General features: G+C 42.7%; 5 protein-coding genes and 1 pseudogene across 6 annotated transcripts; 4 read left to right on the top strand and 2 right to left on the bottom strand.

Annotated features, from left to right (window-relative positions):
• Positions 1–3,868: 3,868 nt before the first annotated feature.
• On the top strand, positions 3,869–9,224 carry Cstl1 (cystatin like 1). The gene is made up of 4 exons (XM_021156526.2): positions 3,869–3,928; positions 4,312–4,655; positions 8,242–8,352; positions 8,918–9,224. The coding sequence occupies exons 2-4, from the start codon at positions 4,428–4,430 to the stop codon at positions 8,999–9,001; spliced, it is 423 nt and encodes a 140-aa protein (XP_021012185.1). The 5' UTR covers positions 3,869–3,928; positions 4,312–4,427; the 3' UTR covers positions 9,002–9,224.
• A 7,148-nt stretch (positions 9,225–16,372) lies between these two features.
• On the bottom strand, positions 16,373–19,081 carry Cst11 (cystatin 11). The gene is made up of 3 exons (XM_021157012.2): positions 18,854–19,081; positions 18,047–18,151; positions 16,373–16,459 (listed from the first exon to the last, which is right to left on the bottom strand). Exons 1-3 carry the CDS (start codon positions 19,079–19,081, stop codon positions 16,373–16,375), a joined length of 420 nt encoding a protein of 139 aa, XP_021012671.1.
• Positions 19,082–29,705: 10,624 nt separating this feature from the next.
• Positions 29,706–33,376, top strand: LOC110290402 (cystatin domain-containing protein 1). Its single transcript, XM_021156927.2, has 3 exons — positions 29,706–29,906; positions 30,936–31,046; positions 33,296–33,376. The coding sequence occupies exons 1-3, from the start codon at positions 29,706–29,708 to the stop codon at positions 33,374–33,376; spliced, it is 393 nt and encodes a 130-aa protein (XP_021012586.1).
• A 1,550-nt stretch (positions 33,377–34,926) lies between these two features.
• On the top strand, positions 34,927–39,026 carry LOC110290243 (cystatin-12). Its single transcript, XM_021156744.3, has 3 exons — positions 34,927–35,181; positions 37,995–38,105; positions 38,840–39,026. The coding sequence occupies exons 1-3, from the start codon at positions 34,948–34,950 to the stop codon at positions 38,918–38,920; spliced, it is 426 nt and encodes a 141-aa protein (XP_021012403.1). The 5' UTR covers positions 34,927–34,947; the 3' UTR covers positions 38,921–39,026.
• A 5,467-nt stretch (positions 39,027–44,493) lies between these two features.
• Positions 44,494–51,365, top strand: Cst8 (cystatin 8). Of its 2 annotated transcripts, none has more exons than XM_021156427.1 (4): positions 44,494–44,583; positions 45,655–45,982; positions 50,369–50,482; positions 51,206–51,365. In XM_021156427.1, exons 2-4 carry the CDS (start codon positions 45,752–45,754, stop codon positions 51,287–51,289), a joined length of 429 nt encoding a protein of 142 aa, XP_021012086.1. In that variant the 5' UTR covers positions 44,494–44,583; positions 45,655–45,751; the 3' UTR covers positions 51,290–51,365. The 2 variants fall into 2 exon arrangements, with proteins under 2 accessions (XP_021012086.1, XP_021012085.1); XM_021156426.2 differs by having other exon boundaries at positions 44,494–44,602.
• Positions 51,366–52,415: 1,050 nt separating this feature from the next.
• On the bottom strand, positions 52,416–52,867 carry LOC110290090 (cyclin-dependent kinases regulatory subunit 1 pseudogene; annotated as a pseudogene).
• Positions 52,868–60,948: the final 8,081 nt, after the last annotated feature.

Raw genomic sequence — 60,948 nt, 5'->3', positions numbered from 1 at the left:
GGTGAATCAACTGGCCAAGCAGCAATGAAATGACTAATTTTTTCCTTCCTTGTATGCCATTTTTCAGGAGTTCCCTGCACATTCCAGGGTCCCCACACACAACGGACACCAAGATTAACAAGCCTGAATATCGAGGAAGGGCTGCCTGATCAGGATATAGTCTATTCTGTTGCCTAGCCAGGACCATGTCCAGCATCCTTGGCAGCATCTTTGGTATTTGCTAGTGACCTGAGGCAAGGACATTCCACTTCAGGTTACCAGTGAGAGGAATACCATGAGCAAAGCCTTTGGATCAGACTGATGGGTGGTATAGTGCAAGCCCAAGAAATCTCAGGCAAGGCCTAAACCTGAGTAATCTCTCTATGAGAGTTGGGTACAGTGAGAGAAGAACAGCATTGACAAGGACAGAATAGGAGAAAGGATGACTAAGTTACAGCCAGGAAACACTCTGGTATGCAGACTGCTCAGCCCACACAGGAACGCATACTGCCTGTGGTGATAAAGCATGTTACTTCTATGTCTATTTCCTGCTTGTTTTCTTCTGGGAGCTGGATTGACTAATCTCATGCCTAGATGCCAATAGGAAAAACCAGGAAGTCGTGCAGCTCATGCAAGGACTTCCAGAGACCCAAACATCACCCAGTCATAGGCAGATCTCAGAGATCTCAGATGAATCCCATCTACAACGGGACATGATTGATCCATCAAGGGACAGGTTACCAAATTTAGTTTGTCAAATAGGAGTCCAGATTTGCTGAGCATGAAGAAAAGACGAGAGAGAGAGAGAGAGAGAGAGAGAGAGAGAGAGAGAGAGAGAGAGAGAGAGAGAGAGAGAGAGAGAGAGAGAGAGAGAGAGAGAGAGAGAGAGAGAGAGAGAGAGAGAGAGAGAGAGAGAGAGAGAGAATGAATCACCACAGAAACTGTCTGTCTTACCAGGTGTAGCAGCAAATGGTAAGATGTCTTGGGTACCAGTAGGTAAGAAGGGCTATGGTGTAAGGCTCAGTGTTTCCGTCTTTTCCTTGTGGCTTTGGCCAAGGGCTGTCCATTTTCCCTCAGTGTCATAGGCACAGGTCATGAAAAGGATCATAGTGGTGTCAGAAAAGTCATTGGACTGACTGCTTATTTCATAGGAAGTACTCTGGGTAGTGTCCCATGGCTTTTATCTATCCACCTTGCTATTTACCTACCTATTCATACCTGAGTCTTTCCACCTATCCATTTACCCATCATGCATCCATTTATTTATACACCCCCATCCATGCATCCAAACCGCATTATGAAGTGCAGTTGACAAATAATCCCACGTGTTTACAGTGAACAATTTGAAATTTTAATACTTGTGCCCACTTTCAGAATCATTCATCACTTGTCTTTTGGACAAGACCAAGGTCTCTGTAATTGCCTCCTTACATGGACCCAGCTAAAGTCTACTTTTTTCTCTTTGCTATGGGCAAGAAGACTCCTCTAAGTTCTCCTTAGTCTATGAAATTCTCAATCCCCTGCCTTCCCTATAGCCTATAAAATTATGAAGCATTTTACTTCCATTTTCATGACATGAGGAGAACCTTATTTTTCCCTTTCCTTTGTAAACAGCCAATCATCTTTAACAATCTCCACAGCTGCTTAGACCAATTTGTGTGTTTCTTTTTATTCCCAAATGGAACCAACCATCATACTCCTCCTATTTCAGAGTTAAAATGAGGAATCCAGTTTTCCAATTCTGTGAAGATAAGCAAGCACCTTCTTGGCCTTTGTTTCAAGTGTATTATCAAGCCCCTTACTTCCCCCCTTTTTATCTTCATTCCTTATGGTATTATATCTCTGGCTTCTTATTTTTCCTTTAATTCAAAGGCAGGTTCCTGATGCTCACTATATTTCTCATATTTATGATTGTAATTAGAGTCTCTATTTTGTCTTTATTCCACAAAGAGCTTGGACTAAGGCTTAAGGCTCACCAGACAATGGATCCCACTTAGTTCTTAGACATTAAAAAAACTGCCCATTTATTCTATATCCCACTGATACAAATAGGCCAGTTATTTCTCCTTTATCCCATAGCTTAAATAAATATTTATTTTCTCCTCCAAACCATCAATCTTTCTGGTATTGTTTGGGGGGAACTAATTCAGGAAACAAGATGCCCACACTGACATGAGGCAGGAAGCAGTTTTATTGTGCAGTTATGACTTACACTCAGGCTCAGCAGAGGGCTGTTTGAAAAGCTCAGCCCCAGGGCTGGAGACATGGCAAGAGTACTGTTGCTCTTGCAGAGAAACCCCGTACCTGATTCCCAGCACCCACATTGGTGGTCCACAACCATCTGTAACTCCAGCTGATGGGACTCTGACGCTCCCTTCTGACTTTGTCAGACATCAAGCACACAAGGGGAACACACATGTACATTCAGGCCAAACATTCATAAATATAAAATAGATATTAAAAATATATAGCAGAAAGAAAGAAAGAACTGAGCCCCAAGTTAAGTTAAACAGCATGCTTCGTACACCTCTGTTCTTCTGCTGTCACATAACAATCCAATTTTGTTGGCTATATTTAGCTTAATAGTGTGTTGAATTGTCAATAAGCAGAGTTCTTCCTCCACCCAAGTAGCAGAGTTTACTTAACAAGTCATTTATAATACAGAGGAGAAAGGTAGGAATTCAGGTATAGGTGAGACATCTACTTTGTAGTGAGTTCGGCTGATCCAACCTAGAGTGTTCTAAAGCTTCCATGTCTGGAGCTCAACAGATTCTAGGACTCTATGGAGCACAATAAGGATGCTGTGGTATCCCAATAGTACTATACACTGTCACACTGGAGGGACACAGTGAAGCTTAGACTAGGACTAGGAGCTCATCAGACAATGGATCCAGCATATGAATCAGAGTCAGGAAGAATCACACAGATGGTTTTGAGAAATCTCCAGTGCTGGACACAAGGACAAATGTTAGGTGTGGTGGCACACACCTTTAATCCCAGTACTCAGGAGGCAGATCTCTGTGAGTTCCAGGCCTGCCAGAACTATATAATGGGACTCTGCTTCAAAAGGGGAGATGAAAAATCTAGGCTCAGGGAGATTAAATAGCTCAGAATCTCCAGAGTACAGCTGAAACATGAGACATGTGTGTTGCCTGCCATATCACTCTGCTTCTCAATGACTAGCTTTAGTTTTTAACATTTAAACTTTAATTTTGAAATAATATGAGACTTACAAATAGTCTGAAAAGATCCCAAACAAGAAGCCCATAGAACCTCTCCTAGGCCTGTAACCTCATGAAACATTGACATAATCACAACTATAAAACTAAGAAGTTAGCATTTCACAATACAGTTGCTACAGTACATTCAGATTGTGGTGTGTGTGTGTGTGTGTGTGTGTGTGTGTGTGTGTGTGTGTGTGTTGGTGCAGGTAGATGTGTATGAAGGCCAGAAGTTGCTTTTGGAATGTCTTACAGCATTACTCTCTATCTTATTTTTGAGGCTAAGTCTCTCAATGAACCTAGACTTAGCATTTTGGCCACATTGATTGACAGGTGAGGCCCTGGTACCCACCCATATTTGCTTTCCAGCACTATGGCTATTACTGTTCACAGCCCAATCTGACTTTTCTGTGAGTACTGAGGATCTAAGTTAGGATCCTTATGCTGACACTGAGCCATCTCTCTAGTCCAAGACTTTGTTGATTCTCTTACTGTTATTCTTTTGCTGGGGGCAAAAAAAAAATAGGGTACTGTAATGAGTTCTTAACATATAGGTTACACCCTGCAGCGATAATTTCTGAGTAAGACTCCTGGCTGATTTCACATGGGGAGCTTGGGGTTACCTCACAAAGCTCTGCTGGGTCATAACAGGATTACAAGGGATAGCCTAGGAACCTGCCAGCACAGTGGGAAACAGCAGAGAGAAATCTGTGGCAGGTAGGAGGCAGGTGAGTAAGGGGAACTGACTGAGGAAGCACAGGGGATGCTGGTGACTTGGTAAGGTGGGTGGAATATACTATGCCAGGTTCCATGTGGTCGATTCCTTTGTCTCAGTTCAAATACGACTTAGTCCATAAACTTTCATCTATTTCCATACACAGTGCCCTCTGCTATAGCAAGTCTTTATTGTGTGGCTCTGAAGTCTGTTTTTGGGATCACACTACATGTACAGGCAAGGCTAGAGATGCTCTCATGGCTTGACATGTGTGCAGAGACAACCTCTTAACCTGGATTGCTAAAGAACAGAATGGCCATTGCTAGCGGCAGGAGCACTGCTCTTGGCCCTTAGCACTTTGGAAGAGTGAACTCAGTGTCTTGATCTCTGCTTTAGGGTCCGTGCAGCTGTCTCCCAGGAAGCCAATGCCGGCAAGACTGCCGTGGAAGGCGGAGAGAACTGTTGCTGCACTCGAAAGCTGGCAGCACTGCAGCTAAGTGCCTTCCAAAGCCATGGAGATGAAGGCCAGAGGCTTGAGGATCCCCTTGCTTCTGTTGCTGGTGACTGTGGTCGTCATGGCTAAGGTGAATCACATCCAGAGGTGGGGGGGTTTCAAGGAGAAGGCCACGAGCAAGAAAAACATCAACTCGACACTCCATTTCTTCATCCACTCTTACAACAACGCAAGCAACGACACCTACTTGTATCAAGTTCAGAAGCTAATCCAAGGTCAGATGCAGGTTTGTGCTTTGTTGCCGGGACATCAACACAAGCCCCCTCCTGTTTCTTGAGGCATATGGGGATTTTCTAGAACCAAGTCCTGGAGACTCCTCAGGTAGCTTCGTGGGCAATGGGTGCACACGGTATCTGTGAGTTAAGCAGCTCACTGGTCATCACAGCCAGGTCGGGATGCAATGGGTGCACACGATATCTGTGAGTAAGCAGCTCACTGGTCATCACAGCCAGGTCGGGATGCAATGGGTGCACACGGTATCTGTGAGTTAAGCAGATCATTGGTCATCACAGCCAGGTCGGGACCTAGTCTGGCCTCAGGCTGGAAACGAATCCTTACTCCCTTTTCCTTGGCCAAAAGCTGACCTGTAGCTACTCTGCATTGTTCTATGGGAGAAATTGCATTTTGTTCTGCCTACCAGAGGGCAGCATGGGGATGTCTTTTTTTTTTTTTTTTTTTTTTTTTTTTAATGATATCTGGAAAAACCATAAGCAGGCTCTGTAGATTCCTTACTTCCAACAGTATTTTTATTTCTTCAGTGTCCAGGACTGTAAATCAGGATTGAATTTTGTGTTTGAGACATTTAGAGCAACAAGTCTTTGGTGAGAGCAATGGGGTCAGGGAATGCAGCCAGATTAGTTCTACCTGTTTTTAGGCAGAGTCCCTCCCTCCTGCCATGTGAGCGCTAGGATCACATGTGCGTGTCATTATGCCTTCTCTTTTGTTTTACACACAACATTCTTGTGAATCTTATCAGTTGAAAGGCGGTAGAGGAAAACATTTGCTTGAAAACTATTGAGCCAATGTTTCCTCAAGGTCAGATAGTAAACTGTGTAAACCAGTCAGAAACAATTGTGCTTCCTAGCTATGCAGGTTTGAGAAGAAATCGTTCACTATGAGAAAAGATTACTAGTCAGAGAGAATGGAAAGCAGATGGTACAGGAGTTAACAGCAAGAAGGGGAAGGCATGGGGCCGGGTGGGCAATGTAAATTTGATAGCCAAAGTTCCTTAATCCCAACACAGACATTCCTGGGGATTCCTTGGTATCATGTACTATAACCACAAGGTGGCGCTGTTTCGTCTTCACTTTGATAGGTTTCCTTAAACTATAATTGAGATACCAATATAACCTGTGAAATCAACCTTCTACCATTAACAGTTAACTAGTCGAAAATAGTTTTTTAAATGTTTATATGCAAACTTGAAGTTATTTAAAGTGATAAGCGGACAATATGGGCCTGTCACTTGGAAAGGGAGGATCATGGACACAGGTTTCCGGACATCTCAATATCTAGATGTGACTTTGAACGTTTCAATCCTGCAAAGAGGGGGTAGTAGACAAGCGTGGCAAGTGGTGGGCCTGGTTTCACCTTTCAGCTGTTCCCAGCTGTGGGATCGTGATTATGCATTATCTAGAATCTTTCCTGCTGCTTCTTCAGTAGCAAAATGAGTCAGAACAGCAACAATTTAGCATAATGCTGCCACCTAGTGGCACTTGTCAAATATTTACTGATACGGCTGTATTCTAAGTGAACAATGGAGACTAATAGTAAGAAGTTTCATGTGCATGCATGTTTTAGGTTTCTTCTACATACAGCCTGCCGATGGCCAGGCAGTGTGACAGTGGTTGGCACAATTCTACAACATCCCCGTGCATAAGTAGAATGACCCCTTGATGACAGCAGAGGAGCACATGCATTCTAGGGAATTCCAGGCTAGGACTGAGATTGTGTTAGCAGTGCAGCCAAGAGCAATTGCCCTGGGACCTGGCCTTAGGTTTTTCTATGAGGATCATACAACCAGGATCAAGGTGAATTTTCTGCCTGCATCTCCCCTAGACAGACTTACTATCTCATTAGGTTGGACCACTGGCATTTGGGCACAAGAAGCAGGAGGCTCCCAAGAGCTTCTCTCCACTATATGTAGATCTCTAGAATCTACACATTTCTTTTGAGGTGCCAGACCTGGGTCAATAGCCACCATATTTCCTTAGTGTTTTACTCCATGTGTAGGCCTTCTTTTCCACAAAAGACTTCCCAGCCCCTCTTCCACCACCACCTTCTCCTCTTCCTCCTCTTCCCCTTCTTAGTCTTCACAGCCTTAGGTTTGACCATGAGTAAGAGAAGACAGATGGACCCCTGAGAGCTGGCCCTGGCTGGTGTTCTCTCTGCCTTACCTGGTTAGCACACCATTATCTCCCACTGTCCACTGCTCCAGGAGGAAACAGATGTAGGGAACAAGGGGGTATCATATCAGGTGGAAAGCTCATGGGAGAGAAAGCAAGGTCTTCAGCACAGGACATTCTTCTGTTCTTGGCTCTCTAGGTGTCATAGCTGCTCTACACACTTTGGCATAAACGTTTAATAACTTAAAAGTCCTGAGGATACCCCTGTGTGGCTTTTTCTGGGGAAACCTGACCAACAAATGTCTACTTACTACAGATAGGGCACCAACAACAGACCAAAGCAACAATTCCAAGAAAGTCTAGCTTAGTTTACCAGTGAGTTTATGGGGGATACTTAAAGGGAACCTGGGTGACTCAATAGCAGCTGTATCACCAAAAAAACCTACTCCAGAAAGGACTTAGGATCATAATGGCATCTCAGAAGTCCCTGAAGGTGGCACAGGTGGTTCACGTAGCCCAAACCTCTCCTTAATCACCTTGGGTAGGAGACCTTAAGATCTTGCTTCATTTGATTCCTGAATCTTATCAGCCAGCCTCCACTCTCCAGAGGGAACGTTTCGATTGGGAGGAAATATCTACACAATAGCTTGTTTTATTTTTTATTTTTAGATGCTAGTGGAAGTGCTTCTGTTTTGCTCACAGACTCCATAAACAGTTTGGATAGTTATGTGTCCCTTGCAAATGGAGGCTGTGAGGTTATTTTCTCAAGGTTTCAGAGCTAATACATGGGGAGTGAATGCCTAGAATCAATTTGACCCCTAAACTATAAGTTTTTAAAGACTTATATTTTCATGTTTATCAATGTTCTGTTTTCAAGTATTTGCATAGAAGTGCACCACATCCACACAGATCTTGCAGAGATAAGTGGAGGGCGTTGGATTCCCAGGAGCTGGAGTTACAGATGGTTGTGAACTGCCATGCAGGTTCTGGGGACCAAATCTTAGTGCTCTGCAAGAGCAGCACATGCTTTTAACTGCTGAGCCATCTCTCTGATCCCTATTTAGATGTGCTGCTAAATTGTCCTCGTCTTTCTGATTGACTGGAAAGGAGAGTCAGGAAGGAGTGAATAACTGCACAGACTGGGAAGAAATAGGGCCATGTACCTCACTGCAATATGAGAACTATGGTGGTCTGTGGTTACCAGGCAACCCAGCTTGTCTTATCATAGGGATGAGTGGACGACAAAATAGAGGCAATATGTGGCTACCACAGTAAAATTGAGGGCACAAGGTTGTGGCTGACCAGAGAACCCAGTTGTCAGAATCACTCAATGGGAGGGGAGGAAGGAGTTGAGTTTTGGTGTATGATTGCAGGAAACAGCAGTCATGACGTGGTTCCTTCTGGAGAGGGTCAGCCCCTAGACACTCAAAGTGGAAATGAGAAGTGTGACTAATTACTTCTCTGCAGTTGACCACAGGGGTGGAGTATTTGGTTACTGTGAAGATTGGCAGGACCAAATGTAAGAAAAATGAGACAAAGAAAGCCTCCTGCCCCCTGCAAAGCAGCAAGCTGAAAAAGGTATGTGCTGGGGGTTCTCTGAGTGTGCCTGAAGGCCAAGGATGGGGAGTGAATATTCTGAAGCTGTGAGAATCCCAAATGCCCAGCCCTAGGACAAGCTCACACTTCTTAGTGCATCTCTTTCTCCCCACAGAGCCCCAGGGTGCAAGTGTTATTTGCTTCTCATTAGGACTCTTATTATGGTCTTGCTCCTTTTCTCTGTGTTACCGAGGACTGTCCCATCACCTCCTCTGAGTCTTCTCAGTTCTGCTGTCTCTCATTGTACCACATTGTCCCTTTCTATGTTGCTGGTCCTTCTTTGGCCAGATGGTAGATAATGAGGGCCTCTTCCTATCCCAGGGTGTAGGGACAGGAGTGGGGGGAGAGGAGGAAACTGTACTCCTTCCTGGAGCTCAGGGTTGCAGAGTCACCTGCCTTGGGTCTCAGAGGGACAGTTCCTTCCTGGGTGCCCCAGGGCCTGAGGAGCAGGAGCCTTTGTCTCACTCTTTGAAAGCTATTTTCCCTAAAGCTGATTAGTTTTATTATTATTATTATTATTATTATTATTATTATTATTATTCCACAGAGCCTGATTTGCAAATCACTGATATACTCTGTACCCTGGATGAACTACTACCAGCTCTGGAACAATTCCTGCCAGGAGAGCTGAGTGTCTATGTAAAGAGCTCTGCTGACACCCAGATGCCTGTGGTGTGTAAAATTGTAAGAAGACCCGGGGTCCTCCCTGGGGTGTTTCTACACACACACAAGCACATACAAGCTCACAACATTGACACCCAACAACACGCATAGTAACAGCCCCTTTATTGTACTTTATATATACACACACACTACATACCTGCCCTCATATACTTTACATGAACCCCCACCACACAAAGTTTTACAAGCATTCCCACACATGAACCCCTGTGCCTTCCACACTTGCAGTTCACGAATACCTCACAGAAATGCAGTGGTCACCAGGGACTGCTGTACTTGAATAGGAGGCTGATATCCTTCTGGGGAGTCTCATTGTTCTTTCTACCATGCTTCTGCATTCTCTGGGTCCAGGATGGGGAGCTTTATATCCTGCCAGTACATACAACACTGTGACTCACCCACGTCATGATGAGCATGTCTGAAGTCCCATGACCAAACACTCCTGAATACCAGTGTAGATTTGGAATGATTGTACCAAGGCTATGACTTAAAACAGCAAAAGGATAACAGGCGGCGGCAGAGGCGGCGGCGGCGGCAGCAGCAGCAGCAGTAGCAGCAGGAGTGTCTTAGTGATGGTTTCTATTGCTGTGAAGCGACACCATGACCACAGCAATTCTTACAAAGGAAAACATCTCATTAGGGCTGGTTTACAGTTCAGAGGTTTATACTTTTGTCTGTCTACTTTCATTGACCTATGCAGATCTGTCTATGGGAACTGGGATTTGAAGACCTTAAGGAATGGAGTGGACTACTGTCTAATGTTGTAGTCAATTATACTCTAGATTTAGTGTACTTTTATACATAGATGTAACAAAGAAAGCAATGATCCAAAGAAGGTTGCCTGAGTTCAGCAAAAACCAGAAAAACATGCAAATAAACACCAGTAAGCACATACTAAATATTAGCAGGGCAGCCCTTTTCCAGAACTTTCTCAGGACAGACCAATTTAAATATAATTCCTGGCATATACTATAGATTATATCTGAGAAAGCATGAAAGCAATGTAGGAGGCTGTACTGGCTAGTTTTGTGTCAACTTGACACAGCTGGAGTTATCACAGAAAAAGGAGCTTCAGTTGAGGAAATGCCTCCATGAGATCCAACTGTAAGGCATTTTCTCAATTAGTGATCAAGGGGGAAAGGCCCCTTCTGCGTGGGACCATCCCTGGGCTGGTAGTCTTGGGTTCTATAAGAGAGCAGGCTGAGCAAGCCAGGGGAAGTGAGCCAGTAAAGAATATCCCCCCATGGCCTCTGCATCAGCTCCTGCTCCCTGGCCTGCTTGAGTTCCAGTCCTGACTTCCTTGGTGATGAACAGCAGCATGGAAGTGTAAGCCGAATAAACCCTTTCTTCCCCAACTTGCTTCTTGGTCATGATGTTTGTGCAGGAATAGAAACCCTGACTAAGACAGAGGCCATTTCCAGATTCAGGTCACACTGAGAACAGAACTCACCATACCCTTTCACCTGATTGGGTTCTATAGCTGTGTTCCAACATTCAACAGGGATAAGCATGTCTTATAAATGGAATGCAAATGTTTGTTGCAGGAGGCATAGAATCACATTCAAGAATAATTCAAGGAACGAAATGTAAGAGGCCCTCTGTCTTTTCTCCTGGAGCTTCTCTCAAGAGCTCCCCAAGGCCTTGTTCACCATGCGTCATTCTTTTGACTGTGTCAGGACAATTGTCATATCGGGAAGCATGGTGACATGCAGGCAGACACGGTGCTAGAGAAGTAGTTTAGATTTCTATATCCAGATCCTCAGGCAGCAAGGCCTAGCTTGAGGATTTGAAACCTCAGAGCACACCCCCAGAGACACACCCCCTCCAACAAGGCCACTCCTACTCCAACAAGCCACCCCTCCTAATAGTGCCACTCCCTATGAGCCTCTAGGGGACTATTTTCATTCAAACCACTACAAAGAGATATAGGTTAGTGTCCCAGGGGAAGATAGAAACTCTGAGTCCTTGTGATTGCAGCCACAGGGTGCACTTAATCCCCAGCAACAAGCTATGAAGGCATTTGTGACAAACTGTCTGACAGGGACCAATGTTGGAGACTCAGCGCTCATGTTGTTTGGGGCTGGTCTCATAGGCCTGTGTCAAATTCCAGACTCTAGGAGGAGAGAGGTGCCAGACACAGGCCTCATTTGTGTTTGTAGTGTGGACACACGGAGGCCCTTTGGTAGGTTTACCATCATTGTGCAGACAGTTACCCTCTAGGACTCCAGATTGCAGGCATGGTTCAGTGAGTTTATATTCTCACTTCCCTATAGCTACTTCCCATGACTCATAGCTCAGCAGAGAGGACACAGAATGAGAGCCGAGGGCTCTCAATTTGAGCTGAGAGCATATTGAGTGTACCATGTGACTCCCTGAGTCTGCCCTGTCTCAATCAGAGGGCAACTAGAGAAACTTAGGAGAGAAGAATATAGATCCCTAAGCAAGAGCCTCATGTGAACCAAGATGCCTGGAGGAGAAAAGGACACAGGGAAAGAGTGGAAGTTGATACATTTGTACAGAGAGCCCAATGTACCCTGGCATGCAAATCCAATACCCAATGGGCCTCTGAAGACCCACATTGCCCTCCGCTTTCTCCCTGAACCCACCGAGTCATCTCTTCAGTCTCTAAACACACCATTCCTGTTCATTCTTTAATAATGGACCTGTGAGTGGTTTTCAGGATATTTTAATGTTTTTTTTTTCTTTAGGTAGTGTCTAGCTAGGTAGTTCAAGTTGGTTTTGAATTTGAGATCCTCCTGGCCCAGTATTCCTGACTCCTGGGATTACCGGCACGTACCACCATACCTATCTAGTTTCAGTGTCTAATAATACCTTTTAACAATAAGCATGTGTGAACCTATGTCAAAGGTGGACATGCACATGTGTCTCTGGTATTGACTGAGGCCATGGGGGTTGCATTTACACAGCACAAGCTACTTTTGAACTTGTTTTCACTTTTGCCAACTTTCTCTGCCTTTCCATTGTTGCTTACTTCAGACACGGGCGTGGTGGTTCAGGCTTACACTCAGCATGCAGGAGGGTGAGTTGGAGAGTTACTGTGAGTTAGAGAGGCCACTCTGAGCTATAGAGCAATATAGTGTCTCAAAATTAATGACTAAATAAATATTAAGGAAATAAACTATGGTATTGCTTTGAGCTGTGTTCAGATGCTCCGTTCTTATGTTTACATGGTGGACTTACGTTCAGTTTCTGTTTTTTACTTTATGTGATTTCATATTGACACTATCTTTTTAAATTTTATTTGTTGTGTTGTGTGCATGTGTGCATGTAAAGTGTGAGTGTGAATGCTTGTGTGCTCTTCCAGAGGACCAGAGCTCAACTCCAAACTCACAACTATCACTCTCCTGCTCCAGGACATCCAACACCCTCTTCTAGCCTCCATGGACATTGGCAGGCATACTGAACACAGGGACATATAGACATATAAGTAAAGATTATTTAAAATTAACATACATTTCAGCGAAAGTCCAGGGCTTAATACCATTAGTAGAACCTGCTGACATTGTACATTGTAGAATATATGCATGAACACACACACACACACACACAAGGGAGGGAGGGAGAGAGAGAGAGAGAGACAGACAGAGAGAGAGAGAGAGAAGAAGAAGAAGGGGGAGGAGGAGGAGAAGAGAAGAAGAAGAAGAAGAAGAAGAAGAAGAAGAAGAAGAAGAAGAAGAAGAAGAAGAAGAAGAAGAAGGGGGAGGAGGAGGAGAAGAGAAGAAGAAGAAGAAGAAGGGGGAGGAGGAGGAGAAGAAGAAGAAGAAGAAGAAGAAGAAGAAGAAGAAGAAGAAGAAGAAGAAGAAGAAGAAGAAGGGGGAGGAGGAGGAGAAGAGAAGAAGAAGAAGAAGAAGAAGAAGAAGAAGAAGAAGAAGAAGAAGAAGAAGAAGAAGAAGAAGAAGAAGAAGAAGAAGAAGAAGAAAAGAAAGAAGGAGAAGGAGGAGGAGGAGGAGGAGAAGGGAAAACAGCAGGTGCAGCAGATAGAGTTAAGGTGTTTATCCAGTTAGGATTTGCTAAGGATGGCTCTAAACCATTAAGAACCATGATTTCCCTGGCTCCTCTGAGTTGAGGTATCTAGGGCAGAATAAAAAGGGAGTTGTGTGGAAGGAACCTGGGGACACTGAGGTTGTGGTGGTCCCAATGTTAATGTGCCACCATGAAAATTGCTTCCAAACTCCTGTGGAGACATAAATCTACAACATGAGAAGAGGTAGGACCTACCTGGACTTTTAGGAGGTTACTGGGTCTCTGTACCCATCAGTGAATGAACTCGTGTGATAAATGAGTTAATGGGCTAATGACTTACTGCATCATGGTGAGAGCCGGTCAGTTAAAAAAAAGCCAATGTAGATGGGTTTCTGCCACTTCCTGCCTCAGGACTCTGTCAAAAAGGAGACTACACTAGATGGTGCTCTTTAACCTTAGACCAGAACCATGAGCCCAAATAAAGTTCTCTTTATAATTTACCAGTCTGTTTATTCTATAACCCACAGAATCCAGTTGTGTTTCTGTTGTCATATACACACAGGTGTGATCATATCCACTAGAGTGTGGTGGTCACAACAACGGCCACACTCATAAAGAGAACATGATGTTGGGAGGGGCTGGGTGTTCGTGGGAGGAGTTAGGAGGAGGAGTGAGAGGTGAATATGACCAAAATACATTGGATGCATGTTTAAAATTTCTACAGAGCTGGGCGTGGTGGCGCATGCCTTTAGTCCCAGCACTCGGGAGGCAGAGGCAGACGGATTTCTAAGTTCGAGGCCAGCTTGGTCTACAAAGTGAGTTCCAGGACAGACAGAGAAACCCTGTCTCAAAAAAAAAAAAAATTCCTAGAGAATTAATGAACATGTATTTTTAAACTACACTTAAATCCTATATAAGTGGAAAATACCTTTGTTAGAGTAGAAATTCTGGAATTCTAGTGAGAGAAGAAGTTTTTGCCACTTGTAATAAGTGAAGAAACTGACATAGAAACCCTTAACAATCTCAGTCCAAATGTCCCTTTTCTAGAATGCACTGGCTAAGAACATTAATTTCGCCTCTTGATTTCTCCTACAAATGATCGTCTACTTTCTATAAGAAACATAATACAAATTTTAAATGGTACCCATGAATGTTAGGTTTTATAACAATTGTTTAGCATTTTGTAAGTTCCTAATGCATAATGAGCCAAGGATAAATTGCAACCAATGTCATGATTAATTCCACAGTTTTACTTATAGATTTCACTCAATATGTGCTAATTTTTTTTATTGTTTATTTGTGGTGTGTGTGTGTGTGTGTGTGTGTGTGTGTGCAAATGTGCGTGTGCATGTGCGTGTACAGGTGCCCATTGATGTCAGAGGCCTTGGATCCCTCAGGAGCTGGAATTACAGGTGGTCATGAGTTGTCTGACATGGGTCCTGTGAACAGAACCCATGTTCTCTGCAAGAGGGAAACCCTCTTAACTTCTGAGCCGTTTCTCCAGTCCCAGTTTGAGATATTTTAAACAATACAAGCATGTCTGACAAGTTATTTAAAGTCTGACTGCAATTAATTAATTAATTAAGTAAGTAAGTAAGTATACATTCATGTTTTATCCAAAATACTGGTGAACATCTTCAAACTTAATCTAAAGTCTAAGGAATATTGCAAAGAACAATTGTATATTCACCATCTACTCTCTAGTTTATACTTTGTATTGACATTATGCATCTCTCTCCCCAGTCTTATATTTACCCAACAGTCTCCTTTTCATATGTATTTCAAATTTAGATGAAGACAACAGTATGCTCTACCCTAAACAGGTCTGATTGAAAATGAAATGGATCACACAATCTGTGTTTTCCTCCCTTTGAGCTAAAATTTTTAATATATAATTAGACTAATTGTTAAATATAATTTACCTCATTTGTGGTATTGTGTTGCCAGTAATAAGAAACACACTTGTTCTGACTGTTAGTATAAGGTGGTGGGAGTCTAGATCCAGGTTTAGTGTTTTTTTCTTTTTTCTTTTTTTACTTTCTAACAATATTTTATTCTTTTTTAATTGTTTTTATTTGTTTCCATTCCAAATGTTGCTACCCTTTCTGGTCCACCCTCCAAATGTTCCCCATCCCCCCTCTGAGAGGGTGCTCCCACCCCTCACCCACCTATCAACTCCCATGCTGCCCTCCACATCCCTCTTTTTGGGGGCATCAAGTCTCTACAAGATTAGGCACTTACAGAAAGAGAGAATCTCTCAACTATGGAGCAGGAGCAAATCCTTGTCGTTCTTAGTTCTTTGTGTTTTTTCTTCTCCATTCATACTTCAGTAGAGGAGAGGAGGGCTCCTTGTCAGGTTTCTGAGGGATCCCGTCATGGGAGTCCCTTGCAAACATCTCTTTTGTTCAGTTACCTACTGTCAACATCTCTCCACCTCCTTATTTTCCTTCTTCCCATTTTTTCCATCTTGCCTTAAAACTGAGACTATTGAGCCTGGGAATGTTGCTCAGTTCATAGAATCCTTGTATAGCCTGCATGAAGTCCCATGTTTGAAACCCACCACCGCATAAAGCTGTGTGTGTCTGTTATCCCTGCACTTGGGAGGTGGAGGAAGAAAGATGAGAAGTTCAAAGTCATTCTCAGCTTCATAGTGAGTTCAGGATTAGCCTGAGGCTACCTGAGACCTGATCCAAATGAACCCAACCCAACCCAACCCAAACGAACCCAACCCAACCCAACCCAACCCAACCCAAACCAACCCAAACCAACCCAAACCAAACCAACCCAACCCAACCCAAACCAACCCAACCCAACCCAAACCAAACCAACCCAAGCCAACCCAACCCAACCCAACCCAACCCAAACCAACCCAACCCAACCCAACACAACACAACCCAAACCAAACCAAACCCAAACCAAACCAACCCAAACCAACCCAACCCAACCCAACCCAAACCAACCCAAACCAACCCAACCCAACCCAACCCAACCCAACCCAACCCAACCCAACCCAACCCAAACCAACCCAATCCAAACCAAACCATCTGAAAAAAAAAATCCTAAAGTCTCCTACTTACTAGGAAGCCAAAAATGAAGTTCTGCTAACATGTGGGTGTAAACAGCAGTTCAGAAAGTATCTGTATTATCCCATTGGAACTCCCAATAGACCTCCACATTTTCTTATAATAACTGAAGAATTTATAGGGGAGAACTGGAATCACAGCTTGATGACCATGAAGAGAATAGGCTGACCTTTTTATTAGGCAAATTGAGGGCTACTATTGATTTCAGGGGGATCGGAAGCATGGAGGATGACACAGCATGTGCTCCAGGACACTTAGCTGATATCGGTACAGTTCTTCTTGAGTATTTTGAATACTTCAACCCAGGGAATGGTGTACACTGAGAAGTAGCACTGGATTTTCTAAAACAACAAAACAAAAAGACCAATACATATATTTTAAAAGACGAACAAGAGCTGGGCTTTGAAGTACCCTGTAATCCCAGCAATTGAGAATCTGAGGTGAGAGGTTTATAGTAAGAAATGGGCTCCATAGTTAAACTCTTTCTAAAAAACAAAAGAAACAAACATTAAGTTAAGATAAAGAGGCCAAAATGGAAGGTTATAAGGAAGAGAACATCAAACCTGAGGCTGGGTAAGTAGCAATGCCTCATCGTCCCTCCGGTCCTGATATTTATGTCATTCCACTCACATAACAAAAGGGTTGCTAAGACTATTCTGAAGAAGGTCCTGTTTGTGGTCAGATGTGGATTAGGACTAAGGGTCACCAACCCATACTTACTGTGGGAATTACTGATTCCATTTTCTCACCATTGCCATTCACATGGTATTTACCATGTCCTCTCTCTTTGGGTTTCTGTTGGATCTTCATCTCCTTTCTTCTTTCCCTGTGTCCCTTCCCCTTCATAGTTTGCTTCCCTCCCTCCCTCCCTCCCTCCCTCCCTCCCTCCCTCCCTCCCTCCCTCCTTCCCTCCTTCTCTCTCTTTCTTCCATCTACTTAGCTGTCCATCCACCCACTCACAATCTGCCCACATGTATCCGTCCATCCTCTCACCCATTCTTTCCTTCTATCTATACTTCCTTTCATTCACCCAAACTAATGATTTTATGTTCTAATATGAAGAGGAAGCCCAGGAAAGGACACATTTGTGTGTTGAGAATCTCCAGGTCATTGTTACTAGATTGACCAAGAGTTTACGAACCAAACAAGGACATGTTATGAGCAAAAGATGAGGCTAATAGTGATTACATTTTAAAAAATGACATCACTTGGGAGGCAGAGGCAGGAAGATTTCTGAGTTCGAGGCCAACCTGGTCTATAGAGTGAGTTCCAGGACAGTCAGGGCTACACAGAGAAACCCTGTCTTGAAAAACCAAAAAAAAAAAAAAAAAAATTATGTCAACATCGACCAGGATGATGCTGGGCAAGGAGGGACATATGGCCATCCTTTATCAAATTCACTTGAGGAAAGTTAAGAGAAAGTTACAGGGTTGTTAGGATTCCTCTGTGTGTTGGACCCACTCTGACTATGCCCACAGATGTGGCAATGGTGTGGGGCAGTATTAAGCCAGCCTCCTGCTGGATCAAAATGAAGTCTGCTGGGGACTGAGGTACTTTTGGGGCTGAAGGCCTCTCAGCAGGCCACCCACACAGATTTGTTTTTTGTTTTTTGTTTTTTGTTTTTTTGTTTTTTTTGTCTACCTCTACAGCAGTCAAATTATTTTCAAATGAACATTCCCACTTCCAGATAAAATATACTTAATAATTAACTGCTTCCCTTGGCCTGAGCTGTCCCCTTGTAGTTCGGCCCCCAACTTCTCCCTTTGGACCCTTTCTCTTCCTTGTGATTCTTCTAACATCAACAAAAGAGATATCATTCATGAGATTTTCTTTCAAGCAAGCTTGAGTAGATCCCAAGGAGGTCTGTCTTCTCTTATGCTAAAGTCATGGGGGGAAACTGGCTTTATGTGAATGAGCTTGCCCAGCACCTTGTGAAGTTCCCCTTTCTGGATATCACAGAGGCTCATCTCTGTCTTCAAGCAGGTGGTCCGCTGCATTTCCACTGTGATGTGATACTCCAGGTGACCTGTCACCTGTGGATAGTGAGGGGAAGGCAAATGGTGAATAACCGCTTCTCCCCTTTCTGGCTTCTATATGGGCAGGACAGCTTTACACCTTGCTCCTTGGCAAGAGCCCAGTCTTGCACAGTTGTGGGATCCTTGCTCTTCTTTCCTGTCTGACTCCAGCCCTCTTTTAGTCACCCTTTGAGATATCACCAAGAGTACCCATCTTTCTCCATGGAATCAGCCATCCCCTGGACAGCATTGAAAAGGCTAATTGTTCCAGACAGTAATGTGTCAAGTTTTCTGTGAAAGGCTGGATAGTAAGCAGGTTAATCTCTGTAGGCCATGTGTCCTGTGTTGCAACTTTTCAAATTGCCCACGGCAGCAGAGCAATCCCAGATAGACATATCACAGCTAGCTGCAATAGCACTGCTTTAAAAGACACATAGTTAGGCCACTTGGTACTGGGTGGGTAATTTTTTAGTTATTATTGAAAGAACAGATTCATCCACTTTAGTGAATACACATTTCTTAAGACACCCACTTTCAGTTGGGGATGGTAGAGATAGCATATACCTAAAATTGTAGCACTGTGGAGGTTGGCACAGGAAGGGCTGCAAGGTTGAGCCTAACCTAGTCTACACAGTGAGATCTTAGCAAAACAAAACCCTGGAATTTTACCAGAGCACAGGGTCCCTCTGGGGAGGAGAGACCGGGAAGCCACACACTCACCTGCTTCATAATCTTCAGGATTCGAAGGATCCTGAAGTTGTACAAGTCTTCACTTTTCTTGTTGTATTCCTCTGTGATATACTCCAATGTGTCCTTCGCAGAAGGCTCCAATGCACTCACTTCTTCAATCCGTATAAATGTTTTCCTCTTTACTTGGTAGCTGAAGGCCACCAGGGCCACCAGAATGGCCAACAGGAGCCGTGTTGCCTTCCAAGATCTGGCCGTCATCTTTCAGCTGGAGAAGATTGAAAAGATCCTCCCACTTCATTTGTTGGGTCAAACTGACCACAGCTTCTCTGGGTCAGGCTTAAGGGAAGAATGCATTCACACCACAGCTCTCCTCTCTCTTTCCTCCTACCTGCCTACTCTAGGAACACTTTGCAATAACTGGCAAGCTCACTCCCACTATCAATCTTTTTGCATAGCTCTCTGTCTCTGTCTCTGTCTCTGTCTCTGTCTCTGTCTCTGTCTCTGTCTCTGTCTCTGTCTCTCTGTCTCTCTGTCTCTCTGTCTCTGTCTCTCTGTCTCTCTGTCTCTCTGTCTCTCTGTCTCTGTCTCTGTCTCTGTCTCTCTCTCTCTCTCTCTCTCTCACACACACACACACACACACACACACACACACGTTTATACATATTTGTGGCTGCTCCTTCAGCAATGTACACTTTTGTGGCCTTCCCTTACTGGAAGTCAAGCTAGAGCCTTCTTTCCACTGAGCTTATGTACATCATGAGGGGTCACAGAACACTTAAGGGATGGGCATCTGAGGAGACATTAGAGATATTGGATCCCAGGAAGCATAACATAATCAGCTTAACTGTATGAGAAGAAGCTTATCAGGAGGGACTGGATGTAAGGAAGTCCTATTCTTGGATACTGTTTCCAGGCAATATGTCAAAAGAGCAGGGGGCTAGGAGGAGAGAGAGCAGCAAGGATCTGGAAAGCTGGTGACACCTGAGTGTGGCTGACTCCTTGTTTTACATGTGGGTAGGAAGTTGAGGGAGGGGGATGCCAAGAGTTTCCTGCCTGACAAGTTAGGTTTCAGCAAGATAAGGCCCCAAAGGAGCCCTGCCATAGATTGGTATCAAAGGGCAAGGACACAGGCATGTGGGGCTGGCAGGATGGTACAAGCTTATGAGATGTTAAGAGGAAACCTATAGGTCAGTGGTTCTCAACCTGGGGGTTACAACCCCTTTGGCAATCTTTTATCCAAAAATATTTATAGAACAAAATATAACAGTAGCAAAATTACAGTTATAAAGTAGCGACAAAAGCAGTTTTATGGTTGGGGTCAGCACAACACGAGGAACAATATTAAAGGGTCACAATATTAGGAAGGTTAAGAACCACTGCTGTAGGGTATTTTTCAGTAGGGTACAATACCAAAAGAGATAGTGAAAGCTCCTAAAGAGAGGTGTGAATGAGTACACATACCTATATACCTTTGCTCACACGGACATGCACATACATACATGTAAATATATGCATTCACATCTCTTCCCTAAGTATGGATTCACATTGATGTATAAATCTCCATACAGACACACGCACCTCCATTCCTACCCTAAGTACATACTCCCATTGATCATTGTGTAGCTATTTTCTCTGAATTGGTGCATCCTCTTTTTAATGGAGGAGACTCATTACGACTAAGGAAGTAATAAAAACTTAGAAGTCTCAGGAAGTTCTTCAAGTAACTCCCCAAGGTTAGATAGCAATTCTCCCCAGCCTCGCTGCCTACAAGTTGTTCAAACAACTGTAGATATCTCATGAGTCATTGCCTATGCTGGAGTAGGATTTTCAAGGATGGAGTTGTCTTTAACTCACCCATACTTCTATAAGTAACACTCCATAAGGTAATTCCAATAAAGTCACCGGTTCACAAAACTAAAATCAGAGTTGAAACCAAGATGCCTTTCTTCAGTCACATATCATTGCTATCTTATCCATGGCCCCACTGGGTGGACGTCCTTCTCATATGGAAGGGTCTGGGGTCTGAGACTTGCACCATCAAACCTCCATAACTACTTGGTGTCATTTGAAGAGCAAGCTGTTGATACCTTCACCATTGAGAGCACTCACAAAATAGGAGAGATAGGAAATAGAAGGTAGGACCTCACCTATCACTCCTGGTTTCATTTTAGTGTTGCAGAAGAGATCTGTCTGGGCTTTGGGTCTGCTTGATTAATAACCCAGAGCGCTCAATAGCAAGGTTGATGTCATGAAGAGAATGCCTGTTAGAGGAGTTTGCTTATTGCATGGCAGGTGTGAGGTAGAGTGAGACAGACAGGAAGGGGCTGGGGTTCTAATCTCACCTTCAAGGACCTGCCTCCTGTGATCCAACTTCTTCCAGTGCTTATATCACTTAAGGGCATTACAACCTCCCCAGAGCTCCACAGGCTGGGACCATACATGAGCCCTCAGGGGACATTTAAAGCCCAAATAATATACTGTATTTCTCCCACTTGTGGGTCTACATCTGTGGATGTGATGTCTTCTCTATATTCATCCCATCTACTATTTCTGTTCTGCATTCCTCAACTTACCAGCCATGGTTTTCAAGACCTTTCTGTAACCAGACCTAGGAGTGGAAGAAGTGGGGACTGAAATGCCATTTGGCTCCAGTTCTAGTACTCCTGGCCTTTGCAGAAATGGAAAGCTGACATCCTTGGGGGTGTCCTCCTGCTTCTCCTTCTCACTGCCAGGATTCACTCCTCTGTTGTGCTCCTGGATGCTGGATGAATTTCCCATGAAGATCCCTCAAGTTATCAGAAACAGTTTACAGCAAAGTAAGTTTGTCATCTCCTAACACCAAGGTCTTCATCCTCCAATACCCTCATTATTTCTCCTATGACTCTCCATCTCTCTCTAATGGGGACCCTGTGAACAGTACCTTACCATTGAGGCAGTCCACCACCTCAAGATCTCTCTATAGGTCCAGTCTCTTTTGCCTGTAAGCAGTCTATTCACAGGTTTGAAAGCTTGGACTGGGGCAGCTTAGGTCAGGATGTTGTTGCCTGTCACTGCAATAAAGAGAGGATTTCTCCTCTGCTTTGCTGCTTGGGCCATTCCTTCATTCTGAGATTGCTTTGATTTTATCTATCTATCTATCTATCTATCTATCTATCTATCTATCTATCTATCTATCTTGGACTAGGATTTGTGGTTCCCTTTCTGTGTCTCTTACACTATAGGATGGCTTCAATCCAAACCCTTCTTGGATTTCTGGCCACCCAAGGAGAGCAAGGAGCCAGAGACCATTTCATTTTAGTGCTCCTCTGTTCTCCAACCTCTGACTGTTTCACAAATGTGTAAACATCAGCAAGGAGTGTAGGTAGTTTTCCCACCTACTCTGAAAAGCTTGAGTTCTTTTCTGGCAGCAGGCTTGATTCCTGTCTTCATAAGTAACAGAGACTCCATTGTAACAGTGAGTAGAATATTTATCCTCAAGGTTGCACGGGTTTGCCTGATGTTTGAAGCTATGGTCTTGGGGTTGCTGGCTGCCTAGCAGTCACTTCCGGTAGATGAATGTGTAGGTGGTTCAGCTAGTTGTGTCTAAAATTTCTCACACAGCCTCCAACACTAGTGTGTTTGTAAGGTCTCTGATTTAAAGCAAGAAAGGCAGCAGCCATAGCTGGGCATAATAGTGCACATCTTTAATTCTAGCGCTAGGGACGCACAGCAGATGGCTCTCTGAGAGTTTGAGGCCACCCTTCCTGTATTCCATGATCCTCTCCCTTCCTTCTTTTATGAGAGGCGAACAATAGTCAACAAGGCCCAGCTATGATGATCTTTTCTAAGGGGGCATTAGTGTGTCTGATGAAGATGATGGCAGTTCCACGTGGAGGGTAATCTTGTACAGCATCCCTGTTCAAGCATTACTCTGTTTCTAGCTTTGGTTATACTTCCTGTCAACAGTATATGAGAATACCCTTCCTACAAACTCTGATGCTTGCCCCAAATTCCTTATACATATTTATACTAATCATACGCCGAATATACCAGAGTCTTGCCTCACAGCTTTGAAATCAAACAGACACCCTATCAGCTGAGTTCCCCAAATACCTACACTGACAGAACGTCTTGCTCCTTCTCCCAGAACAGCCAGTATTTCCTAGGTGCAATACTGGAGTTTTAGCAGGGTAGCCATGGGTCGCTGTCCTGACTGTCATGTGTTTAGATATATTCCTTTAACCCATTGATGCCATTTGGAAAGCATAAGCTGGGACTAGGCCTCTGTGTCTTTGTCTTGCACCTAACCCCTCACCTCATATTTGCTTGTCTCTTAGCCGATTTCTGTTCATCTAAATCTGTCTGTCTATCTAACGTTGTATATTTAGCATATATCTATGTGTCTGTCTATCTATAATTTACCTCTACTATCTATCTATCTATCTATCTATCTATCTATCTATCTATCTATCTATCTATCTATCATTTATCTGTAGCTAGCTATCTAGTAGATGACAATTTACTTGTATTAGCCTCAGTTGTTGAACCATTATTTTTGAAAACCAACTAACTTGAAACTCATCTTGATCAAACACAACATTCCCTGACTATGTGTCACTCTGCTTAAGTTCTGTCCCACTCTCAGAGAGTGCTGGTCTATTCTTTGCCCTTTCCCTAAGTCTGACTCTAGAATCCTGGGCATGAGGCTCAAGCACCTGCATAGTCAATTGGCTCTTCCAGTCTTTAGAGTCTGTAGCATTTGTTTTCCTTGTTCTTCCTTAAGCATTTGTTTAACTTTCCCAGATTAAAAAAAATTAATTTAGTTTGCTACTTCTTGTTAATATTTTGAATTTAGATTAACAGTAATTATATCAATTCATAGAGAATTAAATTTGTGTCATACTGAGAATTATATTTATTATAGTTTTTATTCACTCCTTTTTCATTCCTTTCAGAAGACATTACAAGTTTTAATGTATATTTTGCTTGCTGCTGTTGTTCAGCCAGGTGGCCTGGCTGAACTGGGCTGGGCTCTTTATTGCATTGAGGCCTGAGCTAAGTAAGGCCCACCTCAAGGTTAACCTCCATTGTCAAGTTCATCGTAGATAGATCCACTGTGGAAACGTGAGTCTCTCCAAAAAATATTTAATTGAGGAAGAAAACTCACTTCGAGTGTGGTTACAATTGCACCGGGAACCTTAACTGAATAAAAGGGAGAAAGCTATCTCTCTCTACTTCCTGACTGCAGACACAGACAACCAGCCACCTCCTGCTCCTGCCATCATGCTGTCCCTGCCATGCTGGACTGTTCTCTCAAACGGTGAGCCCGAACAAACCTTTCTTATCATAGTCTATGTTTGCAATGCATTTTGTCACAATAACAGAAAAGTAAGTGATATAGTACATATAAAAAAGAGTAAGTGATGCGGCACCATGACCTCAGCTTTTAGATCCTGTGGCTACGGTTACATGGTGACTTAGAGCTTTACTGCTGTGACTAGACACCGTGACCAAGGCAACTCTTTTTTTTTTTTTAAGATTTATTTATTTATTTATTTATTTATTTATTTATTTATTATATGTAAGTACACTGTAGCTGTCTTCAGACACTCCAGAAGAGGGAGTCAGATCTCGTTACGGATGGTTGTGAGCCACCATGTGGTTGCTGGGATTTGAACTCCAGACCTTCGGAAGAGCAGTTGAGTGCTCTTACCCACTGAACCATCTCACCAGCCCAAGGCAACTCTTATAAGGGTTTATATTGGGACTGGTTTAATTGGGGCTGGTTTTCAGGTCCAGAGGTTCAGTCCATTATCATCAAGGCCAGTGCATGGCAGTGTCCAGGCAGACATGGTATGGGAGGAGCTGAGAGTTCTACATCTTCATCTGAAGGCTAATAGGAGGAGGGTCCCATTGCTTATCCTCACAGTGACATACTTGCTCCAACAAGGCCACACCTACTCCAACAAGGCCATATCTCCTAATAGTGTCACTCTATTGGCAAAGCATATTCAAACCACCACATATGGCAAAAGCATCTTTGCCTATGTAAGAAGGATATATATATATATATATATATATATATATATATATATATCCTTGGGTAATCTGGGTAGATTCAACATAGTCACGAAAGTCCCTGTAAGCATGGGTAGAAGATACTTAGCCAGAGAACTACAAGAAGACCATGGAAGCACAAAGGCTTTGAAGGGTGCTCTGACTCTAGAAGAAAGGGCCAAAGGACAAGAAGGACAGTGGTCCTAGAAGCTGAAAAGAGAAGTGGGTAGCCTCTCACTTAGAGCCTTAAGGAAGGACATAACCCTGCTGGTGTTTGATTTTAGTCCAGTGAATATTGTTTTACATTCTGCCTTCTGTGTAAGAAATCTGATCCATTTTAAGTCATTATCATTGCAGCACATGTTATAAGCACTGTCAGAAAACATCTTCACTCATTTTGATGGTTCTCACAATATTTAATTTTATCTTAAAAATATGTATTTATGAGGAATGAATTCTACTGTACTATGGCAGTGTAGAATCCACAAATTTAATGATGAGACTTATTCATTTTCTAGAACAGTTTCCTATGTCTGTGTTAAAGTTTGTTTGTTGTTTCCAATATCTAGATTAGAAAATTTCTAATTATTTTTTTCCTATGGGAGTTGAAATTTTCTTGCTTCTTTAAATATAGAATAACTTTGAATTGCAATTCAGATATTTTGAAAATTGTCTGAGGGAACAATGATACCCTTATTTGATAGGCGTTCCATGTCACAGCATTTGCAGTGCTGTTTGAGTCTGTGCCTAGTGTCCTAGAGGTCAGGCTGACTGGTGTAGTTTATCCCTTTATTCATTTTGAAGACCTTGTAAGCTGTGTAAGGTAAGATCCACACTGTATAGCTCAAGAAACACCCTAAGGCCTCTTTCCTTAGCTCCTCCTATTACCAGATTCCTAGGCCTGGACTCCTAGGAGAGTCCAGCACATCACACCGAACCAATTTCCCCAAAGAAAGCAAACCAGCGTGATGGAAAAAGGACAGGAAAGAATTTTAAATAAAATTATTATATTGAAGAGATGGAAATTAAGCCTTTCAGCTCATCTTTAGGATATTGACATGAACTTAAACACAGGAAAAACTTGGGTTAGTGGGGAAAGGAATGAGGTACATGTAATTAGATGGTCTTAATCAAGGTGAGGTCTGCTTGATGCTTATCTCAGTCTGGCTCTATGAGGTGGACCAGAGAAGTGCTATTGCTTGAGGGGGCAATATGATCCTCTGGATATGATTGCTCTTCCGTGGGGACAGGGAAACTTCATCTCAGGTGAGCTGTCTGTGAGGCTTGGCTGGTCTTGGAAGCTAGTGACTAGAGATGTTCAGGCTCCTTTCAGGAACTAGAACAGGACTATGTAAAAGCTGAGATAAGATGTCTCAGTCACTCTCTGGACCTTCATCCTTGAAGGAGGATGAGACGTGTTAGGTATCCCTGGCTTTTAGACAAACACACCTTCAGTGATTAACATTCTCCACCCCTGTGGTACCATTTCTTGTTTGATACTTTCTCTGATCACAGGGCAAGATTTCCCACAGTTGGGATAGGCCAAAAAATTCTTTTTTAAGTTGGTGTGTCATGTTTTTTTAATTAAAAAGGTGTTTTGTTTTGTTTTGTTTTACAATTTCATACGTGAGTACTTGTTTATATCATTTGTACCCTCTATCCTCTATTCCTCCTTCAAGTTTTTCTTCCCATTCTTCCCCACTTTCTCTAAAATGACACACACACACACACACACACACACACACACACACACACACACACGCACGCATGCCTATGTGAATACAGCTAGGGTGCCTGTGACAGGCAGGAGCCAGGGACTTATTTCTCTTCCTAGCCTTTGTGCTCTCCCTGTAAGACAGGTTCCTCCTATCTTGAGGTCCCTAGTATAAGTAGAATCCTAATACCCACAACACTCACCTGTTCATCAACACACTGAAAAAGACTTCTTTGCCCATCTCTCTTGTGCTTCCTGGCATCCCCAGCACCTGCTCTTGATAGACTACAAGACCTTCACCTGCCCGAGTAAGGACAGCCTGGAGCTGATGACCTTGGGGGACTTGAGTGAGTAACACAGTTGCCTTGTCTCTCTGTGTCTCAGCCATCTCTTCTACAAAGTAGTGACCTTGGACTTAGGAGACTCCTAGTCACAGTAATGTGTGATCCTTCCTCTGAAGAAGCAAAATACGTTCTTGTTGCTGACACCACAGAGTGTGGCCACAGCACTGCAGCAGGGACACACTCATCCCTGCCTTCATCACTCAGACAGCTCACGTGTCCTCTCTACTCTCATGCGTCTCTATAGGCCAAATGTTCTGCTGTATCTCGGAATGACAGATAAAGGACATAAAAAAAATGTTTTATTTTAAAAGAATCCCACATTGTAATAGAGTTACAGTGTAAAGAACCTTTCCCTCTGACATATAAGAGAAAAACTTGACTATGTAACTTCCTCATTGCTCTCAAGCTTACTTCCTGCAAACAGGTGTGATCTCCCTAACTCAGTGCAAAGTAGTGACCTTGGACTTAGGAGACTCCTAGTCACAGTAATGTGTGATCCTTCCTCTGAAGAAGCAAAATACGTTCTTGTTGCTGACACCACAGAGTGTGGCCACAGCACTGCATTCAGGGCATGCCACTCTAAGTACCCTCTAGCTATCCTCAGAAGTCAGGAATCCAGGAGCAGTGCATAGCCTTACCTCAGTCAATGGTGGCTTTCTGAAATGTGTTCTGAGTCTTCTAGGAAGGGACACTTGGAATGGAACTCACTCCATGTGCTCTTTCTAAATGACAGATTCACCTGCCACACTTACCTTCTTGCATCAGAACTAGTTCCTTACTCTTTCCTTGATCTTCATGACCTTGATACCACTGAAGAGTACTCTACTATATTAGAATTCCCCTGAGTTTGTGTTTTCCAGATTTGCAGATGGGGATAGTCTCTGTGTATAAGAACTATATTACAAAAGAGGCCAATCTGGGCCTCTCTGTTCTATACACACTGGTATCAGTGAGCATACATTTCCTGATAAAAGTTATCACCTCTGTTTGATGGAACATGCCACCATCTTTGTCCCACCTGACTTCTTTTTTTTCTTTTCTAAAGATTTATTTATCATATTTATGTGGGTACATTATTGCTGTCTTGGGGGACACAACAGAAGAGGGCATCAGATCCCATTACAGATGGTTGTGAGCCACCATGTGGTTGCTGGGAATTGAACTCAGGACCTTTGGAAGGGCAGTCAGTGCTCTTAACCGCTGAGCCATCTCCCAGCTCCAACCTTCCTGACTTCTTAATAGAAACACTCAGACACTTTGAGACTTAGAGCCTAGGACTGTCCCTGAATAAAATATGTCCATCCAAAGGTTTGTTATCCATAAACTAATTCAAAGGTTACAGTTGGACAGGAAAGGAAAGGAGAGCCTCAGAATTCATCCTTTAGGCTGGAAGCCAAGAGCAGCTCCACTTTGTGCCTTTGTTTTTCTAATAGTCATTTGCTGTTAGAGTTCCCGAGACACACAAATGTATTTTACCAACTGCTAGCAAGAGAGTTCTTGCTGTTTTGCAGTGATGAATGACATACTGATGCTTGATCCTGAGTCTGATAAGGATACACTAATCACTTATAGATGAATGACCAGGAGGCTTCATCCTATGTCTGAGGATACTCTAACCACTTATGGATGAATGACTGGGGGGCTTCATCCTGAGTCTCAAGATATACAAGGTCCTTATGAATGAATGGCTGGAGTGGAGGTTGGGGGATATTTTCCTTTTCTATGCATACATACTATTCAGATTATTCAAAAAGGATGAAATATTCTAGTGTAAGATGGTAACTCTATTATGTTGTGCTGTGTCTGAGTGAATTCAGGAGTGACTGATGTCAAATGTGGCACAAGAACTAGATATCAGGTCAGAGACTCTTTAAAACCACGAATGTTGTACATACAGTCCAGTGAGCAGAGAATTACTATGTGCAAATTTAACACTATGATTACAAAATGAACTGTTCTACAGCACAGAGATTATTGTCCATATTTAACAATAACAACAAAAATAAATCTCAATGGATTTCAAAGACGGGTAAGATACAATAGATATTCTATGATTATGGTCTACTTTAGAGGTTGGTAAGTGAAAGATGTTTTGAAATCAGCTGAGATTATAACCAAGGAGTTCAGTAATTAGAACCCAAAGGTCAGAAAAGATGTCAGAGAAGATGAGAGCATGTCAGAATTGAGGGGAACTGAGAATTAGCATAGAAAACCAGAAGAATCTAGCCAGATGTAACTGCTGGTCAAAGAGGGTCAGGACAATGAAGGAGGTGGTGTCACATGCAGCCACCCGCCCCCCAACTGTTGGCCTTGAACTTGGCAGGTGGTGTGTGCTGTAGCAACAACCGATTCCATTTCCCAGGAATGAGTTCACCAGATTTCCAGGAGTTCCTCTGCCTCTGGGAACTCTTTCCAACATTGTGTAAGGACAGATGGGACAGGTACAGTGCCTCTAGGCTATGGCATAAGTGGCACCTGTCTAGGCAAAGCTTAGGGGACAGCCCCAGAGATGTGCATGCAGAGGGTATTATTATGGGTGTTTGTCATGCCATGGTTTGTGTCACCACAGGGTCAGGGACATCTCCTTCTGTTTGGGGTGGAGAGAAGGGATAAGGCAGGGAAGTGGAGATAAGGGGCTTAGAGGGAAGAACAAAGGAGGCTGTCAGGAGCACCAGGCTCTGGTGGGCAGGGCCTTGTGGAATCCTGAGCCTAAAGGGCTTTATCATCTGTGGCAGTACCATCCCTTTACCTTGTGTCCCCAGCCCCTAGGCTGATACTAAGGACAGTCATGTCGTGGAAGGTGCCCATGCTTGTAGGACTGGTTGTGCTAGGCACTCATATATGGACCATTAACAAAGAATTTCTAGACGTTACTAAGGATCTAGATTATTTTGTGGCATCAGTGGAGTTTGCTGTGGCTCAGTTCAATGATAACAACCCAGAAGATAACACATACAAGTTGCTCGAAGTTGGCAGAGCCCAGAAAAAGGTGAGTCCACGTGCAGAGCATTATCCCCTCATGAAGAGCCTTGGGCTGGGGCTTGGGGTAGATCGGCATCAGAGAGAACTGGACCTGCAGAACACTCTACAATCGAGGATCTAGAGACACACCCTGACCAAGGACACATTTACTTTTTCCCTGTGGGACTCCATCTTGGGCTGCTGTTAAACCTGGGCCCTGGACCCTAGGCCCTGGGCCCTAGGAACCCTTGGTACCAAACACTTTACCACCTTTAGCTTCCACACAGCTGTGGAGATGAAAGCCTAGCTCATCATGTGGGATTGAATATGGAGGTGTGGAATAGATGTGATGGAGTATGTTCTTAGTATGTGCCAAGCATAAATGTAGGTAAAGACTTCTAGTGTGTTTTGTTAAAACGTCTAGTTATGTTGTGTATTTGATGTGTATTGTTACCTGTTACAATTACCTGTATAGTTTCCTAAGTGACCACTGTAGTCAGCTTTTTTTGGCACTCTTCACATCAGTCCACTGTGATGAGTATTCTTCTGTAGTAGGATTTCCTGCTTGGGTACTCTGAGTTTTCACGAATATATTTGTTTAAGGGTATGTCAATCATTCTCAATAACTTCTCACAGCATCCTGAGCAAATTTTAAAACTGGATGATGTAACTATGCATTCACCACAGTGTGTCTCTAAGAGGAGCACTTGCATGCAGTCATCACTCACATGAAAGACAGTAGATTCCCCCAAGTTCATCGTGTGTGGCTGCAGTGTGTGCAGGTTGCTTCTTGTGTAGAATTGGATGGTGATCCTGTGAATGTGCCATACCCTGCATGTCCATGCCCCTGCAGAGTGCCAGACTTCAGCAGGAAATGAGGAAGAAGACTGGTATGTGTCTTGTGGCTCTCAAAGGCACATTTCTGTTAACAAACATGGATAGCCCAGCCATATAGATGCCTATTTATAAGCACGGGCATATTGCCCATTTTCTACTTGATCTTCATTTTTTTTTTTTGTATTTATAAAAAACTTTCTGCATACTTTCTTTTCTATAGACATGGACAATGATTTTTTTAATGGATTTGGAGATGGGCCGCACAATTTGTAAGAAACATGATGAAAACATCCATAATTGCCCATTGCTACAAGGCTCAGGAGAAAAGAAGGTTAGAGAATGAAACTATTTCCAATTATAACTGATCTTTTGGGAATAAAAAGATAATCAGGAAAGCCTAGGACAGGGGTTAGGAAAGGTGTGGGAAATTCCAGGTAGGACAAGATTACATCTCAGGACTCCCTCACTGGAAACAGAAAGGACCATCTTTTCCCCATATTCATTTATTTATTATTTTATTTTATTTTAAAAGTCTTTGTATTAATTCTTTGAGAATTTTATACAATTCTTCCCATATCTACCTCACTGGCCACTTCATGTCCTAATTTGTTATTAATCTATCGAGTCTAGTTTGTGCTACCTATCTATTTCTGGATGTGGGGTGATTAACTGGATGCAGTTCCTATCAGGAACTACACAAAAGGTGCCATATTTTTTTCTTTTAACATTTCAATTTTTTATTAGTTTATTTATTTACATCCCAAACACTGCTCCCTCTCCTGGTCCCTCCCTCACAGAGTCTCTCCCTCCACCTCCCTCCCCTTCTCCTCTGAGAGATAGACCCTCCTGAGTATCTACGCCCCTCAGGCACATCAAGTCTCAGCCTGATGAGGTGCATTCACTCCCACTGAGGCCAGACAAGACAGCCATGAAGACTGAGCTTCCTGGCTGCTCCTTATATGACAGGGCCTAGTTCTAGCCCCTTTTTATCCTTTGGTTGGTGACTCAGACTCTTGAGAGCTTTGAGGGGTTGAGGTTTGTTGATTCTTTTGGTCTATCTGTGGGTTTCCCATCTACTTCTTACCTCCTGGTTTGGAGTTGGGCTGGTTTTGGTTGGCCTTTCATTTGGTCTCTGCCCCATCCCTGCATTTGTTTTAGACAAGGTAAGTTTTGGGTTGAAAATTTTGTGAGTGTGTTCATGTCCCCATCCTTCCACTGGGGGTCCTGCCTGGCTACAGAGGGTGGCCTCTTCAGGTTTCATGACCATCTTGGCTAAGGTCACCTGCATTGACTCCTGGGAGTCTGCCCTATCCCAGGTCTTTGTGACTCTGAGGGGAGATAGTCTCCCTTCCCTGACCAGAGGGAACTACAGATTTCCATTCATTCTCCTGGCCTTCTGGATCTCTCTCCTGTCTCTCCCTGAATCTAATCCTACCTCCTCATAACCCTCCCCTTCCCCTCTCTCACTTATTTCCCTCCCTTTGCCACCTATGATTATTTTGTTTCTCCTTCTAAGTGTGATTCAAGCATCTTTGCTTGGATCTTCCTTCTTGTTTAATGTCTTTGGGTCTATAGGGTGTATCATGTACTTTGTGGCTAACATGTACTTATCAGTGAGTACATACCATGTATATCCTTTTGGGTCTGGGTTACCTCACTCAGGATGATATTTTCTAGTTTCTTCCATTGACCTGAAAGATTCACAATGTCCTTGTTTTTACTAGATGAATAGTATTCCATTGTGTAATTTCTGTGTCCATTCTTTGGTTGAGGGACATCTGGGTTGTTTCCAGTTTCTGGCTATTACGAACAGAGCTGCTATGGACATGTCAGAAGGGTTCATCTTAAGCAGACAGAGCCTGGCTCCCAAGCCTAGGGCACCCCTCTACTGCAGATGCCCACATGATTTCCATCTATGATTAAACCATACTTGTGGCCCTTATTTGGCCTTTAGAGACCATCAGGATTCAGGAAGAAGAAATTCTTCCTGTGGTCATCAGCCCAGTGTCTTGGGGTTAGGAGCTATGTAATTGATCCACTTACTCCGACTTTACTGATAGATTCTGGGTGATTTTCAGTGACACCACTGTCCTGTCTGACATGTAATTCATGGGATCTGGGACCTTGAGAGTGGCTTTCTATTACGGAACCCTGTCAGGGTTTGTTTTCTCCTTCCAACTAATGGCCTTGAGGCAGAATCATTTGGGTTGGTTTGTACTACTGTTCTGTTGGGAAGTGCCTGATGGGACCTTCGTTCAAACACTGCTTTCATTTCTTCAAGATCCTTTGGATGGGCAAGTTCATCTACCATCATAGGTTGTGGGGTGGAGAGATGTGAGGAGAGGATGTCTCAGGGTGAAGAACTCAGGCAGGTGCTTTCTCAGTAGTCCCTTCTCTCAGGTGGAGGGATTTTGTGACTTGCATCCATTGTCCTAGTGGAGGTTTGAGCTTTACGTTCCTTGCTTCTGTAAAATGGTTGTTTCAGCTTTTTGGGGGTGGGGGAATGTTTTGTTCATCTTTCATGTGCATTATTTAAATCATTAAAATGTTCTAATTTATGTTTTATGGTTTTTTTTTCAGGTGCATTGTGTTTTCCAAGTAGATGCGAGACCTTGGTTTTCCCACTTCACCATCCTGACTAGCACCTGTGTGCCGATATAAGCGCTGGGAGGGGCTTTGGCTATATATAGCATTCTCCCGTCCTCTGGACGGAGTATGACTATCCATAGCCCAAGGTCTGTGTGGTGCTAATGCAATTAAAAGAATCTCACAGCATCTTCAGGATCCCTGAGCAGTGCTTGGGGTCTTCTAGAGAAAATGTTTCCATTAGATTTCCTGTAAGAAGTCTTATGGGACATTTTCTTGATTAATGATTGATGTGGGAGGGTCTAGCTCTCTGTGGCTGGTGTCATTCCTTTGGGGTGCTTTCGATTTGTATAAGAAAGCAGGCTGAGCAAGCCATGAAGAGCAAGTCAGCAAGCAGCATTCACCAATAGCTTCTTTGTCAGTTCCTGCCTCCAGATTCCTGCTCTGAGTTCCTGCCACGACTTCTCTGGATACTGGATTACAAACTATAACATGAAATAAACCCTTTTGTCCTCAAAATGATTTCTGTCATGCTGCTTGATCACGGCAATAGAAACCTAAGACAGCATCCATCATCAGGCTGTCTTGACTGATCATTTCCTTCCACCTGGAAGCTGTAGGAACGTGTTTTCAACCATGTCCCACAGTCCTGTCCCTTTCCATGCCAGAGTGATAGTTCTGCTTCTACACTGTCTCCGAGGCAATGGTTAGGTTCTGGATCTTTTTTTTTTTTTTTTTTTTTTTTTTTTGTATTCTTCAAAGTTCAAATGTTCTGGTCTCCCAAGATGTGGAGGACCATTTGAACATCTCGAGTCCTTTCCCATGCTGGCAATCTCCATCATTCCACCTTACTTATCCCCTTGCCTTATTTATTTTTTATCGGTCTCCCTACACGTGAGGCAGAGCGTGGAGCATTTCTCCAAAGAAATCTGCCACAGGGACAAATGGCAGATCCGGATGTGGATGCATATGAGCAGATGCCCCTTTCTGAGTCCAATCAGCTTCTAGGCCCATGGCGCCATTTGTGTTCATTTTTCCCATTCCCATCTCCTCCCATTCTGATTCTCCCTGATACTAGGCTGCAAAGCACAGGCAGGTCAGGCCTCAGGAAGGAGGCAGAGGTGATGAGTTGGCCACCAGACTGTAGACATGGTAGAGAAGATAATCTCCCAGTCGTGACTTTGACCCCTCCCACTGGGGGTCCTCTGAGGCTCCAAGGTCACGAGCATCTGGGGTAAATCCAAATATGACCTACCTTACTTCATGAGAATTCTGTGAGCCTACCAGTTCGGGAATTCAGAGTAGTAAGGGTAAACTGGTTGAATTTATAATCCTGAACTCCACATCAGTTCTTATCAGGGATGGGCAGGGCGGGGGTTGTGCGGGGGATACAGGCTGGGAGATGCACAAGCAGCGGGTATGTTGCTTAATACCCATGAGCCTGTGGCTTATGCCACCAAGGTCTGGAATATGTGGATTCCTCTTCTGCCTTCTGCTTTCAGATGAAGGATGGGTCAAGGTGTAGGAGTAGAGATGCCACTGGCAAAATGCCCTAGTCAAAGTGAGGCTCTTAACACTCCAGGGCCTCTGGTGGGCAGGGCCATGTGGGATGCATCTCCATCTGCAGCTGCGCCACCCCTCCTCCCATGTATTCTCAGCTCTCAGTGCCAACTCTGAAGACAGCCATGTTGTGGAAGTCGGTCCTGTCCGTGGCACTCATTGTGCTGGGAATTCATGATTGCAGCTTCAAGTTTATAGAGATCGACAAGAATGAAGAGGAGTTTGCCATTTCTGTGGAGCATGTCGTGTTCCACTTCAATGAAAACCAGGATGATGATTTTGCCTACAAGTTCCTGAGAGTCCGGAGAAGTCTTCGTCAGGTGAATAGCCTGTTTCCTGCCTGATGCCTGCTTTTATTACAACACCAGGCAGGGCTGGGTTTGTAGTAAGTTAAAACCAAGGCTTTTATTTGACAGATTAAAAAAAAAACACCTCCATTTATTTCCAAACTTTGGACTTATTTTAAAGCGAGTGTAGCATCTGAAAAGTAGGGGAGAAGGGTGGCACCAATGTCTCAATCTGAGTTCAGGATGAGGGAAATTGAATCAGGACTGAGGGATATCAGAACAGTAGAGAATGCGGCTGGCACCAGAACTGAAAGAAACAAGGTCTCCAACAGCAGACAGGTGGCAGCAAATGCGACATGATGACGGGTATCTTTGGGGAGCCAGGTGAGCTGGGCATCCATTGCTCAGCAGGGTGGGAATGTATACCGGGTTCGTGGTGATATGGGCGTCACTGCCGGGGTGACGTTTGTGTAGGCAGTTAGTTGTGGAGCCAGACAGGGACCCATTCTTTCACACTGCTATGCTGGCCCTAAATCCCAGAATAAAATTCTAGGCCAGGTGGCGTGAACGCAGTGACACAGGGTGATGGGAGCTAGAGAAGTTAAGAAAGTGTTAGCTCTTTGAGTGGGTGGGAAGCGTAGGTTGTCACAAATAGACTGCCCCTTCCAGCCCCCCTGCCCCCCGGAAGAGGATGAAGCAAGCATCCTGAGGAGATTTGAGTCTCCTGGAACCAGGTGCTGTGACTCTCCAAGACTTGAGTCATGGAGAGGGGTAATACTGAGATGCGGGTGTGCAGAAGGGGTGGGGCAGCAAGGAGACATGATGCCAAGCTGGGAGTACTGGAAACTCACTAGGTGATGCTTCTCTCGTGGACTCCCAAATGTTTCACATGAGGCTTACTAAGTGTAGTGGCCCACACAACCTCTGGACTAGACCCTTCAGACTATGACAAAGACAATGGTGACTTGGTCACCAGGAAGTGGGAGTTGGAGCAGATGTGTGTGCTGGCCACGCTGAAAAGTGAGTGGTGCTAAGGAGGGACCCTAGAAGGTTTTTTTCCAGGCCAAAGGGGTAGGAATACTGTCAAATAAACAAGCAAACAACAACAAAAATAGAATAAAAGGGTTTGAACAAGGACTGACGCAATCTGAGTAGACATGTAACATTGTTGCAGTTCTGAAGTAGCCTTAGGGACTGTCCTCAAGGAAGTTGAATATAAAACTGATAAAGCCTGCATAAATTCAAGTGGCATCAGCATCTATTGATGAGAAGTATTACCACTGAGGCCAGTTTTTCAGCTGGCTTCCTTTGGCTAGAATGATGTTTCTTTCTCACATCATGATTCCTACATGAAGATCCATGAGCCAGGTAGAATTGCAGAAAGTCACAGATTTGTGGCATAATCCTATAGTCACAGGTCTGGGAACACCCCTGTTAATCAGGGATACAATGTTCTCTGATCTTTCTTTCCTGTCCTTTGATGATTCCACTTCTTCAAGCAGATTCTAATCTTGGGCTCCGAACCATAAATACTCCTCCTTCCTGGACTTCTACCTGCTGCTTCCAGGCAGGGGTCTTAAGCCCATTTCACTGTGTGTGCTATGTAGAAAAGGTGTACGTGACAGTACCTGTGTGCTGCTAGTGTGTGTCAGATATAAGTGGGTGAGAGTGCTGTTGGTGTGAGTTGAGGCATCTGTATGAGGCTGTTGGTGGGTTCTTGGTGCTGGTGTGTGTCTGGCTTAAGTGTGTTGTTGGTTAGTAGTGAGGATAAGGATATTGCCTTGTGCTTGACATGAGTTCATATTGCTGTCATCTGTGTAGATTCCTGAACCCCTGAACCCCAGAATTTCCACGTCTGCTGCTGAGAGAGGCATCTGTTCCACCCTGAGAGAATTTCCTCCTTAGATTTGCTTTTTCTCCATGTTCAAGTGTTTTTTGAGTTTTCAAACTCCTCTGTTTATGGTGATGTCCTGTATAGGATTTTAATAAATAGTGAGACTAGCATTGGGATCATTGATAGCCATTTTATTTCAGTACTTGCAAGATGAGTGCCTTGTGCAGTTAGCACCTACATTAAAGATACAACTTAAAGGGACTGGTATGTTCTCTGCTCCACTTGCTCATGACAGATTGACTCACCAGTGTCCTACTCTAGGTCAAGGAGTCACTTAGCAGTTACCTCTGATGCTGCCTGGATGAACACTTGTTCATCGTCGCAGTGTTCTGTGTGTAGCTGTAGCATGTACAGGTTTTTTGCTGAGGATATAATTGCATAAATATGTTGCACCCTGGATAGTCACTACTCTGTCACTAAGAAATACTGGGCATTTACCAGGGGAAAAACGACTCAGAGAAGAATCAATGGTTCCGCTGTTGCACAGAATAGACATTTGTGAGCTCTGAGGATCAAACTTTGTGCTTGGAGCATGCTAAGCACACACTTTCCATCAGAGCTTTATCCCCAGGCAAATGGATGTATCTTTTGTGTAGAATTAAAAGGAAATTTTGGAAAAAGTAGATTAAAAGGTGGCTGACTGTGGAAGAGGATGCTTGTATCCCTGGTACTTAGGAAGCTGAGGAGCAGTAAGATTGAAAGTTAGATGTCATCATGAGCTAGATTGACTGTCTAAAAAAGCCAAAGTGACAGCAACAAAGAAAAAAAATCCCTACCCTCCCTCCAAAATCAGAGAAACAAGATAGTAAGTGCTCTCCACTATTTATTTTCTGTCTGCTAAACTTTCACATTTTCTGCTTGTTTTTCCCAGTAGATTGGTCTCAGTGAAAGTTCTCTTTCACTTATTTCCAACTAAATATTTTCTAACAGTTTTACAATTTCTTCCTGACAGAAACATACGCTGAAATATTTAGTAGACCTGGAGATGGGCCGTACGCTTTGTGGGAAATATGATGAAGACATTGACAATTGCCCATTGCAGGAAGGTCCAGGAGAGAGAAAGGTTTGGGATTCAATTAACCCCTTATGTCGACAATCTTTTGGGAAAGAATGCAGATAGGACCATCTTAAGCAGGCAGAGCCTGTCTCTCAATGCTGGGGCAGTCCTCTGCTCATAACCCAGCTGCCTGGCCACAGGCAACCTGCAGGCACACACGTGACCTCTGTCTGTGATGGAACCTTCCCTGTGGTTCCAGCCTTAAGCCATCAGAGACCTTTGAGATTCAGGAAAACAAGAGGCTCATGTTCTCCTTTTACTCAACAGTCTTCCATTGTTTGATTTTGGGGGAATAAGAACTGTTTTGTCTGTCTGCTTGCTCAGGCTTCCCCTTTAACTCATGGCTGTCAAGGGTGGTTTTTGGTGACAACCTAGTACCGCTGTTCTGTTGCGAAGTTCCTAAACAGATACTTTTTCAAGCAATTCCCTGGTTTTCAGGACCCTTGGGAAGGGGTAGAAGTTCACCTATCACCATACGACTTAGGGAAGCTGTGAGGCCAGAATGCCTCAACATGAGCGACAACTTCAGCAAGGTGTCTTTTTAAGAGATCCTGGGCTCAGGTCGGGGGAGTTGTTGCAACTTATGTTATTGTTCTCATAGAGCTTTGAGCTTTATGAATCTTGCTATAGGTTACTGTATTTTAACTTTTCTTGTTTTTTTTTAAACTTAGTTTTTATTATTTAGATAGCTTTAATGCATTGCATTTTTCCAATTTATGCTTTCTAACTTGTTTTTACAGGTCCGCTGCACTTATATTGTGGAGACTGAAGCATGGGTTACTAAGTTCACCATCTTGAACAGCACCTGTGTGCAGACTTAAGTGGGGCAGAGGTCATTCTGTGCCTATAGCTAAAGGCCCCTTTCCTCTAGAGGGTGACTGTCTGTAGTCTGGGGTCTCTTTAGTACCAGGACAATAAAAGTCATCTTACAAAACATTCTGAGTCTCTAAATACTGCTTAGAGTTTTCTGTATTGACTGTTTGCTACAGATGCCACACTCAGTGATAAGCAGTGGAGCTTCTATAATCATTATTATCACTCTATAAGAAGTACAGAATATTGAGTAGATTCTGTGAAGTAGTTCACTGTTTATTTTTTATTTATTCATTTATTTTTCCATCATTTCATATTTGTATGTAGTTCATTCATTCATTCATTCATTCATTCATTCATTCATTCTACAATTTCTCCATATCCCTCATTCGTATGTCCAAAAGAAAGGCAGAACGTTCTTCGAGGGAACAGCCACCTGGATCATAGTGGTTGACCCTTCTGCAAAGGATTGGAGACAGACTCCTATGTGAATGTCTGTGTGTGTGTGTGTGTGTGTGTGTGTGTGTGTGTGTGTGTGTGTGTGTGTGGTGTGATTGGAACTCACAATGACAGAGATTCTTCCCTGATGGACACTGAAGGTTACTGACAAGAACATTTTCCCAATAGATTGGTCTCAGTGTTTTTATCTATTCACTGAACCCCGAGTTTCCCACTCAGGTCCCAGTATGGCTTCTATGGCTGTTAGCACCATTCACTGTCCCAAGAGAGGCACAGTTTTACCTTCAGGCTGAGGAACACTCAGTCTACCTCCTCAGATTCTGGGAATGACCTTGGAAGGAAAAAGATTGACAAGTGGGAGGGTGGAACATTACAGAGAAGGGAAGGCAATGGCAATACTGTCCAGAAGATAGTATACTCATACTCAGAATGGAAGGCTGGGTGGTCTTTTTTATCTTGGGTCTCTGGAATTTCAATTTCCCTGATCTATGTTGAAGAATCAATTCTTCCTGGACCTTCCCATTCCTGTGAGTTGGTCATAGTGCTCATGGGACAAAGTTATTAGAAGCATCCCTGTGCAGCTCCTTGAATATAGCACAATGGCTGGCTTTGACCCTTTGACATGTGTATAGAATTTGGAACATCTCAACATCTGGCTTTTATTACTATGTTACAGCTATGTGGTCAGCACAGCTGGAATCTTGTGTGACGCGAACTCTAAGACTTGAAGGTTAGAGCTCTTGACCATGGACCAATGCCCTTTCTGATCAGCATTGTTCTTAGTCAGAAACATTTCCCCAACTCCTACTTCATGTCAGGAATGTTCCTGACCTGCTTAGTTTTCATGATATGCAAATTGCCTTCTGCTTTGATACACACAAAATCCTCCTTGGTTCATTTAACATTCCTCTCAGACATTAAACCAAGTATCTGTCTCTACTACAGTAAAAACCAAAAGAACAAAAACCAAAAACCAACCAAACAAACAAACAAACAAACACCAAGTAGATTTTATGTCCCCAGGACATACTTTAGTGATTTGACTTTCACAGCTAAAGTTGTAAGATGGCTCACCAAAGAATTCTACAAACCAAATTAATTGCAAGGAGTGTTTTGCCTGTGGTCTCCATTTGACTGATCCTAGTCCTCGTGTTATGAAAAAAAAAAAAAAGGATCATCTTGTCAGCATCATTGAGTCAATGCTCAGAGCTCATTGCTAGGGCTTGTATTTCTATGTCTGTCACCCTTGTCTTCTGATGGACTCAAATTAGTAGCTTTGTAATGAAATCAGTATGTTCAAAGGCCATCTGCATTTCCACAATCATAGCAGCACTGTTTCTAATAGATATGGAAACAACCTAAGTGCTCATGACAGATGAATGGTTAAGGGATTATCTGTCATGTATAATGAAATGTTCTTTAGTCATGTAAAAAGAAAATGCTGCCATTTTATGACAGGGTGGATGGATCCTGAAGGGACAAAAGAGACTTATAAAGGCAAATTGGGCAAGACCTAATTCATAGATGGAATATAATGAAAACTCAAATTCACACTGAGAGAAAAGGAGTAGCAGATGGTAGTAACAGAGATGATAAGGTGGGATATATTGTTCAAAGAGCACAAATTTTCAGGATGGTTATATTATAATAATTTATTCACTAGTTGAAATTCACTTACAGGGTAAAGTTGAACTGTTTTTATTACAAGAAAAAAATGAATTATATGAGGTGATACATACTATTACAATTTCATTGTAGTAAATATTTCATGATGTAAGATTACATCAAAATATCTTCTCTCTAAAAGTATATTTTGTGCCGGGTGTGGTGGCACATTCCTTTAATCCCAGCGCTCGGCAGGCAGAGGCCGGCAGATTTCTGAGTTTGAGGCCAGCCTGGTCTACAAAGTGAGTTCCAGGACAGCCAGGGCTATTACAGAGAAACCCTGTCTTGAAAAACTGGAAAAAAAGTATATTAAAGTATATTATTGTTATCTATCAACAATATCTCAATAAAGTTAGGAATAAAAAGGAAGAACATAGACACTGTCACTATCCTTCTTCATCACATAAAAAATACAGGAATCCTCAAAGAGGAGATAAAAATGATAGAAATTTAAAAATTGGAGATGTGTTTTGTAAGATTAAAGGAGCAAAGTAAGCCACAGCTTCATAAGAAACTGCTTCAATTGCACAGTAGCTTTATTTTAAACATCATTAGGAACTTTGAAATGGTTTTCCACTGAAATCACTTCTCTGGGTATGTGCACAAAGGAGCTAAAATCACTACCTATTGAAGATTCTGTACTTCCTTGCTCACTGAATCATTACTCATAAGAGCTGAGGTGGAAATAACTGAAATGTCTGTGAATGAGTCAATAGATCAAGACAATGTTGTACATGTACACAAAGGAATAGTATTCAGCCTTAGAAAGAGATTGGAGCATTTGCCACAACATGGATAGACTGAAGGACAGCCATGCTAAGGAAAGGGAAAGAGATGATAGTTACCCTATTGTGGTGGTTTGAATGAGATGGCTCCCATAGGCTTTAAAAGCTAATCTCTCTCTCTCTCTCTCTCTCTCTCTCTCTCTCTCTCTCTCTCTCTCTCTCTCTCTCTCTCTCTCTCTCTCTCTCACACACACACACACACACTATCACTCTCTTGTTCCCTTTTGTTCCCTCTCTCTGCCTCCTGTTTGTGGATCAGATGCTGTAAGCTCTCAGTTCCTGCTCCAGTATCTTGCCCACCATCCTACTGCCAAAAGCCAAACTTCTGGCTATGCTGATTTCCTGTACTCTATCCCTCTGGAACCACAAGCCCCCACATTAAATGCTTTCTTTAATAAATTGCCTTGGTCGTAGTTTTTGTCATAGCAATAGAAGAGTAACCAAGACACACATGTGTAGTAGGGGAGGGGACAGAAAATGGAGAGTCGTGATTCAAAGATATAAAATGGATCTGTAGGATGAACAGAAGTCAAAGATACAAAATGGACCTGAAGGATGAACATATCTAGAGAGCAGAGATTCTGTGCCAAATATGAACACCGGAGCAAACAAGTGTACTGTGCTCTGGAGTTTTACCGAATGTCTAGAATTTAGACTATAATCTAGACTCTAGATTATAGCTGCCACAAAGGGAAACAGGTCATCTGTGTGTTGAAGTGATGGTTACCCGGCTTGCATTGTTGGGTGCAAGGCTGTATTGAATGCCTTTCAAGGTAAACTTTCGTGCTTCATGACTTGAATTGGCATTGTCGAGACAAATATTGAAAACTTCGATGATTTTAAATTTTTTAAGTATTTTGTCAAGTTGTTTTTCCGAAATGATTTTACCACTTTACAATCTCAAAATATATTGACTGTATATTTGATAATCTTGTTACTTAAATGTGAAAGAAATCAAAGAGTTAATGTTTTAAGTTATGAAGACAGTTTAAAAATGTCACAAAAGATAAAGACTACAAAGATTGAGGTAAAGTTACCAACATTAAAATGATGATGATGATGATGATATAAATGGCAGGTAGTTGGGAAGAATTGGTGGGTCCCAGGGGAGTTGAAGGAGGTGGTAGAGGTGGTTAATATCAAAATACATAGTATGCATGATGAAATATTTAAAAAATAAATTAAGTATTATTTTTTGAAAAATTAAAGTTTGAATGGAAAATACTGACAAAAATTAGTAAGATGGATAAATTACTAAGATGGAAAGTACTACGGACAACAGATTTTATGTGCATATTTAAAATGAGACATTAATTATTCTATTAATTCCTCCATGGGTTCTTGACATTAATTTATAAAAAACAAAGACTACACTCAGAAAACGGCTATAATGATTGATACTTTAGCAGCAGAAGGCATGCTGTGAAAAACCTGCCTATCCTTGGGAATGATACAAACAACATACACGAAATCAAGTCAATAACTGTTCCAGACAACTGAGAGGTATAAGGAGGCTGAAAGTAAGAGGTTGAGGACTGACACAACTATCTCCCTACTTAAAACATGATCTGGCCTGGCTTGGTTCTGCAGGGCTTTGGTCTCATATCAACACCCTCAAAATTAGGTGCACTTTACCAGTTCTCAAAGTTGGCAGCATATTGGCACCACTGGTGAAACATAAAAACCACTCATTTTTTGACTCTACTTCCAGGTCCTCTAATTTTACTGGTAAAATGAAGCCTGGCACACCAAGATTCCCCCAAGTTCTTTTATTACTTAAAGATGTATTCATTTTATTATTTTATGTGTTTGAGTCTTTTGGTTGCATGTATGTCTCTGTACCACCTGTGTGCTTGGTGCCTGAGAAAATCCAAAGAGAGTGTCGCATTCCCTGGCATTAGTGTAACAGTTGCGAGTTACCAGATGGGTGCTGGAAATGTAACCTGGTTCTTCAAGAAGAGCAACAAGTACTCAACTTTTGAGAGTTCTCCAGCCCCACATTTGTTTTTTTTTTTTTTAATACAGAGTTAACATTAGAAAAACCATGAATACATTCTTAGTGGCTAGAGCTTTGACAATGAATTGTAAATGTACATTTCTCTGCAGCTGTTATAAGCAATCCCCTACCTAGTTCTTTGAGTGATTTCTCACAGATACTAAAGAAGCATTCAATACATTACTGTTGGCCACAGCAGAGAATGGGAAGTCACCAACTAACCCAGGGGTAGAGTGTTTAAAAAGAGTCTAGTGTGTATACTCCGGTGTTTTACAACCTTTCTATACTCTATGGTGAATATACTATTAATCTTCGCAGCTGAGGGTGAATAATCACCCCCTGGAATTTATTAGACATGAATTTTGGACATCTATGATGTCACACATGTGCAGCCTGCCTTAGATCTGGTAGAACAGTAGAGGGAGAAGCTGATGGCCTAAGCATAAAAGCCCAGGGGACAGTTGTTTGGTAGAGTGAGGTAGACACAAGTAGGCACATGAATTCCCCAGTTGGAAGGTGCTTGCCTGCTGTCTCCAGCCCTCTGAAGAGCTTGGACCCAAAGGCTAGAGGCCAGAAGATGAAGAGTACTACTATGAGGCGGGGTCATATGTGCTATATTGCATCACAAAGCATTGCCTGGGCTTCAAGGTCAGGACTTACATAACTACCTGATCAGGGCATAAGTGTGAGCTGAGAGTGTGGGAAACCCAGAAGAACCACAAGCTGGGGTGGCCAGAGTGAGGAAGGAGCCCAGCAGGACGAGCAGGTGGGAGAGTCACAGAAAGGTAGGGCCAGAGAACACTGGGGTACACCACCTATTATAGTACCAATTTACAGGATAGAGTAGATGAGGGTGAATTATATTATATTATATTGGTACTATAATATATTATATTATAGTACCAATTTACAGGATAGAGTAGCAGCATGGGCCATGTGAAAACGCACCAGGGTCTTCCTAGAGGGATTTTTTTCTAGATGAATGGATTGTACCTAGAATGGGAGGCAAGAGGAAAATGCCTGTGGCAGAGCCTCTTAAATTGGGGGTGCTATTGACAGGGTATTTTTAGACAAGGGGAAAGGTGACTCTTATGGATGTCCCAAAGAGTTATGTCTTGAACCCAGCTCTGCTGTTACGAAGAAGGTGGGTTGTTGTAAGATCCTTGAACTGCAAAATATATCAGAGTCAAATGGAGTCATTTTGTTGTGCCTAACCAGATATATAAATGAAACACAAAGCTAGAGGCTCTGGTGCTGAGACTGATCTTGTGCTATGTGCCTTGAGAACAAAAACAGTTCTCAAAGACTCTCCAAGGATCATACTCTGTACAAAAGCCATTTAACCTTCCACAGAAAATAAACTTGCAAGGATAGCTACCCACTAATATGTATTTAACCTTGGACCAATGCCACCTTCATTACTGATTCTTGCAGCTACAGCTTTATTTCAAAAGTCTCATATAATCCTCCTCTTTTTAACTTTAAACATTTCTTATCTCAGTCTCCTTGAATGTGACCTTAAGGAACACATTTTCCCCTTGCAAGGCTCTGCTGTTCCTAAGTAAATATAAGTTTTTGTATATCTTTTGTATGATGATGTGGGGTGCGTGTGTGCGTGCGTGTGCGTGTGTGTGTGTGTGTGGTGTGTACCACACATGTCATAGCATGCTTATGGAGGCCAGAGGACAGCTTTCAGGAGTTGTGTTTCTTCTTCGAATACGTGGGTCCCAGGTATTGAATTCAAGTTTTCAGGTTCAGCAGCAAGTGTCCTAACCCTCCGAGTTTTCCCTTTGGACCTACACATAATCTTCAGAGGGCTTTTCTCTGTGTTATTTAGTTCGACAGACCTACAGAGGCATCAGTGGCTGCTCCTCTGCAGCTCAAGCCCCGAGGAGACGTAGAGGACATCTCTTGTACCTTTTGACTGAGGGACCATGGCAAAACCCTTGTGGCTCTCCTTGATCCTTTTCATCATTCCAGTGGCCCTGGCAGTTGGTGTGGATCAGTCCAAGAATGAAGTGAAGGCACAGAGCTACTTTGGATCCATTAATGTCTCTAATGCCAATGTGAAGCAGTGTGTTTGGTTTGCCATGAAAGAATACAACAAGGAAAGTGAGGACAAATATGTCTTCCTTGTGGACAAGATACTCCATGCCAAACTTCAGGTAAGAAAGTTCTATTCCCTCAGCATACTCACATATTGTGGCAAAGGTGGAGGACAGGTTGTGAAAGTAGACAGATGAGACAAAAGGTGACAGTACAATCCTAAACGTGTGACTTGCTATGCACAAACCCACTGAGACAAAAGCAATATACACACATGCACTTCCTATGCATGCTGTACTCATACTTGCCTGTCTTATTTCCTTTACTTTTAATTTTTAAATTTATTCTTAATTATGTGCATGGATGTGTGTGCCAGGGGTCAAGTTGAGTGTTCAGACCAGAGAGGACAATGGATTCCCTGAATCTGGAATTAAACCAGTTGAGAGCCACCAATATGGGTTCTGCAAGCTGAAATCAGCCCCACTTCAAGAGTGGTATGTGCTTTTAGCTGCTGAGCCATGTGCACTAATGCTTTAATCCAATGTACATTCAGTAGAAGAAAAGACATTCTGGATTTATTATAAAGGTGGGTATCTTTTCATGGAGCCATGCACTGTCCAGCTCAAAGGAGCACTGTGCCCATGAAATCCAATGGGCACAGTGCTTTCTGGCACGTCTAGCAGTGTTTACTGCTCTGTTTAGTAGAAGGCTTTTCCAGTGTTGTCATTCAGGAATTAAAAGTAGCAGCCTTAGCTGATGATGTGACTGAATTGAAGAGGTTTCAACAACTAGGTCACTGTTGTCAGAACTCACACCTTCTCTACTTCAGAAAAACATGTCATTAACATTGTATTTCCAGGACATGGGGCTGATGATGTAATACCTTCTACTGGCTAGTTAGAGTCCACAACCCATATTTTACAGACTCTGATTCACTTTCACTGGTGTGTAGGTAGCATGTACATTTATTAGTTGTACATTTCTCAGAACCATTTTTTTTTTTTTGTCTTAGCTCTAGTAGATGAGATGCTGAAATGGCCGACATTCATCACAGACCATAGGGAGTGAGAAATCTGACTGAAAGGAAAACCTCTCATTCTGTGTTGTATTTACAGGACAGGGGAGCAGCATGTCAGAGGAACTCCTCCTAGACAATGCTTTTCCCCCATAGAATGTGTAAGTGCCCTCATGAACAGACCATATATAATAAAATGAGAGTCATTGAGTGGAGTCCAGGACTCAGTGTTCAACACTTCCAGATGATGTCAGTACATAGTGTTGGCAAGAACTATCACTTTTGGGAGTGACTTTGAAGATATGGCCTGAAGTCAGAGCAAGGGTTAATTGTGTGGGGAAGCTGCTGGGAGGTGGGTCTCCTCAGAAGCCGAGAACCACGGTAGTATTCGAGGGCAGGTGGTGTATTTTGGAGGTCATCCAAGAAGCACTGAAAAGGTAGAGCAGAAAGGAGACAGGGCAGTAGAAGGTGGTTGACACAGGGTGAGGTAATAAGATTGATAGAATTGGTCTTCCTGATCTTGGGAAGACATACAGAGTGCACTCAGAGCTGGGTCAGCATGTGGGTGGTTGGGTTATTTATCTACCGGTTCCCTTCTGTCCATGGCTGAGAGCTGCTACAGGAGCCCTTGGTCCCAGCTAGAAACAGGAAGTCTCAGGCAATAACCACAGGAGCCTGGCACAGTGTTTGGGAACAATACTGATAGCATCTGCTTTGAGTGGAAAGCAGGAAGGATCGGGGATGCGAGGGTGGAAGTGCAGCCAGGCATTCCAGATTCCTTTGGTGAGGTTTCCAGCCGGGCACAATGCCATGCTTGGCTTTAAGAGAAGATCAACATTTTTAATTTATTGTAGGAACACACACATATTAAGTTAGGAAGCACTTATGATGCTTGTGATTAAATTTGAGTTTCAAGGTTCTTTTTCTTTCTCTGTAGTTGTTATTATTGTTGTTGTGTTGGTGGCTGAACCAAGCATATTCATGCTGACCTACTCATAGCTTCTACTATTGTGCTATGTCCCAAGTCCCCAAATTTGAGCTTTAAAGATAGCATCCTGGTTAACTTTTTAAAAAAAAAGATGTGAAGATACAGCCAGGATATCCACATGGCAGCATGGTCAGGCCTCTTGACTTAGGTTCTCATTTCTTTGTAGCCAGCAATAAGAAAGCCCCCTTTTTCCAGGTTGGTTTAGTAAAGATGGCAAATGCGTGAGCCTGGTGGGCATGTCATGTGAGCCCTAGTGCTGACAGTTTTCCTTTCAAAACCAGGATCAGCTGCTAGATGCACACCCAATCTCTCTGTCCCTTTTATGCCCTTAAAAACAAAAAGGGAGTGCCATGCTTGCTGATGGCTGAGGAGGGCTCTCAGAGTTCTTCCCCTTCTGGAGAGACTTGAAGACTTGAGGCTCACAGAGTCAGCATGGTGAGAGTTGGCAAAAGCCATTACAGATTGAGGAGCTCCTACCCGAAATGCTGGGGTCAAGATGAATTTTAGGTCATCTGGATTTTGTATCTGCTTTGAGTAGTCATCTTTGTCCACACATGAGAAGATATTTTGGAAGTAGTTTCCAAATCTAAAACAAAATGCCTTTATGTTCCATGCACATCTCATATACATAGCCTGAAGGTAATTGCACACTATTTTCACTAGCCTGAATTATTTTTTTTCTGTTTATTGTTTACAACCATATATATATATATGATATATGATATACTTTGATTGTATCATCCATTATCATTTTTGCCCCTCCTTCAATACCCTTCCTATCTTCATATTTTTGTTTTGTTTTGCTTTGGGGTTCCACTGAATAACAAGGATGGGGAGTTATTGAAGCAAGGACAACTTAGCAGAGGCTATACCACCGAGGAATATGATTTCTTTAGCCCATTAGCCATTAACTGCCCATAGCTCTCCAGGGAGGGGTGGGGCCTCATGAGCTCTTCCTGTTCATGATGGAATATGGATGGACCTAGCTTTGTGCTGGTAGCTACTAGTGCTGTGAGCTCCTGGGTCCAATAACTGTGACTGTCACATCCAGAAGATAAAAATTCACCCCACTCCTCCCTATCTGCTGGCTCCTACATTCTTTGTGTTTTCCTTTATGTTCCCTAAGCTTTTGTAGGGGTAATGTAGATGTCCTGTTTAGGGCTGAGCACTGATTCCACTATTCTCAGCACATTGATTAGTATGGGTCTCTGTATTAGCTCTCAGTTGCAGTAAACAGAAGTATTTCTGACCTAGGCTGTGAGCTGTGCTAATCTATGTGCTATGGATATAAAATAAATATTTAGAGGGTGTACTTGTATCAACCAAAACCTGTGGCATAAGATCACATGTGAGTTTTTTTACTCATAGCATCATGTAGATTCTTTAAAAGTTTTATATTTTGGAGTATTTGTGATTTCAGATTTTGGGATAAGGATTGCATGGATAGGACAATCCATTCCACAGTATTCTCAGCTTTCTCTAAGTCCATCACTAACTCCCAAACCCAACGTGGAGATCTGCTGGTGATGATATCCTGTGGTCAGGTGGTTTCCTCAAACATAGGTCAGAGTAACTTTTGCTAACCTTTAGAGCCCAGCAAAAATAAAATTCAACCTTATTGAGGTTTGTAGAAAGATCTGATAAAGATCCAGATATCTGCTATAGTCCTTTCAAACCAAACACAGGTTTAAATGAGCATCAGAAGGAGCCTTTGAAGAATTTGAACACTAATGAATGAGTAGATATCTATTTCTTTCATTAAGCCTACTACTTCTTCCACTACTTCTCCACACCAAGGACCCTGTGCTGACCTGGAGTGAGGGATTTGGTCCATGGAGGTTCCAAATTCAGGAAATTCACAGAGCTCTGAATGGGGCATCTGGGAAAGGGACTTGGGCCCAGTGTGCTGAGGAGCTATTCTCATCAGGACCCAAGGAAGCTTATGGTTTTGGGAACCACCTTTCCCTTTCTGCCTTGACCTTCTTTGGGTCATGAGGTATACTCTAGACTAGCAGTTTTCAACCTTCTTAATGCTGTGACCCTTTAATACAATTCTTCATGTTGTGATGACCCCCAACCATAAAATTCGTTTGTTGCTACTTCATAACTGTAAATTTGCTACTGTTATGAATGATAATGTAAATATTGGTGTTTTCTGACGGTCTTAGGCAAACCTTGTGAAAGGATCAGTAAACCAAATCCCTCATTCCAGGTCAAAGGAGTGATGATCCCTAGGTTGGGAATCTGTGCTCTAGACTCTGGAACAGATGACATTAGAAAGACCTGCCTTCAGGAGGCTTTTAATAGTGTTTCACTCCAAGTGGCATTATATAAGTGTTCTCAGCAACAATGGAATTCAGCGATGGCACTGTTCTTTCCCAGACCATGTGGAAAGAGAAAAGTAGATAGATGAGAGAGAGAAGGACTTTCTTATTTCCCAAAGCTTTTAGGAGTTAATCTAAAACATTTTTAATCCAAGTTTCCCCCATTGTTTATTGACAGATCACAGACCGAATGGAATACCACATTGATGTTCAGATCACCCGCAGCAATTGCAAAAAACCTTTAAACAATACTGAAAACTGCATCCCTCAAAAAAACCCAAAACTGGAAAAAGTAAGTGACTTCAAGTCCCATCTAGGGTTATCAAAGCTTCAAGGTAGTTGGAAAGTCTTAGGGCGCCCAGCCTAAGATCTCCAAGGGATCTGGATTGCTCCCCACGTGGAGTCCCAGAAGGCCCACCTTGCCATCTTCAGAGTAGAAGATGCACCAGCATCAAGGTCACTCCTAACCCCAAGGCTCCCATCACCTCTGGACTTTTAAGGCAGAAAAAAACTATTGAAATTTGTTTTCTGAAAGTCTGTCCCCTTGGACTGAGACTAATTTGTCCAGCTAATGAGGTGAATCATTCATGCTGTGCAGTCATGAAGGAAGTCTGTGCTTGGACAATCATCTTTACTTAGAGCACAGGTACTAGTAATCTGCAGCAGGCCTATTCCAAATACTGGAGATTAGACAATATCTAGACCAGATAGGATCCCAAGCTTTCTCTGCACGCTCAAATTTTAAAAGGTTTATCACATCTAGACAGTAGTAGGTACTCACTGGAACAAATATGTCAGCCCTGAGCACGTCCTGATGCCATTTCACATACCTGCTTTGTCATTTACGGTTGTTTGCAGATTGTGATTTTACTTTGATATTTCCTGCTGGGCTCCTTGGAATTTTAGGACAGTTGGTGACATGTCTTCTAGTATATTCTTAGGCTAATGCCTAAGAACAGGGCAGTTCTTTTCCTTTGGACATGCTGCTGATGCTCTTTGCTGGTGTCTTTTTCAGAAAATGAAATGCAGCTTTCTGGTAGGAGCACTTCCCTGGAATGGCGAGTTCAACCTGTTGAGCAAAGAATGTAAAGATGTCTAAGGGTGTCTTGGAGCACCCCTCCCACTTCTGGGTCTGCTTTTCTCTGTAATAAAGAGCAACCTGTGGTTCAAGTCTGTCACCAACACACTTTCCTCATGTGTGGCCTCCCACTTGCTTTTTTATTTCTTAGTTTTATAATATAGGGAAGGGACCTGAGACTTCTGTCTAAGAGTTCTAGTTGTGATATCACCATGTCATGAGGAGCAGCCCATCCCTGGGGGACAGGGATTTATAAATTGGGGGACATCTGTTTCTTCTTTTGATGTGGGGAATGGTCAGAATGAGAAAGTGAGAGACGAAAGTGAACTCTGTTGTCTGAACGCGTCTGTGTGCAAACGCTCATGTGTGTGCATGTGTGTATGAGAAAGAGGGCAATAAAGATGATAGTGGGTAAGCATGGATGATGGCAGGAGGTAGAATTCCTTGACAGAAAGTAATCCTGTTGAGGCTGGAGAGGTGGCTCAGTGATAAAGAGCATTTGCTTTTTTTTTTTTTTTTTTTGTGAGGGTGTAAATTTGATTCCCAGAACACAGATGGCAGCTCACAAAACTATCTAAACTCGAGGCCCAGGGAATTCAACACACTCTTTTGGCTTCTATGGTTACTAGATGTACAGTGCTGCACGTGCACACACACACACACACACACACACACACACACACACACACACACACAGCCAAAACACTCATATCCAGAAAATAAAAATCAGTTTTAAAAAACACATTTCTATTTGGTAATAGAGATTTGTGACACAAGAAAGTTAACAATGTTACTTTGCTTGACACTGCTAGACTGTACATTTAAAATGGTTAAGAATTTTGTGTTATATATATTTTACCACAATTTTTTAAAAAAATGACCTTTTCTTTTTTTTTTAAGATTATAAAAAACTTCCTTTAATCAAGGCTTGTAACATGGAAGAGATCTGTCAGATAAAATGCAAAGTTTCCAATACATTGAAACACAAATCCATAAGTCATCATAAATACAATACCCAATAGTAAAAACCACATCAGCAAATTCACACCATCCCTGTAACAGCCATGATCTAGATTTCACATGCTTCTGCCAAATGACAAATATGGCCTGCTGGGTCCCGAGCACTAGGGCTTTGAGGTCACACTCATCTGACAGGGCTGTGGCTCTGGTGGCTCAACTCCAGAAGCAAAGCAGGTACCAGCACATTCAAACAGTGTATCCTTTACATATCAAAGTGAGAAATAAGAAAGCAACATGATCACAAGATCAGAAAGATGGTAGGGAGTGAGGACAGCTGTGGAAAGCTCGAGGCCGGAAGGCGGTTCACTGGCTTCATTTCTTTGGTTTCTTGGGCAGTGGCCGCCGGAACAGTAAGATGTGAGGTTCTGGTTCATGGATCATATAGTGGACCCATCCCTGACTCTGTTGAACGCCGAGGTTCCTCCATTCAGATTCAGACATCAAATGGGTTTTAGGGACCAGCTTGGCTATGTCCTTGGGCAACATGACATGCGGGTACTCGAACTCCTCGTCGTCGTATTTGTCCGAATAGTAGATTTGTTTGTGGGACATGATTGCTCTGTTGGAGGGCGCTCAGCCCCGCGCTGCTGGCCTCCGGACAACTCCCAGCAGCACGCGCTCCCACCCTCTTCGGCCTCGCTTTCAAACCGACCTTTTCATTTTTATTTAATCTCTGTAGTTCTGGGGATGGAACCCAGAGCTTTGAGCAACAAATCTATATCTTGGTTTTTTTTATTGTAGTTACATATACTATTATGTATTTATGTATGTATTTTTACATATTCCTAAACATATAACAACAATTAATTTAAAAGGAGGCCATAAATCTGAAAAAGTTCAACAAGGGGTATGTGCACTGAAAGAGAAGGAGGGATAATATTATTTTATAATCTCAAAAATACTAGATAATTTTAAAAAAATCACTTCCTCAGTTAAGAAACATATATAATATATATTTTCAAATGCAGAGAAAATGGTCTGTCTACATATGGTATAAAGCAAAATTATTCAGAGATACAGTGTCTTTTTCTGCTAGGCTCAGTTTGTTCTTGTGCTAAGTACTCCTGCCATCTTAAACTGCCATCCTACAAACAGTCATAAATCAGGTAATACAGTTTGTTGGGCCAAGTTGGCAGTTTAAAAAGAGCCAGATTCAGATGGCTAAAAAATTCCGCAGACCTAAGCAAAAAATCTCAGAAGCTTGCTATTGCCACAGCACTGACATGGTTCATCGGCTTCTTTGTGAAACTGACCGTGTCTCCATTAAATAGCATTAGTGTGGGTGGCTGAAAACTTTCTCATCTTGAAAACCAGAGAGCAAGCAAGGAAGGCATGAGAAGTTTGTGAAATAGAAGTATGTCTATAATAATAATATAATACAATATAATAAAATTGTGTGTTTTTCTTTCCTTTCCTCCTTCTAAAATAATTTCAAAGGAAACATTTTCAGCTCTGCCTTATAAATAAGTAAAAATAAAGTTTATAAAATGATCTTGCTTACCCACATTTAAAGGTAAACATGGAATCTAAACTCTGAAATCTAGTTATTCATAGAAACTGCCCCAATGTTGGTGAACACAAACTTGCACAGTCCCAAGCAACAAGGAACAAAGACATTTCTACCATAATTATTTTATAGGGGTATTGCTTGTTGTCTTTATAGGACCTTTGTCTCTTAGAGAAACAGTGTTATGTGTTTTTAGATACTACAATTTGTGATGCTAAAAACAGTTTCTGTTGTCATAGGTCTGCAGTGGACAAATTCAAATCCAACACACTTCAGGATTTTGTACTTAAAGGAAGAGAAGAAATAGAATCTGATTTAAAAGTTCCTGTGATATTTAGGGCACATGTGACATATACACTAAGAAGTCATCCACAGTTGGTGCTATAGTGGTATCACCAGTATGTCTCTATCCTCCAATCACTAGAGCAGCACAATAAAAAAATATATAGACAAGGAAATAGAAATCAAGATGAAAGAATGAAAAGCATCAAAGTATCTTTTTCATTCATTTATTAATTTATTTACATCTCAGATGCTGTTCCCCATGCTAGTGCCCCACAGAGTCATTTTCCCCCATGCCCTTCCATTTTTCTCTTTAACATAAAATTTTACTTAGTTACACTGATTATTAAAGGCTAGTCTGTTTAAGGTTCTCTGAAGTTTACCTGGCAGCCCAATATCTCCATTGTACCCATACAGAACTAGAGGAGGTAACACTACATTTAAAATACATGTGTCACTCAACATAGTATGCACTCATAAGTGGATATTAGTTAGGTAAAGGATAATCACACTACAATACAAGACCAGAAAAGTTAGACAAAGAGGTCTTGTCTTGTGGGGTTGTGGGGATTAATGGATCTCACTGGAAGGGGAAATAGAATAGATTTTGTAAGTGGATGTAGGGGCAGGTGGGCATGGGAACAGGAAGGAGGGATAAAGTTTAGGGAGAAACAACTAGAAAAAGTAGGCACTGGGGGGGGGTGCAATATGTTAATCTAGTGCAGTGGAAACTTCCTGAAACCTATGAGGGTGACACTAGCAAGGATTCCTAGTAATGGAGGATGTGGTGCCATCTTCTGTAACCAGGTTAGTTTTCCAGTGGCCACAAAACCTGTGACCCACAACCTGGCCTGCCTGTATGATGTGCTGGGACAATGGTGGCTCAGAGCTTGTGGGAATAGCTCACCAAATGACTGGTCTAACGTGAGGCCCATGCCATTAGAGGGAGTCCATGCCTAACACTGCCTAGATGGCCAGGATCTGTAAGCTGAAAGGCTCCATGACATATGATTGAACCAAATACAACTGAGGAAAAAGTCAATGAGATGATTCCTAAAGCTTTTCTACTATTCTAATACAATGTGTTTAGCCCATCATCATCAGAGAGACTTCCTTCATCAGCTGATGAGAACATAGAGACCTATAGCCAAACATTAGGTAGAGCTCAGGGAGCCCTGAAGAAGAAGGGAAGGAAGGATTGTAGAAGCCAGACAGGTTGTGGACACCATGAGAACATGCTGAGATACTATTTCAATTCTTTTTCTATCTTCAATGTTTTTGACAAAGTACCTCAACACCCAGAACTTTTCTACATCTTTCAGGAGCATCATACATGCTTGGCTCAGGTGGGAAAGCTGGGGCTCTGGAAAGGGGCATACTGAACAGGTGTTCTGGTGAGTTGAACAGCTTCTAGTACCCTTCAGTTGAGGGTGGCATTCTGAGTCTGAGTTATAGCTGTATGTGTATACTTGAATCTGTGAGTTACTGATGAAGTTGGGCAAGACAATGGGGACAGATGGCAGGAAAAGAAAAGAAAAGGAAAAGAAAAGAGTGGGCAGGAAAAGGTTTCTGTTACATCCATTGCTACCGGAGTCCTTGTCCTATTCAAAGTTGAAATGTTAATTCTGTAGTCATTTTTATTCTTGAGCTGACATAGTTTTTTTTAAACAATGTACAAATAGGTCAAGGGCAAGGGCAAAACTGAGACTTGTAAAGATTCTGGCCAAAGAACAAAAAATTCTGGCTGGGTGATGGGAAGAGTGTCCCACAGTTGAATATCTACAGCATATGCCCTTCTTTCATTCTTACCAGGAATGCAAATCTGGGGCCAGTATCAGAAGGGTGATCACTGGAGGGTAATAATTCAGATCTTTTTTATTTCCACAGACCTGCCCCTAAGGACACTGCAGTGGCAGACACATTCCCTCCCTGTACTTTCGGACAGTGTAGATTTACTTCCTCATGGAGGGAACCAGTATACCTGGTTTTTACAACTATGGCCTTCAAGGCCAAAACCTTGAGGGCTCTCACAGAAGTCAGTGTACATACAAATTACTACACACTTGCTGATGTTTACCAGGGCCCTCAGAAGATAGATTGGAGGGTTTCAAATATTTTTGTCATTTTTGTCTCATTTTGTCAGTAAAAAAATATGGGTGGATACCTTTTTTTTTTTAAAGCTCTGTACATAGCGCTGTACAGAGCTGAAGTGAGCAAATTGACCCTGAGGGGTGGGCAACTTTAGAGAGGATCTTCATATCAGAGAATGCTCTGAAGTCCTAGAGAGGGACTCCTCCTGACCCTCTTGCTTCCTTCCAATGAAGGAAATTTATGATAAAATGAACATTTCTGAGGATTTTTCTCTTTGTTGGGTCTTTTTGTGGTTTACGTATCAGAGTAATTGTGGCTTCATAGAATGAGTTGGGTAGAGTACCTTCTGTTTCTATTTTGTGGAATAGTTTGTGAAGAACTGGGATTAGATCTTCTTTGAAGGTCTGATAGAACTCTGCACTAAACCCATCTGGTCCTGGGCTTTTTTTAGTTGGGAGACTATTAATGACTGCTTCTATTTCTTTGGGGGATATAGGGCTGTTTAGATCATTAACCTGATCTTGATTCAACTTTGGTACCTGGTATCTGTCTAGGAACTTCTCCATTTCATCCAGGTTCTCCAGTTTTGTTGAGTATAGCCTTTGGTAGAAGGATCTGATGGTGTTTTGGATGTCTTCAGGATCTGTTGTTATGTCTCCTTTTTCATTTCTGATTTTGTTAATTAGGATGCTTTCCCTGTGCCCTCTAGTGAGTCTGGCTAAGGGTTTATCTATCTTGTTGATTTTCTCAAAGAACCAGCTCCTTGATTGGTTGATTCTTTGAATAGTTTTTCTTGTTTCCACTTGGTTGATTTCGCCCCTGAGTTTGATTATTTCCTGCTGTCTACTCCTCTTGGGTGAATTTGCTTCCTTTTGTTCTAGTGCTTTTAGGTGTGTTGTCAAGCTGCTAATGTGTGCTCTCTCTAGTTTCCTTTTGGAGGCACTCAGAGCTATGAGTTTTCCTCTTAGAAATGCTTTCATTGCGTCCCATAAGTTTGGGTATGTTGTGGCTTCATTTTCATTGAACTCTAAAAAGTCCTTAATTTCTTTCTTTATTCCTTCCTTGACCAAGGTATCATTGAGAAGAGTGTTGTTCAGTTTCCACGTGAAGGTTGGCTTTCTATTATTTATTTTGTTATTGAAGATCAGCCTTAGTCCATGGTGATCTGATAGGATGCATGGGACAATTTCAATATTTTTGTATCTGTTGAGGCCTGTTTTGTGACCAATTATGTGGTCAATTTTGGAGAAGGTACCATGAGGTGCTGAGAAGAAGGTATATCCTTTTGTTTTAGGATAGAATGTTCTGTAGATATCTGCCAGATCCATTTGATTCATAATTTCTCTTAGTTTCTCTGTGTCCCTGTTTAGTTTCTGTTTCCATGATCTGTCCATTGGTGAAAGTGGTGTGTTGAAGTCTCCCACTATTATTGTATGAGGTGCAATGTGTGCTTTGAGATTTACTAAAGTTTCTTTAATGAATGTGGCTGCCTTTGTATTTGGAGCATAGATATTCAGGATTGATAGTTCCTCTTGGAGGATTTTACCTTTGATGAGTATGAAGTGTCCCTCCCTGTCTTTTTTAATGACTTTGGGTTGGAAGTCAATCTTATCAGATATTAGAATGGCTACTCCAGCTTGTTTCTTCATGCCATTTGCTTGGAAAATTGTTTTCCAGCCTTTCATTCTGAGGCAGTGTCTATCCTTTTCTCTGAGATGAGTTTCCTGTAAGCAGCAAAATGTTGGGTCTTGTTTGTGTAGCCAGTTTGTTAGTCTATGTCTTTTTATCGGGGAGTTGAGTCCATTGATATTAAGAGATATTAAGGAAAAGTAATTGTTGTTTCCTGTTATTTTTGTTGTTAAAGTTGGCATTTTGTTCTTGTGGCTGTCTTCTTTTAGGCTTGTTGAGGGATTACCTTCTTGTTGTTTCTAGGGCATGGTTCTCGTCCTTGTATTGGTTTTTTTCTGTTATTATCCTTTGAAGGGCTGGATTCGTGGAGAGATAATGTGTGAATTTGGTTTTGTCGTGGAATACTTTGGTTTCTCCATCTATGTTAATTGAGAGTTTGGCTGGGTATAGTAGCCTGGGCTGGAATTTGTGTTCTTTTAGTGTCTGTATAACATCCATCCAGGATCTTCTGGCTTTCATAGTCTCTGGTGAAAAATCTGGTGTAATTCTGATAGGCTTGCCTTTATATGTTACTTGGCCTTTTTCTCTTACTGCTTTTAGTATTCTATCTTCATTTAGAGCATTTGTTGTTCTGATTATTATGTGTCGGGAGGTATTTCTTTTCTGGTCCAGTCTATTTGGAGTTCTGTAGGCTTCTTGTATGTTCATGGGCATCTCTTTCTTTAGATTTGGGAAGTTTTCTTCTATAATTTTGTTGAAGATGTTTGCTGGTCCTTTGAGTTGAAAATCTTCATTCTCATCCACTCCTATTATCCGTAGGTTTGGTCTTCTCATTGTGTCCTGTATTTCTTGGATGTTTTGAGTTAGGATCTTTTTGCATTTTACATTTTCCTTGATTGTTGTGCCGATGTTCTCTATGGAATCTTCTGCACCTGAGATTCTCTCTTCCATCTCTTGTATTCTGTTGCTGATGCTGGTATCTATGGTTCCAGATTTCTTTCCTAGGGTTTCTATCTCCAGTGTTGCCTCATTTTGGGTTTTCTTTATTGTGTCTACTTCCCTTTTTAGGTCTAGTATGGTTTTGTTCATTTCCATCATCTGTTTGGATGTGTTTTCCTGTTTTTCTGTAAGGACTTCTACCTGTTTGATTATGTTATCCTGTTTTTCTTTAAGGATTTGTAACTCTTTAGCAGTGTTCTCCTGCAATTCTTTAAGGGATTTTTGTGCTTCCTCTTTAGTGTCTTCTGCCTGTTTAGCATTGTTCTCCTGCATTTCTTTAAGTGTGTTATTAAAGTCCTTCTTGAAGTCCTCTATCATCATCAGGAGATATGCTTTTAGATCCCTGTCTAGCTTTTCCGGTGTGTTGGGGTGCCCTGGACTGGGCGAAGTGGGGGTGCTGGGTTCTGATGATGGTGAGTGGTCTTGGTTTCTGTTAGTAAGATTATTACGTTTACCTTTCGCCATCTGGTAATCTCTGGGGTTAGTTGTTATCGTTGTCACTGTTTAAAGATTGGAGCAGAAGCTGTGTTCCACTCACCAGCAGTCCCAAAATCCTGCGGCGGGGGTCGTGGGTAGCTGGCGGTTGTCAGGCAACCCTGCACTCCAGCTACCCCTGCGCTGATCCGGCCGGATGAAGCCTGTGGCCCTACTCAGGCCGGTTTCTGCTTCCCTAACTAATGCAGTCTCAGGTCCCACGCGCAATTGGATTGGAGCAGAAGCTGTGCTCCACTCTCCAGAAGTCTTAAGATCCTGTGGCGGGTGTTGTGGGTAGCTGGCGAGTGTCAGCCGACCCTGCGCCCCAGCTGCCCCGGTGCTTTTCTGACCGGAAGAGGCTTGTGGACCTATGTAGGCCGGATTTCTCTCTCCCCAACCAGAGCAGTCTCAGGTCCCGCGTGATTGGACTGGAGCAGAAGCTGTGTTCCACTCACCAGCAGTCCCAAAATCCTGCGGTGGGGTTCGTGGGTAGCTGGCGGGTGTCAGGCAACTCTGAGCTCCAGCTACCCCGGCGCTGATCCGGCCGGATGAAGCCTGTGGCCCTACTCAGGCCGGTTTCTGCTTCCCTAACTAATGCAGTATCAGGTCCCGCGCGCAATTGGATTGGAGCAGAAGCTGTGCTCCACTCACCAGAAGTCTTAAGATCCTGTGGCGGGTGTTGTGGGTAGCTGGCGAGTGTCAGACGACCCTGCGCCCCAGCTGCCCCGGTGCTTTTCTGACCGGAAGAGGCTTGTGGACCTATGTAGGCCGGATTTCTCTCTCCCCAACCAGAGCAGTCTCAGGTCCCGCGTGATTGGACTGGAGCAGAAGCTGTGTTCCACTCACCAGCAGTCCCAAAATCCTGCGGCGGGGGTCGTGGGTAGCTGGCGGGTGTCAGGAAACCCTGCGCTCCAGCTACCCTGGTGCTGATCCGGCTGGATGAGGCCTGTGGCCCTACTCAGGCCGGTTTCTGCTTCCCTAACTAATGCAGTCTCCCTGAGGATTTTTCTCAACTCAGCAATGTCTGTAGCAAGATTCTGGGTTCAGCTAGAAGAATAAATGAACTAGAATTAATTCATGAACCACGTAAGGATGTTCAGGTATATGATAGGCCCTACATAGAATGGTAGTCTCTTTGGCTACTTTAATGGGGCTGAGAATTTTCTCCTGTGTAGTGATATCATAGCTTTTCAGAACCTTGTAACACCACACACTCATTGTACTCATGTGTGTGGTGATGCTAACTGTGGTGGAGAGCATTAACAGCACTGTTCTCGTGTGTACTTAATAATGGTGGTGAATGACAGCTAATGGTTTCTGTATTTAGTAGATGTTACCATTACTTCAGAGTCTCTTATTTGCTAAAAGGAAATTTATGTAAAATTGCCTGTCTTTCGACACTGGCAGCAACCTCACACATCTGATTGCCCTATCCTTTATGTGTACCGAGAGGTTACATCGGTAATGGACTGACAAGCCCCAGGTTTGTGTAAGTATAACTTAGAATGTTCATACAACAATGAGATCACCTAAAGATACAGTTCTCAGAACTTGCCCCACTGTTAAGATGGGTTCCATGACTGTATTGTATATCCAGATGGGTTTACAAATTGTATAATCTAGTCTTCTCTGTAGAGCTGGTTGAGTAGAATGACAGCTTGCTAATCCAGAGCCCTGG

Source organism: Mus caroli, unplaced genomic scaffold (assembly GCF_978045245.1).
Source record: "Mus caroli unplaced genomic scaffold, Mus_caroli_1 scaffold_2, whole genome shotgun sequence".
Classification (NCBI taxonomy): Eukaryota; Metazoa; Chordata; class Mammalia; order Rodentia; family Muridae; genus Mus; species Mus caroli.
This window is presented reverse-complemented; position numbering and strand designations above follow the sequence as displayed.

What these genes read in the sequence shown, in the direction of transcription:
- Cst8 (XM_021156427.1), top strand. Translation starts at nt 45,752, where the DNA reads ATGGCAAAACCCTTGTGGCTCTCCTTGATCCTTTTCATCATTCCAGTG. An exon ending in TACTCCATGCCAAACTTCAG is followed by an intron (nt 45,983 to 50,368) that starts GTAAGAAAGTTC and finishes GTTTATTGACAG; the next exon opens with ATCACAGACCGAATGGAATA. An exon ending in AAAACCCAAAACTGGAAAAA is followed by an intron (nt 50,483 to 51,205) that starts GTAAGTGACTTC and finishes TGTCTTTTTCAG; the next exon opens with AAAATGAAATGCAGCTTTCT.
- Cst11 (XM_021157012.2), bottom strand. Translation starts at nt 19,081, where the DNA reads ATGACGGCCAGATCTTGGAAGGCAACACGGCTCCTGTTGGCCATTCTG. An exon ending in TCCTGAAGATTATGAAGCAG is followed by an intron (nt 18,152 to 18,853) that starts GTGAGTGTGTGG and finishes CACTATCCACAG; the next exon opens with GTGACAGGTCACCTGGAGTA. An exon ending in AGAAAGGGGAACTTCACAAG is followed by an intron (nt 16,460 to 18,046) that starts GTGCTGGGCAAG and finishes TTGTTGTTTTAG; the next exon opens with AAAATCCAGTGCTACTTCTC.
- Cstl1 (XM_021156526.2), top strand. Translation starts at nt 4,428, where the DNA reads ATGGAGATGAAGGCCAGAGGCTTGAGGATCCCCTTGCTTCTGTTGCTG. An exon ending in TAATCCAAGGTCAGATGCAG is followed by an intron (nt 4,656 to 8,241) that starts GTTTGTGCTTTG and finishes ACTTCTCTGCAG; the next exon opens with TTGACCACAGGGGTGGAGTA. An exon ending in AAAGCAGCAAGCTGAAAAAG is followed by an intron (nt 8,353 to 8,917) that starts GTATGTGCTGGG and finishes ATTATTCCACAG; the next exon opens with AGCCTGATTTGCAAATCACT.
- LOC110290402 (XM_021156927.2), top strand. Translation starts at nt 29,706, where the DNA reads ATGTCGTGGAAGGTGCCCATGCTTGTAGGACTGGTTGTGCTAGGCACT. An exon ending in TTGGCAGAGCCCAGAAAAAG is followed by an intron (nt 29,907 to 30,935) that starts GTGAGTCCACGT and finishes TCTTTTCTATAG; the next exon opens with ACATGGACAATGATTTTTTT. An exon ending in AAGGCTCAGGAGAAAAGAAG is followed by an intron (nt 31,047 to 33,295) that starts GTTAGAGAATGA and finishes TTTTTTTTTCAG; the next exon opens with GTGCATTGTGTTTTCCAAGT.
- LOC110290243 (XM_021156744.3), top strand. Translation starts at nt 34,948, where the DNA reads ATGTATTCTCAGCTCTCAGTGCCAACTCTGAAGACAGCCATGTTGTGG. An exon ending in TCCGGAGAAGTCTTCGTCAG is followed by an intron (nt 35,182 to 37,994) that starts GTGAATAGCCTG and finishes TCTTCCTGACAG; the next exon opens with AAACATACGCTGAAATATTT. An exon ending in AAGGTCCAGGAGAGAGAAAG is followed by an intron (nt 38,106 to 38,839) that starts GTTTGGGATTCA and finishes TTGTTTTTACAG; the next exon opens with GTCCGCTGCACTTATATTGT.